The following is a 71,485-nucleotide window of genomic DNA, read 5'->3' on the forward strand; positions in this document are numbered from 1 at the left end:
ATGTTCTTTAAAAAATATGCCAAAAACTAGTTTACAGGTCTTGTGCCATATGCCCCAAGAATTTAGTAATATAGGAAATGCTTTTATTCCCTTCTAGTTTTATATACTTTTAGATACTAAGACTATGTTTGGTACACATTCTCAGAATATATGTTTTATATTAAAATGTATTTAAAAAAATGAAAAAATAGAAAACAAAATCGGAATTTAGAGTTTGTTCTAGACCCATAATCTCTTTCGAGAATGCATATGAAACACAAATTGAATTTTTTAGACCAAACTACCAACAAGATGGCCATATGGGTAATAAGCTTTCCATATTTTGGTAAAAAAAAAAAAAAAGAATAAAAACTCCCCACTCGCCTTAGAAGATACAGGATACTAAGGCTTGTTTAATCACAATCAAAATGTCCCTTAAAACCCACCAAACCTTAATATTTATAGAAGGATTCACCCACTAATATATGGTCACTATTACTTTCTCCTACTAGTTGAAGGTCCAAAATATCCCTCAAACCATTTAAACGCCTATCCCACCGCCATTAATGTCATAGATGAGGCCATGAGGGCATTCTTCCTTTAGTGTGACTTGAGAAAAACTCAATCAAAATACAATCTTATATGGCTAACGTCCGAGTGAATAAATCTCTTTCTATTGAAATTGGCCAGATTGTTCTTTACATCTTTGCATGACCAACAAAAGACGGAATTCTCATCCTCCTTGTGCATCTAAGAAATACATGAAATAGAATATATAATTTCTAAGTAGGCAAAAGGTTTTCATCACCAAAGGTATAGAGAGAATTTCTTTATCAATGATGAATTGTTGCTATGATTGCACTCTTGGAACAATGAATTTCGTCGTTACCACTTGCCTTTGTATTGACGAAGGTCGAAATATACTTTCTCAATCAAATCAACACAAAACCTATGGCTGAAGAGATTCTCTCTTCACCATGGGTGAAAGGAAAATTGAGTACTTCCAAAAATACTTTTTTATCAACACATTTATCACTCTTAAATATTTTTCTCCAAATATCCCAAGAGTAAAAAGGTTTTTTCATGTCCTTTTTGTAACCATGAGGAAAAAAATTTGTGGCACACTTTGTTTTTATATCTTTTTTTCAAAAATAATTTGGGCACAAAACCATTAGGGTAGATTAAGGACAGAAAGAATATAATCCACTGGCTTTCCTTAAAAATTTTTTTTTTTTCTAACCATATTCACCACCTTCGTTAGGCAAAGTTGATCTAAATGCTTTTTTGACTATTTTAACTATCACTACATACTTTCTTTGGTATGCCAGGAACTCAATTATGTTTGAAGCTCAAAAGCCTAACCCTAATAGCTAGTACTATGCATAACATTCTAAAAGGAGTTCAGGTCTTAATATTTTATCCTCTTTTTTTAGCCTAGCTCATAGTCTGGCTAATTAAGCTAGAGTGCGAAAGTTTAGAGGAACAGTTTCTGGAACTATGCTAGGCTTTGTTTTTAGGGTTGGTCACACCTAACTCTCTTGGAGCTAGCAACTCAACCAAGTAGGAACGAGGAGGTGACATTGGAGGGGCATTAGGGTTATTATAAATGCGAAGGAGAATGATTAATACCGGCTAAGCACCCATAGCATGCTTAGCCTTTTTCCTTTTCTTTATTAAATGTTATTTTTTATTTTTATTAAAAAATTATTTTGAAAATCATTTTTTACCCAAACTTAAAATAACTTCAGAGAATAAGACAAGTGACAATAGAAAGAAGATATCAAATTCTAAATACCCCTATATAAAGGTGTCATTTAAATAGTCTCAATCAAAATAAACATATATGAGTAAAGTCAACCTTATCCAATTTAAAACTCTCTAGTTGAATAGTTGGTGAGAATTGTATGTTACTTGCAAATGATTTGTCTATTTATATTTAATTATCATATATTTCTCAAGAGACATAATACTTATATTCTTTAGAGTCCTCTTGCATTATGCATGAATTTTTCCAATTTTTTTTTTTTATTGTATACTATATTGCCATATTCTAACATAAGTTATTAATTTGAAGAAAAAATGCATAGTAAATTAGACTGGATAAGCTTATCTCAACGGTGCAATTTTGGAGGGGACCCAAATGTTGGACAAGTAGACACTAAGTCCTTTATTTCCATGTCAAGTTTTAGCAAGATGCAAAAAAATGGTTGAAACTTGAGTAGTCTAGACATGCATGAAAATATATGAGAATGCATGGCAATTCATACGAGAATACATGGATGAATTTGAATCTGAAATTCAACATGTTTCATCCCGAGAGTCTATAATCTATCTAATAATTTTTGTCATTTTTTTTGTTTTTGGGATAAATTTTGTCACATCATTTGTTCAACAACAACAAAAACAACTCCGAATTTTCCCAATTAATAGGGAGGACCACATTTATCTAGGTAAAATAAAAGAGAAGTAAAGAAAAAAAAAAAGTAAGAAACTAAAATAACACCATAAGACCATATCACCTAAAAATGGTCACTCACATAATTTGTTACATGATAAATTTGTACAGGCCATCGAATGAAGCTTAGCTTATCTTGATCGGACTATAAAAGGGTATTTTTTTTTATCATATCAATTTGCACACATAAGTAATCAGCTTTTGATGGATATCAATTGATGAACTGTGCATCTAAGAGAAACTGTCCACTTGCGTGTGTTTATAATGAGACACAAGTGGGTATGAAAAGACAACGTTGCCCCCCTCTCTTTTACTACTTGTTCCAACAAAATAAATATATATATATATATATATATATATATATAAAGGAAACTTGGTCCGGCTTTAAATTGTGATTCCTGTTTATTCTTATTAAGGTCAACCAGTTTGATGTGGCAGTCATTGTTTGGGCCACGTGGCAATAGCCGTTGTGCTTCCTACACACAAGTACAAGAAAGATCTTGGGAAAATTACTTGATTACCCACATTTGGGTTTCTCATTACCAAACTACCCAATTAATGTTTGGGTTTACAAAACTACCCAAAACAGTAACATCACTCAACTAATGATGGCTTTTACCATTTTTACCCCAACTTCCCTCCACCTCCCTCTTCACCGATCACCCTTCCCTGCAACTACCCTGCTCAACCTTCCGGCAACCCCCCATCCCTCACCTGGTGAGAGATCATCAAAGGGATCCACGACGGCTCCATTACTCCAGCAATGTCTGCATTGATTTTCGGCGCAGTGAGTGTTGCCGTGGAGATGCTTATGAGTTCATCCATGGCGTTTTGAGTGCTGGCTTCACAAGCTCCATGCTTTGCCTTTGCATACTTAGCAGATTCATTTCGGTTTTACAGGGAAAGAATTGAGATCAGCATGTGACAACCTTCTTGGGAGAGGGGTTTGATTTAATGAAAAAGAGGGAAAAAAAAAGTTATGAATCAACACCAGGCATGGCTATCTCTGCAAATCTAGCATCAAGTGTCGATCCAACAAGATATACCCAAAAAATCTCCCAAATGTGATGAACTAATGTTGGAAACTGAACGTCTCTAAACATATGGAAACAAGTGTCGGATTCAATAGGAAATAACACCCCCCCCCAAAAAAAAAAAAAAAACCTGTAAAAAAGACTCTATGAGTGACCGACTAACACCGGACATCCGCCATCTGTAAAAATCTAACTTTGAGCATTGAAGGTGTCCGTGTTAGCGATGACGCATAGGACAATGGGTAGTGGCTGAGAAGTCGAGTGGATTACAGGGTGGGGATTTTGAATGTTGGTTACAAAGAGGGTGATCAGAGAAGGAAGTGGAGGATGTTGGTGGTAAAAATGGAAAAATATATCATTCTTTGGGTGAAAGTTACTATTTTGGATAGTTTTGTAAATCCAAACTTAATTTTGTGTAATTTTGTTAACTAAAACATAGAATGGATAATTTTGTAAAGGAAAACCCAAAAATGGATAATCATGTAATTTTCCCAAAGATCTTTTCCCATCTAATATGGCGGGGTGTAAGATCAAACACCAAGTAACACGAATAATAAAGAAACAATAGATCCGTACGACACAGAGATTTAACGAGGTTTACACACTAGGGTGGTGTGCTACGTCTTCGGGCGAAGAAGAAGATGATTAATTATGCAGAAGAGAAATTACACCCTAGCAGCGGCGAGGAAGAACTCGCCCTGAAACCCTAGCTCGAAAAACCCCAAAATACAATAACTTTCTCAACAAGTAACAGTACATTATATATATTCCAAATCGTGGGTCGACCCATCAGATCGCGGTCGATCCGGTCGAGCCATGCACCCCCATACGAGATCAGTGATGGGCTCGGCCCAAGCCCCTCTGCTTCTATCACAGATCTCAGAAAATTTCTCATTCAGGTCACCACCAAAATATGTCGGATTGGGTCAATCTTCAAAACGGGTCAAGAATTCGAGACAAACTTAATACGGGAACAACAGACTATGAAAAATTCGCGGGTAACTCTATCCCAATGCTTTATTCCTCCATGATCCATCCATCGAAGATCAAACCCTTCGCGTTCAGATGCCCTCATTGTCTACAAAATTCCAGACACATTGACGCTGTCGCTTATGGATAAAAATGTATTCAATTGTTGTTTCGAAAGCGAAAGTTGGTTTGCTTGGGTTGCTATGGTGTTCTTCGGTTCTCTACATGACATATTAGTTTCAACTTGGGTTATTTCGATTAAAGATTCGGTTAATTTGAACTCTTTAATGGCCTGGATTGATCCAATTGGGTTTTAAATATTCGAGAAATGGCGACGCGTGTTTTATTTCCTATTAACTTGGGTTTCTACGGATGAAGCAGTCAAATTTAAGTCCCTTCTCTGTTATTTAAACTGCTTGTTATACTGGGAAAAATTATCTTTGTTGAGCTTAAGCGCATGGAACTTGGACCTTAAGGAACATAGATGTCTATTTTTAGGTAATCTACTCTTCTTCAGCGTCTTAGCATTGCTTGCCTTTTACCTGTTCGATAATTTTTTGCTTTGAGAGAAAAAACTGGACTATGTTCTTAATTAACTATGTTTTGTTAGCATAGTTAGCATTCCCTTGTGAGTAAATCCCTTTTTCTTTTTCTTATGTTCTTCTATGAAACATCTAATAATTATCTTATTTAGTGCATCTCTGTAAATTCCCTGTAAGAAGTAAATGGAATTACATTTTGACAATGGTGGAAACCACACATAACTGATTCATTGATAGGATTGGTTTGAGCAGGATTTTTTTTTTTCTTGTTTCTGTTCTTAACTGATTCATTGATAGGATTGGTTTGAGCAGGATTTTTTTTTTCTTGTTTCTGTTCTATGTATCAGCTAAGAATAGGCATATGTAGTTCCCTTCAAATGTGGAGGGAGCAGTGCACACTCTGGTGTTTTGGCGATATAATTTATTTTTCCGACCTTTTTGTCTCATGATAACTGCTTGACCCAATTCCTAATTTCAAGAGTTGTATTTGTAGTTTTCTCTTTGTGATTGCAATATTTGTAGCGAGCTTTCTGAATTGCTGTGGCAAACTCCTTGTTTCTTTTACCCCCCCCCCATTGACTAGCAGTAGCTAGTGTTTCTGAGCGTGAGAGCAATGGATTTCAATCAATTTTACAGGGTGTAGCGGAATTTTTTCACTGTTGAGCTTCTGTTTTTGCATCATCAAGTCATTTATACCGGTGTGGAAATGATGGCTTCTGAGAGAGAGATTGATGCATCTCAATCAATTAATGATTGCACCTGGCAGATGCATTCAACTTCCATCAACATGCTGCCTCCTTCAAGTCTGGATAGGCAGTTTAATTCTGTTATAACTTGGTTTGGGAAACAGAAAAATCCAACAATGGATAGGCGATTTAATTCTTTTAAAACTTGGTCTGGGAAACTTGAGAGACAGTTATCAGTTTAAAGTGGAAAGCAGATTGAACCAGAACCAGAGGTCAATGTTTTGCAGAATACTGAGATTGAGGTTTTACCTGTAAATCGGTACTTTGATGCCTTAGAAGGGCCTGAATTGGATTTTCTTAAAGTATGTGTTATTGTCTCTGTTATACTCAAATTTTTTCTTAGTATGTGTTATTGTCTCTGTTATACTCAAATTTTTTCCTCTCATTTATCCCTTTGCATATATAATTTTTGTTAATGTTTCTTTCACAGGATTCAGAGGAGTTGGTGCTCCCAGAAGACACGTTGCCATTCCTACTCCGTTTTCCAATAAATTCATTTGGTATCTGCCTTGGTGTTGGTAGCCAAGCCATCGTGTGGAGAGACCTAGCAACCACCAAATCCATGAGCTTTCTTCACACCAGCTTGACCGTCAACCTTGTCATATGGTGTCTCTATTGCTCTTTTAGTCACTGTTTTCTTCACCTACTCTCTGAAAGTCATATTTTACTTTGAAGCAGTCCGCCGTGAATACTACCTGTTAGGATTTTTATGTGGGCTTAACTGATACCGATTGATCCATTGGGCCCAAGCAATTATAGACCCACTCTGATTAGGAAACTCCTAGCTCTTTCCATTGTGAGAGTGGAATAGGGTTTTAGGGATTCTATTATAAATAGAATACTGACGGTCCTTGCAGCCATTACTTTACTTAATGCCTTATTGGTTTTGGGAGCACGATTTTCTCACAAAAGCAAGTGCACAGAAAGAAAGGAAACCCTAGAGTAAGAGGCTGCAGAAGATCTCAGTAGAAGGACTCCACTTGCGTAGTTCATTGTCATCTTCATGGGAGTAATGTTTAACCACATGGGACAGAGGTTCATGATCTATGTTCATGGGACACAGGTACTTCTTTATTCCCATTTATGATTTATGTCATGATTGTCCCATTGATTATTATGGATATGGTAAATTTATATGGTTATGTATTTTAAGATAGGATACTTTATTGTTCTTGGTTTAGGGACTACACCTATGATTAATCTTTTATGATTGGTTGATGATTCTTATATTCTAAACACTATAGGGTTATTCATATGTTTAATATGGTAAAGAATCCCCAACACTACCATCCCATCCGTGTCAACTTCTTCTTTGCTCCATGGATAGCTGCGCTGTTCTTAGCTATTAGTCTCCCACCTTTGGTTGCCAAAAACATTCATACTGCCATATGGTACATTCTTATGATTCCAATTTTTTGTCTTCATCTTAAAATCTATGGCCAATGGATATTGGGATGTCAGAGAAAACTATCTTCAATGTGCCTTCCGCTTGACATTGAGGAATCTTTGCAACGCCCTGAAGTTGTTAATGATTTGGATGGTTATACCACCTATGTCGGTCGGAGTCACCGCTTAAGATTTGCCCCGTACTACCTTCGCTCCAAGGAATGGGAAACTTAATTTGTGATTGTCCATTTGGATATTGTTCTGTTCTCTTTTGCCTTGCCTAAGCCTTTTTTGTAGTGCCTTTTAGCTTCTTGCTAATTTGGCTTGTATCATGCCTTTTGGCTTTGTGTTCTTTGTCTTTTAATATATTTTTTATTAACCCAAAAAAAAGAAACTATCAATGGTGGCCAATCCTTCAAATCATCTGGCAATTGTTGGTAACTTCTTGGGTGCATTTCTGGTTGCTTATATGGAGTTGAAAGAAGGGCCTATCTTCTTCTTTGCTGTTGTAACACTCTTCCAGAAACTTCCAACAAATGAGACACTTCCCAAGGAATTACATCCAGTGTTCTTTCTTTTTCTTGCCACACCCAGTGTTATGTCTATTGCATGGGCACTGATTCAGGGGGTATTTGATTATGGAGCGAGGATCCCATACTTCATTGCTTTGTTCTTATATTTGACACTGGTAATTAGCTTCTCTCTCTCTCTCTCTCTCAACCCCTCCCCCACACACATGTACAGTGTACACCACTAAAGGTTCTAAAACCTGGGAACGGTCAAGGCCGATACTATTCTGATCCATCCGATGCTGACTGTTCCGTTCCATTTCTAGAACTATGATATCACTTGGTAATAAATACTGATATGTTTCCACCAAAAAAAAATAGTGATATGTACCAAGTTAAATGACACCAACGATGGTGTCGATAAGATTTTTCCTTTAATAAATTCATCAAAAAATGATTTAACTTTTTTCTTCCTCTGCTTGCTTTGGATGTTTCCACAGGCTGTTTAAATTAATTTATTTCGAGGTTTCAGGTACGATATTGTTTGATTTCTTAGTGAAATCTCTACTTCAATTCCTTAATTCTATTGGAGCCACTGTTCTGAAGTTCATATTCATCTCATTTCATAGGTTCTTACTGACATGGTGGGCTTACATTTTCCCAATGACTGGGACATCTATTGCGACCATCGCGTACTCTGATGAAGTCACAAACCTATTACACAGATTCTAACAGTTGTTCTCTCCAGCATTTTGGCCCTTGTAGTAATAACTATGCTCATCACCACTATCTTCGATGCCTTAGTGTTGCGAGACCTCTTTCCAAATGATAAAGCCATAGCCATTTCAGAGAAAAGGCCAGAGACAGACAAGAAACAGATTCATCTGCGATCTGGGAGTTCAGATACCAAAGACATTGATGAAGCTTCTCTGAAAGCAGAGAGCTCAGATGACAAACTGAAGCTTCTCTGAAATCATCATCCTTCACCTACTTTGACATTGGAAATTCTTTGGAATCTACAAGCTCAGTTAGTAAAGATATGGGTGCTTCTTGTCGGATTAGTATTGATGTATTATCATGAGGGTGATGGCAATTAGAAATATAGGTAATCTACTGCTGCTTTGATCTCAATCCTCCTGCTACATCCATTGCTGCTACCACTGAACACCTGAAGCATGCAAAGTTCTATTCTCAGCCTATTACCTGTGAGACTGCATATGTTGTGGGCAGCTATCAAGGGTGAATCCCTCAATCTTGTAGAGAATGAACAGAGAAATCCAAGGATTGACAGGCTCAAGGATAGGCAGTTTGATTTTTTTCAAAACTTGATCTGGGAAACCTGAGAAGCAGTGTGAACTACAACTGGATGTCAATGTTTCACGGAAAACTGAGATTGAGGCTGTACCTGAATTGGATACTCTTAAGAGTATGTGCTCCTGTCTTTGTTTTATTCTTATTTTTCTCCTCATTCAGTTCCTTAAATATGTTAAGAGTTTATGTAGTGAGGGTATAATGGGTACTTTGTAAATAAGCATGTATTTTACCTCATTAGGTATATGAGATTGAGGCTGTACCTGAATTGGATACTCTTAAGAGTATGTGTTCCTGTCTTTGTTTTATTCTAACTTTTCTCCTCATTCAGTTCCTTACGTAAATATGTTGAGAGTTCATGTAGTGAGGGTATTATGGGTACTTTGGTAAATGAGCATGTATTTAACCTCATTAGGTGTTCTTGTGTTATTGTAAAGGTATTTATCTAATCTTACATTTCTATTCTCAAGTAAGTAATTGTAGGAGAGTGAAATCAATTCTCTTCATGTGTTCTTGCACTTCTCTCTGTCTCTCTCTCTCTCTCTCTCTCTCTCTTCATTCTCTTTCCTCTCTTGTTGTTATTTTCTTTGATTACTTTGCGCTTGGTATGAGTGCTGGTTTGAGAGTCAACCAACATTTTGCTCTCCATTGTGCCTCTAGATTTGGATCTCTAGAAGAGTAGCGGGCTACAATTGAAGACAAGTTCAATCCTTGCGAGGTTCAACTTAGCCACCTCTTGGGTTTCTCTTTGTGGTTCAACAAGGGCTCTAGGATCTGTGAGAGATGGGAAGTTCCAAGGCAAAGGTTTCGCCATTTCCTGCTCCTCCCTCCTCCCTCCTCCCTCCTCCCTCCTCCCCTCTTTTTTCTTTTTGGATGGGTCTTTTATTTCTCTCCTCAAATCGGTTTGTCATACGGTTTTGATTGCTTGAGCGTATTTGTCTGTGGATCTTCCAATAAGAGAGCAGAAGTTAAAAAGATCATTGCTGAGTTCCTTCAATTTACTAGCTCTTAGAAATCCAACACATAGTAATAGAGCCCTTCTTCAATCGGTGCAGCTGTGAAGATTTCCCGGCTATGTTTCCGGCACCATTCTCACCGTCATGAACTGCCCCTCAGTTGCTTTTCTTGCTGATGTATCTCCTGGACACTTGACGGCAGGGAAGGTTAGTGTGATTGTCAGTTATGCAACAAATTCGCATATTTGGTGATATTTTATTCATCCTCATGGGGATCCGGACCCTCTCCATCGATTAATACTCCAACCACCTCTCAACCAGATGTAAGAACATGTTGCTATGACCTCATGTGTTGGATGCGTGCCTATATCTAATTGGAGGGGGTTGGAGAAGACCTTTGGGGCTAAAAGTTTTTTTTTTTTTCTAATCTCCTTTAAGAAACTACAGACAAACCAAGACAGGGGTGGCTTCAAATTTCTGAGCACCTTTGGCTAAGAAATTGGCCTCAACAGCAGCAAAACTAACAATGGGAATTATGCTTGTTCCAACTTTCTTGAAAGATATAACATAGACCCTCATCGGTATGACATTCATAAAATCCTAACGTATTGACCCCTCTTGGGTCAAAGAGCCACCCTGTGCACTCTCAGTTATTATTATTATTTTCATGTCTCTAGCTTTCAATGTGCAGACTATGGGGTGCAGGAAGCTTGCAATTAGTCAAGACAAGAGGAGTTCAACAAGGAGTCAATAGGGCAGTTTTGTGTGAAGCAGGTCCATAAAAATATGAACAGACTCAGCAGAGTTGATGGAATGGTTGTCAAGGGAAGATCAGGAGGGCATTTGGCCATGGGAGTTGTTCACTTATCTTTTGGATACTCTCACTTTAAAATGTTTTAAAACTTATGAAACTAGGTAGACCTTCTGTGGAGTAAAGAGCAACCTTGTCCAATTTTAAAACTCAGAGTCAAATAGTTGATCAGCATGGTATTGTATATTACTTCAACAAATTTGTTTATGTAATGAGCTTTGGGGGAAAAAAAACATTTAATGCACATATCATTTATTCTCAAGAGATGCGGAATAATACATATATTCTTTAGAATCATCTTGTATTATTCGTGAATTTTTCCATATTTTTATATTATATACTATATTGCCATTTGTACTTTTTTAGTGAAATTTGTAAAAATATCTTTCTGACATAAGTTATTAATTTAGGGAAAAGATATCTGGTAGACAAGCTTATCTCAGTGGTGTAATGTTTAGATGGGACCTAAATGTTCTGGACAAGTAGACCTTAGGTCCTCCATTCATCTGTCAAGTTTCAGCCGGAGGTCACCAAGTAACAAAATAAAGCTTTCAAAATCTAAAACAACGAGAGAATGCAAAAAAAGTGGTTGAAATAGTGTAGACATGCATGGAAATTCATAGGAGAATATATGGATGAATTTGGATATGAAATTTAACATGTTTTACAGTTTTACCCTGACAATCCACCATCTATCCAACAATTTTTGTCGCATCCTTTTTTTTCGGTGTAAACTTTTTCACATTATTTGTTATATGATAAAATTTTGTAGATAAAACTTAAAATCTTTTAACCCCAAGGGGGTAGCAGAGTTGGCAAGGGATCTTTGCCTGAGGAAGTGTGTGGTTCTGAATTCAACTCCTCTTATCTCATTGGGACCATTCACACTAGGTGTTTACTGTTTATTGTTTTTACTGCTTTCAGTGAAACTCATTCAACTCCGATATGACTCGGTACATGCGATTGTAAGGTCAATATGGGTCCATGGGACTAGTCAGACCGAAGGCCTGGAGACCCATCAAATGAAACTTATCTTAATTCGACTATAGAAAAAATATTCTAATATATATACATGTATTTATACATTATACATTTGTCATTTTTATTGAAAATTCCTTGAGACCAAATGGAAAAATCTTATTATAACCAAGGCCAAGGTTAGTGAAAAAAGTCATAATCTTACTTTTTTTGTCTCACATTTTTTCTTATAATGAGGATAAATCCTATTATTTCACATAAATATTATATTAAATAGAAAAAAATTACATGATTACTCAAAAATGAGCTTCACATTATAAAATTGGCAACCTAAACTTTAGGGCCCCGTTTGATAACGTTTCTGACGTTTCTGTTTCAAGAAAAGACAGAAACATAAATTTTCGTTTCTAGAAACAGAAACGGAATTGAAGGTATTTGATAAGTCATGTTTCTGGAAATTGATAGTAACTAGCGAAATAATGGCCACGAGTCGTTTCCAAAAACAGTGAAACGACTCGTGGAAACAAAACAATTTTATCAAATGCTTTTTGTTCCGTTTCTACTGTTTCTGGACACAGAAACGCGTTTCTTGAAACATTATCAAACGGGCCCTTACTTTAACTAATCTCTATCTACACAAAAAGAATAATAAAAATAAATAAATAAATAAGGGAATACCCCAAACAGTGTCCACTTCTACATTGGCCTACATATGCCTACCATTTGGGACAATTTTGTTCCCATCTTCCCTACTTCGGTTGCGATGACAGCCCACAACAGCAAGTTGGATCAATTGTATATACGATCACTTGGTCCAACATGTAAGGATTCAACACATGTCCCACTTACTATCATTACAAGGGTGAAGAATGATATATTTAGAAGCAAAAGGACAGGTGTTGGATCCTTAAAGATACAACTAGGTGATTGTAGTCCAATCTCCACAATGGCCAGACCACTCTCTCTCCCTCCAACTCTCTCCATCAGCTACTGATCTCATGCCCTCCACCCCTTTGTCTCTTTTTTATCTCTTTGCATTTTTGTTTCACTCTGCAAATCTCTCCCTCCATTGCTTACAACTCCATTTCTTTGATTTTCTCTTAACCCTTAAAGCTGATTTAATTGGACCATTTAATCCCGACTTTCCACTACGGCTCTACCTCCACCACTTCGATAAAGGGGGTGGAGGGCATGAGATCAGTAGGGGTATCTTGGATAAACTGAAATCCAATTTGAGGTTATTATGTAATTTTACTTATTAGATAAATGGAAAAATTACATAATTACCCACTTTTGGGTTTACCTTTACAAAATTACCCGCAAAAAGTTTTGGCCAACAAAAATACCCAAAATTAGGTTTGGGTTTACAAAACTACCCACCCAAAGTTTCAATTAACAAAAATACCAAAAATCAGGTTTGGGTTTACAAAACTACCCATAATAGTGATTCTTCATCTTTCACATATAATCATGTATTTTTTTTATTACTAAAACTTTGAGTGGGTAGTTTTCTAAACCCAAACTCAATTTTGGGTGTTTTTGTTAACTTAAACTTAAAATGGGTAATTTTGTAAAGGGAAACCTAATTTTGGGTATTTTTGTTCATCAAAACTTTTTGTGGATAATTTTGTAAAGAGAAACCCAAAAATGGGTAATCATGTAATTTTTCCCAGATAAATTTAGAGAATAAACCAAGGAGCAGTTGAAAAAAAAAGTAAATTTAAAAAAACGTAAATTATGTTGACGTGGCGATCAGGTTTTAGGCCACGTGGAAATAACCGTTGTATTCGTACACGCAAGTAAAAGAAATATCTTCTCATCTAATATGGCGGGGAACAGACTATGAAAAAGTCGCGGGTAGCTTCATCCAATGCTCTCCATGCCTCCATGATCCATCGTCATCCATCGAAGATCAAACCTTCGCGGTCTTTTCCAGACATGTTGACGCTGTCGCTTATGGATCAATATATTAAATTCTTGTTATTTCGAAAGTGCAAGTTGTTGGATTTATGGGCTAAATTAATTATTCGGGTTGATTAAATGGGTGAGAGTCAAATTGCATGAACCGGTTCGGTCCACTCTCAAGCTTAGGGATATGCTGGCTCAACCCATTGTGGTTTAGGGTTTTGAGTGCAGGACAGTATTATAAATACTAGGTTTTGGGTCCCTACAGCCATTATTCACTCTTCCCCACTTTACCACTAAAGTGAGAGAACCAAGGAGGTTTAAGGGGCTGTAGAAGATCCATAGCCAAGCCAAGAGAGCGAAAGTGGGAGTGACCAACATCAATCATCTTCAGCATACTAGGTGAAAGGTACGAATCGATCCTCCATAATTCTACATAGATTCGTGTTCTTGTTTTTCCTGTGTGGTTTCCTCAATAGGGTTTCAAACTCAAACCCATAGGGAGTTCTAACACAAATTGCTCTGCTTGGTAAATCCATTGTGTTCTTTCGGTTCTCCGCAGGACATATTGGTTCCAACTTTGGTTTTTTTGATTGAAGATTCGGTTCATTTGAACTCTTTAATGGCCTGGATTGATCCAGTTGGGTTTCTACAGATGAAGCAATCAAAATTTTTGGAGTTTGGATTTTCCAAACGGTGATCGAATCAATTCACACCTAATGTAGTGTCCCTTCCCTGTTTTTTAAATTGCTTCTTAGAGTTATACTAGGAATGTTTATCTCAGCATTATGCTTGCCTGTTACCTGTTTGATAATTTTCTGCTTTGAGAGAAAAAAAAACTGGTTTCTGTTATATTTACTGCATTTAATTATATAAATGGATCCTTCATCTAACATCTTAATTGGGATGAAACCCATGTTTTGTTAGAATAGTTAGCATCTCCGTAAGTATGTCCCTGAACAGAGATCCATTGATGAATTTCTTTTGAGAACCTTGCTAAACAACTTTCTTTAGTGCATCTCTGTAAATCACTACTAACGGATTCATTGATATGATCATTGGTTTGAGCAGTTTAACTTATTTTTTCTTTTTTATGCTGCTGATGTATGTATCAACTAAGAATACCCAAATGTCGTTCCCTTCAAACAAATTAATTAGACAAAGCTCTGTCATACTCTGTTACACCTTACTTTATTCCAAGATGCTCAATATGGAGGTGATGCCCTGATGGAGGGAGCAGTGCACACTCTGGTGTTTTGGCGCTATAATCTATTTTTCTGACTTTGTCTCATGTTAACTGCCTGACCCAATTCCTGATTTCAAGAGTTGTGTTTGTAGTTTTCTCTTTGTGAATGCAATATTTATTGTGAGTCTTCTGAATTTCTGTAGCAAACTCCTTGTTTCTTCCCCCCCCCCCCAAACAGTGACTAGCAGTAGCTAGGGTTTTTTTTTCGCGAGAGTAATGCATTTCAATCAATTTTACAGGGTGTAGTAGAATTATTTCACTTTGAACTTCTGTTTTCACATCATCAGGTCATTTATACAGGTGTATGAATGATGGCTTCCAGAGAAAAAAGTGATCCATATCAATCAATTAGTGATTCCACCACTGTATATGCTGGGGATGCTCTTAATGGTGAATCCCTTAAACCTGTAGAGAATCAACAGAGAAATCCAAGGATGGATAGGCGGTTTAATTCTTTTAAAACTTGGTCTGGGAGGCTCGAGAGGCAGTTAGCAGTTTTAAATGGAAAGCAGATTGAACCAGAAGCAGAGGTCAATGTTTTGCAGAATGCTGAGATTGAAGTTTTACCTGTAAATAGGTACTTCGATGCCTTAGAAGGGCCTGAGTTGGATACTGTTAGAGTATGTGTTATTGTCTCTGTTATATTAAAAAAAATTCTCCTCATTCAGTCCCTTACATATATAATTTTTGTTGTTGTTTCTTTCACAGGATTCAGAGGAGTTGGTGCTACCAGTAGACAAGAAGTGGCCATTCCTTCTCCGTTTTCCAATAAATTCATTTGCTATCTGCCTTGGTGTTGGTAGCCAAGCAGTCCTGTGGAGAGACCTAGCAACCACCAAATCCATGAGCTTTCTCCACATCAGCCTGACCATCAACCTTGTCCTGTGGTGTATCTCTGTCGCTCTTGTGGTCACTGTCTCCTTCATCTACTCTCTGAAAGTCATATTTTACTTCGAAGCAGTCCGTCGTGAGTACTACCATCCCATCCGTGTCAACTTCTTCTTTGCTCCATGGATCTCTGCGCTGTTCTTAGCTGTTAGTCTCCCACCTTTGGTTGCCAAAAACATTCATACTGCTATCTGGTACATTCTTATGATCCCAATTTTCTGTCTTGATCTTAAAATCTATGGACAATGGATGTCGGGAAGTCAGCGGAAACTATCAGTGGTGGCCAATCCTACAAGTCATTTGGCAATTGTTGGTAACTTCTTGGGTGCATTTCTGGGTGCTTATATGGGGTTGAAAGAAGGGCCTATCTTCTTCTTTGCTGTTGGATTAGCCCACTACATCGTCCTATTTGTAACACTCTTCCAGAAACTTCCAACAAATGATACACTTCCCAAAGAATTGCATCCAGTATTCTTTCTTTTCATTGCGGTACCCAGTGTTGTTTCTATTGCGTGGGCACTGATTCAAGGGGTATTTGATTATGGAGCCAGGATTCCATACTTCATTTCTTTGTTCCTATATTTCACACTGGTTAGCTTCTCTATCTCCTCTCAACCCCCACCCCCCACAACACACACACCCACCTACAGGTGCACGCATGCACTCATGAGCATATCTCTGTGGGTGCTTGAGAGACCAGTTGTTTAGGACAAGCAAGAGAGAAAATCTGTTCTCCGGTTCTCCCTACCCATTCTGTTCTTATGGTTTAATGAGGAAGGGTTCATTGTTGATGGATCTTGTGGAGTGACATTATTGGCTAGAACTAGTTTCAGCTACAAACTGGATGACTAAGTAGTCTTGTCAGTTGTCAGGTGGGGTATCAAATTCCAGCCCTAAACCGGTTGGACTGACCGGAAAACCTGGATGAACCCCTTACAGGTTCAGTTTCGGTTTTTTATTAATCCTGTAGAAATCTTAACCGAACCATACTGACACAGTGAAATGTTGGTGTCAATAAGATTTTTCCTTTAATGAAGTCATAAAAAAAAAAATGATTTAACTATTTTTCTGTTTGCTTTGGATGTTTCCACAGGCTGTTCGAATTAATTTTTTTCGAGGTTTCAGGTACGATATTGTTTGATTTCTTAGTGAATTCTAATTCAATCCCTTTAATCTATTGGAGTCACCATTCTGAAATTTTTATTCATCCCATTTCATAGGTTCTCACTAACATGGTGGGCTTACACTTTCCCAGTAACTGGGGTATCTATTGCCACAGTCGCCTACTCTGATGAAGTCACAAACCTTTTTACACAGATTCTAACAGTTGTTCTCTCTAGCATTTCGGCCCTCGTAGTAATAGCTATGCTCAGCACCACTATATTCCATGCCTTTGTGTTGCAAGACCTGTTTCCGAATGATAAGGCCATAGCCATTTCAGTGAAAAGGCCAGTGAAAAGGCCAAAGACAGACAAGAAACGGTGTCATCTGCAATTTGGAAGTTCAGATACCAAAAACAATATTGAAGCTTCTCCGAAATCAGAATCCTTCGTCTACATCGACATTGGAAATTATTTGGAATCAACAAGCTCAGTTAGTTAAGATATGGATGCTCCTTTTCGGATTAGTATTGAAGTATGATCATGAAGGTGATGGCAATTAGAAATATAGGTGGTCTAGTGCTGCTTTGATCTCAATCCTCCTCCTACATCCATTGCTGCTAGCACTGAACACTGGAAGCATATGTTGGGGCAGCTATCAAGGGGGTAGCAGTCAAGTTCCATTTCCCTGAATTGGATACTCTTGAGAGTATGTGGTCCTGTCTTTGTTTTATTCTGATTTTTCTCCTCATTCAGTTCCTTACATAAATATATTAAGAGTTCATGTAGTGAGGGTACTTTGGTAAATGAGCATGTATTTGACCTCTTTTGGTATTCTTATGTTAGTGTAGGGGTATTTATGTAATCTTACCTTTATTTTATCAAGTGAGTAAATGTATAGAAATCAATTGTTGTCCCAGTTAAACCTCTTCGATGCGTAAATGGTTTGTTGATTGTGTATATAACCTACTAGTTGAAGGTTCAAGGCTTATCGAATCAACAAAAAAAATTGTTTTCCTAGTTGTTCTATTTCACCAAACATCAGTTGGAGGTGGGACCAAGCCCATTATAGAAACCTGAGAAAAGATCCTCTCAAGCCTATTAGGCATTCAAAGCGGCATTCGAGGACTCAGAGGATCATGGGGCGTGTGCCCATGTGTTGAGGTGTGTGTTTGGATCCGGCGTTGGAGAGGAGTCAAATCACGTTTGTTGAAGGCAAGTTAAATCCTTGTGAGGTTCAACTTATCCACCTCTTGGGTTTCTCTTTGGTAATAGGTTTGGATCATCCAAGAACACAAGCCAAAATCCAAAATTCTAAATGTGGGTTCTAAATGAATCATACCAAATAGATCAACACAGATCAACCTAGAAATTAGATGAAGCTCACAAAAGATACTCTAGCTCATGTTTAACCAAAAAAAAAATCTAACTCATATTTATTTCTTTTGAGGAACTTTCAAAGTTTACAGATAATAATCTCATTTCTTATAGAGAAATTGACAAGGGAAAATACTTCTTTCATATTTCGGATTAGAATGAGGAAAAGAAAGAGGAAGAAAAGGAAGGGTTTCATTGGGAAGACACTCAAGTCTCTGAAGAGGTGACCCAACATATCGACGATACAGAGGAAACACAAGATGAAGAATCAAATGGCCATGTTGTCTATTCTAGACAGAGCCACTGTATAAGATTTGCCCCATACTACCTTCGCACCAAGGAATGGAAAACTTTTTTAAGGTGTGACCTTTCAATCCTTGTATTTTCTTTTCATTGTCTCATCTAAGGATGGTATGGTGCCTTTAATTTTTTCCGTTCCTTTCAAATATTTTTTTATTCAGCCAAAGAAAAAAAAAAAAAGGAACAAATTGGATTTTCATTTGGAGGCCAGTTTATGACTGGTCAATTTGATAATTGCAGCTTGGATGAATTTGACTCAAAACAAAAGCGAAATGTGAAAAGGCAAGAAAAGAACAGTTCAAATGAAAAGGGCTATCTCATGGACAAGCTCAAGTCAAATTCACGATTCCGTTTCCTGAAATGGACGGTAGTGGTACGAAGTCCTGCAGCTTTTCATATTTTTGAAGAACTTTCCGCTATTGAGGAGACAAAAAGCTATGTGAACTACAAGAAGAAAGAAAAGGACACCTACTATTAATAAGAGCCTTAAAAAACTTTTCCAAAATTGAGGTTCCAAAACAAATATTGCATCCCGCATTTACCATCTACGTGCCGAAATTCCACATTTGGGGGAAAGAATCCGTGCTACTTGATAGGGCATGCAGTTTTTATTGAGAGCAGGGAATATTCACGTACGTGAATATATGTGAACTACTTTGGTCGGTGGATATGACATATATTTTCTCTCTCATCATTTAATAGATGTCATATCCACAGACCAAGATCATTCACGTGTGTTCACGTACATGAATAATCACTTTCCTCTAGTTTGGTGGCATCAAAATCGTCATTTGCATGGCAAGTTTTTTCTTAAATCAAAAGAATAGTATAATTTTTGTACTTTTTTCTCTGGACTATCGGACTATCGAATATAGATTCAACTCCTTTTTTTTACAGTCCATCGCCGAGTTTAGCCCATAGCTATCTGAACAAGCGACAAATGATGATTGACTAGACGATTATCTAATGGTTTGAGAAAGGTGTGGAAAACAAGGTATTGACAAAGACTTGGAGAATGAGGTGCCAAGAATTGTTGGATCATCACTTCACTGGATTGAAATCCTCTACTGCATCTGACATTGGCGGAGGTTGGTGGAGGGGTTGTTTGATGCTGACACGTGACCTCATCCACGTGTACGGCGGATTGAAGGGAAACGTCTGAAAACTGGTTTTAAGGTGCGACCCGGATTAAGGCAGCCTACCAAAACCGAACTCATAACATCCAAAACCCCTTCCCCAAAACCTATGTGTTATCTCTTCTTCTTCTTCTTCTTCTTATTGAAGAGAAATGGTCTACGGTTTGCCGAGAAGAGAAAATGGTCCTCTGCTTTATTTCTCTTATTTGAACGAGTGATCGTTTCTTTACCCGAGCCCCGGAAAATGGTGAAAGCTTGAGAGCAAGAGCCAAACTTCACAAGATCCACTGATGTGTAAAGGGCCACTAACAACTTGAAAATTGAGGAGGAGTTTCATTGGGAAGACACTCAAATCTCTGCTTTGCATAGGGAGAGGAGTCATCGTATTCGCTTTGCCCCTTATTTTCTTCGCTCATCTGAGTGGAAATTTTGATATCTTTTGAATGATCACAATGTGTGTAGTTTAGATTTGGTAATTGGGTTGATGTTTTTGTTCTTTTTCTGGTTGTTGGTCTGAGGTTTAGTTCCTCTTGATGGCATTTTAGCCTTGTAATTTTCTTTTCTTTCTTTTCTAGGCCTTTTAATATATTTAATTATTCACCCAAAAAAACAACTTGAAAATTTACGGCCTTTGATGCTCATAAAACATTTTGTTCTTGCACACAATGGGCTGGTGCAGAGCTTAAAATTTTCAGGAACATACCACTCCCCATACTTGGAAGAATTAGTTTCGAAGTGTTCAAATGAGAGAGATAGGGATGAAGAGACGACTTCGAATGAGAGAGATGAAGCAGAGGATTGTTTTCTGTTCTTGGCAAACCCTCAGACCATTTCTCTTCAATCAGAAGAAGAAGAAGAGATAAGAGATAGGTTTTGGGGATGGGGTTTTGGACGTTATGATTTCGGTTTTGATTGGCTTCCTTAAACTGGGTCTCACTTGAAAACCAGTTTTCAGACCATTTCTTTTCAATCCACTGTACATGTGGACAAGGCCATGTGTAGGCATTGAACAACCCCTTCGCCAGCCTCCGCCAATGTCAGATGCAATGGAGATTTTGATACCACTTCACCACCTATCACCTAAATAATTAGAAGAAATTACACTCCCCTCCCCTGAACTATGGCTTAATATCAAGTTCCCCTCACGTACTTTCAATCACTCCCCTCCCTTCTAGTTTGAAGATTCCATCAGACTTACCCTTTCTGTTAAATATCCCTGTTAAGTGATGACATCATCACTCAAGCAGATGATTTTCTTTCAAAATTACCCTTTTGTGATGGAAGCAGTTTCTCCTTTCTTTCTTTCTTTCTTTCTTCTACTTCTTTTTTTTTTTTTTTTTTTCCTTCTTTGTGTTGCGTACATCCCTACTTGTAGCATCCGATCGTAAGCTAGAGGTATATATTTTTCTGGACAAAATTTCTAACAAATCCTTTGATCTTCTTCATCAACACAACATATCCTTTGATCTTCTTCTTGTTCTTGTCCCCCTTCCCGCATTGCAAGTTGTTACCCATCTCTCCAAACAAAGAGTACTAACACAAGAAGAGGATGAGAAGCAGAGCAAGAGAGAGAGAACAAAGAGAAGATCGACTATAGTTTAGGAACTTCAACTATTTATACTCACTGATGGGAAAATCATTTTTATTCATAAAAATGACAAAGATTCAAAGGGAATGAAATACTTTGTTTGGAACGAGAAACAAAGCGTAGAAGAGGATTAGACTACATTTGATTTAGGTGCTGATGCGACAAAAATTGACCGGATGATCTTCCCTACAGTTCCTGGTGCTTTGGTCGACCTACACAGAAGAGATGACAAGGGAGAGCCGGCCTAACCCGATGGAGGACGATGCCTAAGTCAGATCTTTCCACAGCAGATGCTCAAGAGAGCTTTTCCGGTAAAAGGAGTGATTGATCCCCTATGATGGAGGCTTATCTTGGTATTTATAGGCTGCTGATGGAGAGAGAAGGAGGGGCGTTTGTGGAGAGTCTAGTTTAGGTGTAGAGTCCTTGAGGGGAGTGGCACTATGATTCTGAGAATATTTCGGGTTCCAAGACATATTCTGGGAATATTCTCCATTGATCTCGGAGGTGCAAGTCGTGAGAGGGATGGACGCTTCTGATGACGTGTAGTGGATAGAGTCCTGCCCCCATGATCAGGGATCAGATCCCTTGAATGTAGGAGTGGATGTGTGCATGTTTCCGGGTGCATTACTTGATTGTGCCGAGCCGAGGTGATAGGTTGGTCAAGCCGAGGTGACTGATAGCATGGTCTGATGGAGGGCCGAGGTGGCAGTACGACCTGATGGAGGGTCGAGGTGGCAGCACGACCTGATGGAGGGCCGAGGTGGCAGCACGGTCATATGGAGGGCCGAGGTGGTAGCACGGCCTGATGAGATGCCATGGTGGCAGCACGACCTGATCAGATGCTGAGGTGGCAGCACGGCCTGATGAAGGGCTGAGGGGGAAGCACGGCCTGATGGAGGACCGAGGTGGCAGTACGGACTGATGGAGGGCTGAGGTGGTAGCACGGCCTGATGGAGGGCCAAGGTGGCATCACGGCCTGATGGAGGGCTAAGGTGGAAGCACGGACTGATGGAAGGCCGAGGCGGCAGCACAGACTGATGGAGGGCCGAGGCTTCAGCACGGCCTGATGGAGGGCCGAGGCTTCAGCACGGCCTGATGGAGGGTTGAGGCTTCAGCACGGCCTGATGGAGGGCCGAGGTAGGGTCAGTCCTGTTCAGGTTTGCATACACGCTTCAGCCGTGCTGAGAAAGGGGACATGTTTTGCCTCATCAGGTGCTGAGATTGGTTTCGAAGGAAGAAATTTGTGATGGCGGCGACGGTGGCAGGGGCGGCGATAGCGGCAGTGGCAGCGACTGCAGTAGCAGCAGCAGCAGCAGCAGCAACAGTAGTGGCAACTACAACAGAGGAGGAATAAAAGAGGGTGTAAAGAGAAAGGGAGAGGTAGAGTTGTGCAAGATGGTCAAGCAACCCTATTTTATTCTCAAACACACTCTCTACATCTCGTTCTTCAATTTTTTTCATCTTCAAATTAACTTAAGATTTCAGGTAACGAAAATTGCAGTCCATAACCCTATTTAATGCAACCAATAACCAACCAAATTTTGAATCAAACAACAGAATAAAAACCTTTGAAATTACCCTTGGCAATAAAATCAAACCCAACCCCGGTTGCGGCTATGATCTCACAACAGAAAGTGATTTTGGGAACAAGCACCAGGGGTTTGGGCGCCCTAAGGTTTGGAGAAGAAGAAGATTTTTACTCAAATCTTTACTCAATTGATGGATCATGGGTGATGGCTTCTGACCGTCAAAGTCCTGAACTCTCTTTGTAAATGGAAAATCTGAAGCTTCCTTTCTTTCTTTCTTTCTTTTGATGTTTTTATTTAATTTTCTAGAGATTTTTATGTCTCGTGTAAAATAATTCCATGATTTTCTGTTTTGGTTTAACTCTATTTCCATGGATTTGTCTGAAGCATACCTGAAGCTCACCCATGGAAACCCTCTGCAGTATATCACAGCCGTGGGCCCGTGACACCATTGTGTTGTGATGCCGCTGCAATAGCTTCCAATATTGCCGTCGTAAGACTATCTAAAACCCCAGATATAGCCATCTCGGTTCTTCACTGCTCAAAGCACCGCTGCAATAGCTTCCAATACCTCCATACCGGAGATTGAGATAACATCCAACTCTCTTGCCCCTTTAACAAGTTTTGAACAGAGGAAGAAAAAGGTGAAAGGATGGCTGGGACGAGGCACTGCATCAACAATCAACAATCCAATAGAAGTGTTTCCAACTGTAATAAATCAAACCAGAATTCTGATGAAGAAAAGAAAAAGAACGAAGAGAACGTAGGTATTTTGCTAGAAATGTAAACTAGTCTTTTTACAGACCAGTTTAACACCGTCAATTACTTATGGGATGATTGATAGAATCTTCAAATTAGACTGGAGGGAATTTTTTATTTTTTGGTAAGGAAAAAAGGGTGCTCCATGGTAGTGATCATAGCCCCCTGGGCAAGCTCCCGTACGGCAAGAAACGCTTCCGCAGGACCAATGAGCAATAGTGGGCATGCCAAGACTCGAACCCACAGCCAACCGACTCGAACTAGAGGGGAGGGAAGTGGTATATGTGAAAGTATGTGGAAAGAACTTGATATTAAACCATAATTCAAGGGAAAGGAGTGTAATTTCCTCAAATAATTATAGGCAAAACCTGGACGATAGGCAATTGAGAGATGAGCAGAATCCACACCAAACACAGCTTACGAGTGTCTACTTTTTAAGTAGTAATAGACTTTTTAACTTTTGAAAAAGTTAAATGTAGATGGAGCCAGCAAAGGAAACTCTAGTACTAGTGGAGGGGGAGGTCTCATCAGAAATAAGAAAGGCAAGGTGCTTGCAACTTTCTCTAGTTTCTATGGTGTTTGTTCTAATTCTGTGGTTGAGCTGCTTGCCTTGAGGGATGGGTTAAGGTTATGTATGGATATGGGTCTCCCAGATTTTTCTATTTACTCTGATTCTACATTGATTGTGAACTCAGTGTCTAATAGGGTATGTGAGCTATGGAGTTGCTGGTATTGGTTTGAGGAAGTTATGACTCTGTGCGACTCTCTTAGAACTCAAATCACTTTCTCTTTTCCGGAAAGTAACAAAAAGGCAAATTGGTTGGCTAACTTGGTGTGTACTTTAAGTAGAGTCTATTTTTCTTGGTGATTAAACTCTTCTTAGAAATCTTATCAGAATCATTAGAGAAGATAAAACTAGGTCCATTTTTTAGAATGTAATTTTTCCTTTGGATTGGTTGGTGGTGTTTTGAGAGTGCGAGTGTCTCTGTTGTTTGAGTTAGGGTAAGGCGGGTTATGTCCCCCCTTGTATTCTTTTCTATTTTAGTAATAATATTTTAGGGGTTTCCCGGTCCTAGATAATATTCGGGTAAAAAAAAAAAAAAAAGGGCAAATATGTCCAATGAAGATCGGTATCGGTTGAAACTGATCCCGACTCCCGAGATATCATCGTAGCGGGATTTTAGAATGTTCCACCCAGATTTATCCAACAGAGGAGAAGGCAAAACTTTCTCTTCGATCAGTAGCCATTGTCGCGAATCATTATCTTTCTAGGGTTGCATCCATCGTTCTCTTCATTTCATCTTTCCACTTTCTTAAATTGCGGTGAAGCTTCTCTCTCGAGTTCCGTCGTTGAGATACAATGAATTCCAACTCGAAATGGATTAGAACTGTGGATTCGATTCTCGAAATTTCAATTGGATCTGTACCAGTTTTCGATTCCATTATTGTCATCCTGACTACTTCTGTTGTCAGTGCTCTTCCGACTCGTTATCTTTCTGCTGAGAAGATTTTCTGCTCGTGACAAATCTCCCAATAAGTGGCGGGAAAAGATTATGAAAAATTTGCAGGTAGCTCCATCGAATGCTCTCCATGTCTCCATTCCTCCATCAATCGAACCTTCACGGTTGGACGCACTCTTTGTCTTCCAGATTCTGGTGTCTCGAAAGCGACAGTTTCTACTTGGATTGGTTAGACCTATTATGCCTCTACATCCACGGTGTTATTCTGTTCTCTTCAAGATATGTTTTTTTAATAGGTTTTGTGACTGTATATTTGTTTAATTTAAACGCTTAAAGGACTGGATCGAACAAGTTGGAGCTTCCACTTTTCACCACTATCATCTCCACTACCATCACCTCCATTGCTTTTCGAGGTGGATCGAGAAACAATCATCTTTTACGATTTTACCATGGATATTGTATTCACAGTGGATGGACTTAAAAGGTGTGCATTATAATTAGCCATTGCTTCCCTGTACAGTTGAGGAAATCTCTTTGATATATATAGTGTTTTGAGAGCCCAACATAAGCAGATGAACTTAGCATCTGCTTGTTTTGCTGTTTTTCTGTTTTGCTATTAGGTGGTGAAGGTTCGTTCATTTATGAACTTGAGTTCTTGCCCTGGGTGTCATCTATTGTTATTTCTCTTATTTATGGCCACTCTTTTAATACACTGTTTCTGTTACTCTAGTTGTTTATGAACTTGAGTTCTTGCTCTAGGTGTCATCTATTGTCCTTTCTCTTATTTCTGGCCACTTTCCTTTTACTCTTACTTTTCTTTTTGGCTTTATACGGATCCATGTAGCCGATCCCGTTTAGTTCGAATAAGGCTGAGTTGTTGTTGTTGTTATTTCTGTTCCTGTAGTTGAAAACCTGAATGATGAGTATTTTTCAGTTGTTTGCTTGAGATATTGGGGAGGTCCATAGTCCAAACACAAAATATTTTCAATTACTAATTTATCAGGCCATTGAGCCTTATAAACTGGTTTTCTCCATTGACCACTAAAATATTAGCTTTTTTTTTCTCATTTAAGATGCTTAAAAAATATAGTTAGAATATAATTAATGATGTCCCAAATATTTTAGCAGATTTTATTTGTCAATAGTCTGTTTTGTTGGATATAAACTTGCATGTTGGTAGAAATTTTCTCCCGTAATCAATGATTTTGTATCAACCTGGTGATGAAATCCTAATGATGGTAAAAGTTCATAAATCTACAAAAGAAAGATAATTTAGACCCCATGGTATAAAAATGAGCAGTATCATTAAGCACCGCTCCTTTATGTTAAAATGATGGAAGTTCTTAAATTATTTTATTATTTGAAGTCCTAGATAACTTAAAGTCTTGAGCTTGTTCAGGTACCTCATAAACAATTGTGGGTGGTAAATTAGCATTCTGTATTGTCTGAATTCAGAAATTGTAGAAGGGCATACCCCGTGCATGAGGCTGCAGCCACTGCGGGTTCTGAATTCAGAAGTTATGATATTAAGATGAGATAAGTGACACGAGAAGATAATTATGAAAGAACTTGCTCATCTCTGGCACAAAATAATCTAGAAGTTTGCTTCAGATCAAATGTTCCAGTCAATTTTTTGAAATTTCTATAACCTCTTTACAAATATGCTATTTTATACTGTTTATGATGATATATTCTATTCTTTCCTCTTCATGCAGTTAATAATCCTAATGGTGTAGTTATGGTTGCATAATCATGGACAACAGTGCATGTTTAGATTCAGCAGAGAAACTTTACCCTGAAGAACTTCCATCCCTTTTCAACTATGTAACGTCCAAAAGCGTAGCTGAATTTGATAATGTTGAAGACAGTAGCCCAAGTAATCCATGTCAGCAAACTTGGTCTTCAACGTCCTGCCCTTCACCTGATTGTGTATTAGCTAGAGTAAGTAATTTCTTCAACATGATGCTTTCAATAAGGAGAAGGTTGATATGTTTATTTCGTTGCATGTTAGATGATCAATACAGTTTAGAAGTCACTAGTAATCATTTTGGGGCCTTAAGACCGTTCTACCAGAAAAGGGCTTAAAACTGAGTGTGCGATCTGATCTTATATTAACTAATGAGAATCGGCATACCTAAACGAGAGGGATGTACTAAGTCTAGGATTATTCATCAAATTATATTATGATGTTAGTGTTACCTTGATATTACATTATTATGTGTGACAGAAGAAGTACACTCTTCTACACCCTCTCATGGCTTCAGGCGGGTGATCTTCCTGTTTTTACATTTGCATGCCCAAGGTGAAATTGTTGAACTTTTTCACTGTTGAGCTTCGGTTTCACATCATCAATTCACAGGGTGTGGAATAATGGCTTCCAAGAGCGAGATTGATGCATCTCAATTAATTAGTGACTCCCATTGGAAAATGCCATTCAATTTTCATCAGCATGCCTTCTTCTCCTTGGAGGCTTCACTTAGAAAGCGAAAAAAGAGTTATCTTCAGTAATCAAGAAGGAAGAAATGTCAGCAACGGGATTCCAAATCTTCCTGCTACAGCCATTGTGATACGTACCTGGTACGTATCTTGGACTAAAAGAGTTTGAGAGAATGAAGGGAACTCACAAGAGAACTCTTGGGAGAATAATTATGATTTTCAATAGCTATTACTTCCTTCTAATCCTCCAATTAAATAGGGTGTACAAATTAGATCAGTTACATTTAACTGTTGATGACTTCTACTCACAACTCCCACTAATGGATAACAACACACACTACTCACAACTAACTTTAAGTTATCATAACTCTCCCACTAACCCATCTCATACACATAACTACCATGCCCATACTCATACATGCATGAGAGAACCATGCATGTAACATATTGGTGCTAGCATTGAACACCCAATGCATGCCAAGTTTTATTCTCAACGCATAACTGCCGGCACTGCTTATGCTGGGGCAGCTATCATTGGTGAATCCCTCAATCCTGTAGAGAATCAACAAAGAAATCCTAGGGGTGATAGGCTCAAGGATAGGCGGTTTGATTCTTTTAAAACTTGGTCTGGGAAACTCAAGAGGCGGTTATCATATTTACGTGGAAAGCAGTGTGAACCAGAACCAGAGGTCAATGTTTCACAGAATGCTGAGATTGAGGCTTTACCTGTGGATCGGTACTTGGATGCCTTAGAAGGTCCTGAATTGGATTCTCTTAAGAGTATGTGTTCTTGTCTTTATTTTATTCTGATTTTCTCCTTATTCAGTCCCTTACATAAATATGTTAGAGTACATGTAGCGGGGGTATTATGGGTACTTTGGTAAATAAGCATGTATTTGACCTCCTTAGGTATTCTCATATTAGTGTAGGGGTATTTATGTAATCTTACATGTCTATTCTCAAGTGGGAGAGTATAGTGTTCTTATGTAACTTCTTCTTCTTCTTCTCTCTTTCGCTCCATTCTATTTTCTTTCTTGTTGTTTTCCTTAATTACTTTGAGCTTAGTGTGAGTGCTGGTTTGAGAGTCAACCAACATCTTGCTAACCATTGTGCCTCTAGATTTCAACCCTAGAAGTGAAGAGGGCCACTATAGAGGCTGCATCATGTAAGAGTGTATTCAGCTGTTCACCCATCAATTAGAAGACTTGATAATGAAGATTTTAAGCTATGAAGATGGAGTGATGAACAAGAATAAAAAAACATGGTTACCGCCAGCTCTTTGGTTCAGCTTCTTTTCTCTCTCTCACCAAACATCAGTTGGATGTGGGACCTAGCCCATTGGAATCACCCTAGGGCTCTGTTTCAAGCCCTCAAGAACCTGCTATGAAGGTGTTGTCTCATTTGTCTACAACTTGATTTTCCACTTCTCTATAGTACCATCAACTTCTGGTTTGATGGCTGTTTTCTTTGAATGCTATTATGACATCTGTTCTCCAGATTAAGGGGGAGTGTCAGTGTTCATGCAGTGAGGTCATTTTGGGTACTTTGGTAAATAACCATGTATTTGACCTCCTTAAGTACTCTCATGTTAGTATGGGGGTATTTATGTAATCTTACATGTCTATTCTCGAGTAAGTAAATATAAGGGAGAGAAATTAATCCTCTCCCCAAGTCTTCGCTCTCTCCATCCTCTTTTCCTTCTTGCTATTTTCCTTTATTATTTTGAACTAAGTAGTCTTTGTTAATGTTCCTTGAGTGTTATGATATAATTAGAACTGACCAATCTGATTAGCCTATTCCCATGCTATCATGACATTGATAAAGGAATGAGAGAAATATATACAAGCCCAATTTATTTTGATACATTTTATGCCTTATTCTGATGCATCTTATGTTTCTATTCTATTCATATCTTTTTTTTTTTTTTTTTTTTTTTGGGGGGGGGGATGTTGAGGGTGAGGGGTTCAGTGATTAATATGATACTTCATGCTTTGTATGTGTTAGCAATCCTTGCTTTGCAATCCTAATTCCATACACTCATGATGATCCTACATATCAAATCAGAGGACAGCATTTTGAAATTTGAAACATGTAGAGCTTTTCTTTGACTTTGATGCTGTATACTCATAACTACTCTCTCAATTTAGCTGTCACATCCGACTGTTGGGTATATGGTTGTCATGTACTGATGTATAATGCTTCGTATTTTATCCTTGACAATGTTGTCATAATACCTTCTTTACCTTCCAAAAGGTAATGAAAACGATGTGTATACACACACACACACCCCACCTTTACGTTTGCACCATTTAACATTGGGCTTTTCCTTGTAATATGGACCATGGCGAGTTTAGCAACAATACTTAAAATTCTAGGCTCAAATTTTGAATTAAAGGACTTCTACTAGTATACATAGAGCTTTTGTCAGTTCGAAAGTGTTTTTAGCTCTCAATGAGTCAATGTACAGTCCTTACTCTGTCATTGCCTTATGATTAGTGAACCTCTATATTTTTCTTGCCTTAAACCCCTTACTACAAATTGTTGAATTTTGTATTCATTTTTCTCACTTCTTAACCTGAATTACTATTTTATAGATGACTGGCGTATTACTCTTCATAGATATTAGCACAGGGAACCTATTTCAGATAATCAAAGGAATAGCATAAATATATGTTTTTTTCTTTCACAGGCTTCAGAGGGGTTGGTGTTCCCAGAAGACAAGAAGTGGCCGTTCCTTCTGCGTTATCCAATATCTTCATTTGGTATATGCCTTGGAGTTAGTAGCCAAGCCATCCTGTGGAAAACCCTGGCAACCTCCAAATCCATGAGCTTTCTCCACATCAGCCTGACCATCAACCTTGTCCTGTGGTTTATCTCTGTTGCTCTTATGGTCACTGTTCTCCTCATCTACTCTCTGAAAGTCATATTTTACTTGGAAGCAGTCTGTCGTGAGTACTACCATCCCATCCGTATCAACTTCTTCTTTGCCCCATGGATAGCCTTTCTGTTCTTAGTTCTTGGTGTCCCACCTTTGGTTGCCAAAAACCTTCATGCTGCCTTCTGGTACGTTCTCATGACTCCAATTTTCTGTCTTGAACTGAAAATCTATGGACAATGGATGTCGGGAAGTCAGAGAAGACTTTCAAAGGTGGCCAATCCTTCAGATCATCTCGCAATTGTTGGTAACTTTGTGGGTGCATTGCTGGGTGCTTCTATGGGGCTGAAAGAAGGGCCTATCTTCTTCTTTGCTGTCGGATTGGTTCACTACATGATCCTACTTGTAACTCTCTACCAGAGACTTCCATCAAGTGAGGCGCTTCCGAAGGAATTACATCCAGTGTTCTTTCTTTTTGTTGCCCCACCTAGTGTTGCTTCGATGGCATGGGCACAGATTCAAGGGGTATTTGATTACGGGTCGAGGATTGCATACTTCATTGCTTTGTTCCTATATTTCTCACTCGTTAGTCTCTCTCACACATATGCACAAGCATACACGCATTCATGTGCATGCACATTAGCATATCTCTATGGATTCTTGAGGGTCCAGTTGGTTAGGACAAAAGCAAGGGTGAAGTTGTTCTCCCTACCCATGCTGTTCTTATGATTGAATGAGGAGGATGGGTTCATTGTTGATGGATCCTGTTGAGGGACCTTTCGGCTTGGCCTAGTTTCCCTACAAACTGGAAAGACCAAGTCCTGTGAGGTTTAGTATTGGCTCGTGAGTTCCTTCGTGGAGCACCTATAACAATGCATGTCCACCTACATTTGCACCATCTGCATGCATGTCCAGCTCCTCCATTTTCACCATCTGCATACCCATCAAAGGTCCACACACTTGACCTACACTTTTAAACCAAACATTATCTTGTTCTCCCTACCCATGCTGTTCTTATGATTGAATGTTTAGGATGGGTTCATTGTCGATGGATCCTGTTGAGGGACCTTTCGGCTTGACCTAGTTTCCCTACAAACCGGAAGACCAAGTCCTGTGAGGTTTGGTATTGGCTCGTGAGTTCCCTCGTGGAGCACCTCTAACAATGCTTGTCCACCTCCTCCTCCATTTGCACCATGTGCATGCATGTCCAGCTCCGCCATTTGCATCTTCTGCATATCCCTCAAAGGTCCACACAGTTGACCTTATGGGTGAAACAGGGTCGGGTTGGGTTAGGTTTCTTAAAACCCTAATCCAACCCTAGGTCCTCAAATTCAATACAGGCCCAATTCAACCCTACCGGGTTCATGTTCAGGCCTAACCCTGACGGGTTCATACCAATCTAACCCGTTGGCCCTATCAGGGCTAGGTTGGGTTGGGTTGACCTTTGCTTCTACAATGGTTGGATTAACCTTGATTGATATGTTTTTTCATTCATATCTCATATATTAAAAAATTATAGAAAAATGAAATACCGACTGGAGCCCTAATTTCTATTATAAAAATGTAAAATTAAATTTCGGGCTGGGTTGGGTCGGGTTGGGCTGGGCTGAGGCCTCAACCCTAACCCGACCCAACCCTGACCCAGGGTTGGGGTTTTTCAACCCTAGCCCGCCCTCAGGGTAAAAAAACTTGGTTCAAACCCTGTTCAGGCTCAGGGAGGGCCAGGGTGGGTTCGGGTTGTTTGGGCCAAACTTTCACCCCTGGTTGACATACACTTAAACCAAACATTATCTTGTCTAGATGACACCAAAGATGGTTACATTTGGATTGGCACCAAATTGTTGGCAAACATTGGTGGGTCCAAGTGATAGGGCAATACCATATCTGTCTGACTCGTAAAAATGAGTTTTAAGTGACAAAAGGTTATGAACATGCCACTTAAACCACTTCCTTCTACTCTTTGGAATTGGAATATGATTAATGAGATGAATGTGAGATCCTCTATCACAGGTTCCCCACCCATGTATGCCACTTGGCAATAAATTTTTATATGGAGCGAAGTAAAATGATACAAGTAATGGGGTAGACAAGATTTTCCTTTAATATTCATAAAAATGAGCTTATAATAATTTTTGTTTTTTTTTTTTTTTGTTTGCACTGGATGTTTTCACAGGCTGTTCGAATTAATTTTTTTCGAGGTTTCAGGTACAATATAATTTGTATTTGTTAGTGAACTCTATTTCAATTCCTTAAATTTGTTGGAGCCACCTTTCTGAATTTCATATTCATTCCATTTAATAGGTTCTCACTGGCATGGTGGGCCTACACTTTCCCAATGACTGGGGCATCTATTGCCACCATCAGGTACTCTGATGAAGTCACAAACATGGGAACACAGAGTCTGTCTATTGTTCTTTCTGGCATTTCAACCTTCACAGTAGTGGCTCTGCTTCTCACCACTATCCTTCATGCCTTTGTGTTTCGAGACCTCTTTCCAAATGATATTGCTATCGCCGTATCACACAAAAGGTCAATGACTGGCAATAAACGGTGTCATGTGCGATCTGGAAGTTCAGATACCATAGACATTGAAGCTTCTCTGAAACCAGCAACCTCTGCCGGCTGAGCCATTGGAGCTTATCTGGAATCTGCAAACACGGTTAGTAAGATATGGGCTTTTCTTTGTCAGATTGATCAGGGTGATGGCAATTAGAAACTCAGATGGTCATTTGCTTATTGGCTTATTATAAATAACGTCGATTTTTTTTTACCTAAACAAACTGGCTGATGGTCTGGGAGTTATGGCCGAAGATCGTCTCAGGATTGTATATGACAAGAATTTCTTTCAAGACTGTTATTAGTAGAGGACATTGTAAAAGATTGAGCTATGGGTGTCAAAATCTAGCTCGAACAGGTAAAACAGATTATACCGAACTAACCCAAATAATTTATCAAAAAAAGAAAAATTCTAAGGTCCCAAACAATTGAGGTGATCCCCCTCCCTCTCTCTAGAAAAAAAAAATATATATATATATATATAAAACTCATTATTTTCCCAACTAAATGGAGTGGATTACATAAATCATTGGCCTCCAGTCAGCTTTATTCAACATCATACTTCTTCTAAGTTCATTCTAGATATGCTCTTAGATGTTTTAGATCCTTCAATATGGGTCAAATCATAACATGGCTCATTGATCAAGAAACGTCGCACTATCAAAGATGTAGTGTTATGACAATTCTTGTGTTTTTTTACTTCTTGGAGATGAACAAGCATTGATTATCTTGGAAGGTGGTAACCATGTGAAAGGCCAGGGCCATAAAATTCTACAGTGACCATTTGGGTGTGTTCTATCCATGTTTCTTCATATTAGGATCACAAACGATCAAATCTATTTGTCATCTTTAAGTAGTGTGTGGATTCTTATTCCCTGACTTCAAATGCATAAGCTACAAGGTCTGCCTTCAGGGTTCCATGGTTGCAAGCTGCGACAACCAACATTTAGTAAGGTTTGGTCCGCCCCTGGATGCCACGATACGTACCATCCGTATCAATATTGTTGGGGTTTGATACCAATACGATATCAATATAACTCAGTTATATTGAGTAAAAAATGGATTATTTTTTGAATTACATCTGATTAAGGGTGTCAATATATAACAAAAACCGTTTATCGACTGGTTATAACCGAATTGAATTGCATTGTATTATATTGATCTGGTTTTGATTTGTAGACCATAATTTTGGTTCGGAACCAAATCAAACTAAATCGGAAAACCGATGGTTAACTGCCACCTAGTATTAAAGACTTAAAGTGTTTTGACTTTCGAAGGGTCTATGAAAAAAGGGGTGGAAAAAAAAAAAAAGCAAAGTAGTAACCGAGAAGGGAGCTTCACTTTCACACAATTACACTTCTTGATTTTCTAATTTCTAGGATCATAGTTGATTAGTTATAATATGTGTAGTCTTTTACATAGAAAGTATATTGTTCTTGGCAAAATAAATGTATATTGTCTTAACTCTTTAAGAAATTTAACATATGTAGGATTTACACTAGTTGTAGGATGCAAACGATTTTCTAAAACGACACTATTAACCCCATGTAAACTGAATAAAAAAAATCGATTAAAAACCGTTAAAATCGAAACTGGATGAAAACGATTTTGATTTCAACTTATTCCTATCCAGTCCGGTTTTAGTTTCACCTTATCAAGATGTAAACTGAATAATCAAAACCACACCGTTTGACACCCCTACATCTGATACCTACTTGATTCTGATCCGTGTCAATATCATATTTGTGTTGGTTAAAACTGATATCTACAACCTTCACTACAAACCCAAATAAGCTAAGGAAGAAAGATGATTAATTACAAGAGATAAAAGAAATGGAAGTGATTGGTTTCCCCTTACTCTTTTTTTTTTTTTTTTTAGAGCTCCTAATATGTAGCTGTTTGTTCATAACCATAGTGGCTTTATTTGATATAAATATACCAATTTGTTTGTAGGCTTAAGACAAAAAATAATTGGTGGTGTTGATGTTGCTTCATTTGAGTAAAGAAAGAAGATACAAATGAAAACAATTTGTTTAAATACTTGGTGTTGTAGATGTTGCTTCATTTGAGTATAGGAAGAAGATACAAATGAAAACAAAAATTTCAAACACAGAGAGCTTAACTCGGGGTCACTAGCAGGGTTTCAAAAATCATTGATCATGAAATAACTTAGAGGGGGGGATGAATAAGTTAGACTAGCGAAATTGTAATTCTTTTTGAGATTAGCCCAAATGTGATTGCAAATAAAAAAATGCGGAATGAAAGTAAATGCTTCACAATCACACGACATAAAAATTTATAGTAGTTCGACTTAATCGAGTCTAGTCCACTCCCTATAAGAATCCTCTTGTAAAGTATTCTACTAGTTTTCACTTTCAGTACAGTAGGTAGGATAGAAAACCTTTACAATCTTTTCAGGATAAGAGAATCTGTACAAATCTCCTTTACAAGTAGTAAAGTACTTTTACAATCCCCTTTCACGGTAGAAAGGCATCAAAACTTTTTTAAGGATAAAAGGATTCTTACACAGTCCTAAGTACTGTCTAGGAAGATGTAAAACAGTAAATGAGAGAGTGGAATAAGAGGGTTACCTCCTGTGTGGTGCAATGAATGAGTATGAGATGTATGAATGCACCTTATAAGTCTTCTCTTTGTACTTGACTTGCACAATGAGAATATGTTGAAGACTTGATGAAGACTTGAGCTTTTTCTTCTTGAAAAGTGAGAACCAAATTGCTCAAGTGATGTAGATTGCTTTTGACTCTTAAAGCTCTTTTAAATGCTCTCTAATGCTTAGGACTAGTTTATTATTCATTAAGAAAATTTTAGGTATTTATAGGAGAGATTAAGAGAGCTTTTAAGGCAGAAAATCAGGTCACAATGGTCATATATCGGCCATGCCGGTCGACCACCCCAAAGTGCCGGTTGACCAAATGTGACCGTTAGAGCCAAAAAATAGCCGTTGGGGTGATTCTGGGCTTGGCCGTCGACCGGGACTTTTGGCCAGTCGATCGCCTATGGTCTCTGGTTGTGCCGGTCCATCAGGTCATTTTTTCAGTTGACCACCATGTGATTCTGCCAGTGCCGGTTGACCAGGGGTCTAGGCCGGTCGACCACCCTTGATTGGGCAGTTTTGGCAGACTGAACAGTTGTCAATAAATCAATCATAACTTAACGGTCTGATCTCAGATTGACCTGAAACTAGTTGCGTTGGAATTATGACTCGATTTTATACAAATTTTGTGAAGGGTCCAACTCCTAATAATAATATTTTGAATACCTAAAATGCCCTTGATTCAAGTTCAAGTGTTTTTCACAGAAAACTCAAGTCTTGGTATTCTATCATGTTCACCTTCACCTATGGTCAATCTAACATGATGACATGCAATGTATGAGTGCGTGCACAATATAAATCAAGATGGTACAAGTTACATGGCACGGACAACTCTATCCTAGAGATCTTCGTCTTGTCTTGATACTTGGATCTTCATCTTGGTGCTCCCACTCTTAATACTTCATCTTCAAGTCTTGTTATTGGAGTTCTTCACTTGATGTCTCCAAGTAGCTTTGAGTCTTCTTCTTCTTGCTAAATCACACTTAGTAGAAGGTTAAGATTACTGGTTTGTTTGTTATTACCAAAACACAAATAGGAATGTGGGCATTTCCCCAATAGGTCGCACTGGGAATTGGCTGATTCATCTCAAAATCATGTGGGATCGATCTTGATTTTCATCGATCTAAATCAGAATATTCTTTTCGAGATTCAAAAGAATCAATGGATTTTTAGATCAAATAGCGGATTTTACGGTTATAGGGATTAATTTCAAATTGATCGAAATTGAGATTGGCAAAGACCAATTCCATCATCGAATCATGTTTTTAAAACCTTTGTCACTAGAGAAGACCCTAAACTCTTAAGAATTGGTGATTTGAACTAATCTCCATCTGCTAACTATGCCCTTTAGGGCTTTACCATCCTTTTTAAATTGAGGTCACTAGAGAACCTCTCTCTCCCTCTATGGAGTCTGAACCCTAGTTTCGGTGAAGTTGAATGCCTCTTTTTTGTTCTTTCTCTTTTCTCCTTTATATTTTATTCCTCAAAACTCAAAAGAATAAAAAAAAAGGAGTGGAATTATTCAAAGATAATTTATTGTATCCGCATCTTTTTTTGTTTTTGTTTTTGTTTTGTTCTGTTTTTTGTTTTTGTTTTTGTTTTTGTTTTTTTGTTTTTTTCTTGTGTTTATGCAAACTCAATTATTTGGTGATACAATAGGAATAACTTGTTTTCCCACTCAAAAATAAAAATAAATAAATAAATAAATAAATAAAGATATTAGCATGTTCCAACTTTCTTGGAAAATAATAACGAAACCCACATCGGCATGATATTCATAAAATCATAATGTAATGACCTCTCTTGGGTCAAAGAATCACCCTTGCACTCTCATGTTTTTCATTTTTTTCATGTCTCTAGCCTTCTATTTGAGGTTTATGGAGATTTTCATGCCACAATGAGTTCAAACTAGCAATATCTTTCCATATTTTTGGATGAAACGCCTATGTCTGAATTGGTCTCAGTTCTACAAGGTCAAATCCAACTTCTTGGAAAGTAATATGCTTTCTATGAACTCCTAATGCAATGGATTTTTTATCTTTTATTTTTTTGTTATTTTCATGTTTCTAGACCCTAGTCTTCTGTGTAAGATTTATATAGAGATTTTTCATGCCATAGTGAGGTCACACTATCATGATCTTCCTATATTTTTTAGTTGAAAATTTTAAATGAATTGGTATCAGTTTTACGAGGCCAAAATTTCTTATTGAGTGTCGAACTTGGATTGATGTGGGTGGATCCATGTTGTCAAAGACTCTCATACATATCTCACAAGGAAAGTTTCAATCATTTTCATAATAAAAAAATAAAAATAAATAAATAAAAGAACAGATGTAAGAATTTGAGCCTAATAAAAGGACGAAGCAAGTATGTATTATTAATATGCAATAAGCCAATAATAGTTCACAACTTTAGAGGAAACTTTGAATCATATAATATGCTTATCTTGAGTTCAAAGTTGACCCATAAGATGAATATATGATCTCCGTTAGATGGACCAAGAAATTTTGCAAATTAAAAATTCAAGCCAATAACAACAATTCTTTCTCTTCTCGTCTAATACAAAAAATTATTTAAAAAATAATAATAACGATTTATTCTATCATTGCTTTCCTTTCATCCATCTATAGGATCCACCATTGCATGGATGACGGATCTAGTCTCTAAGATTACACATATAATAAATAGTAAAGTACTCTAGCATTATTAGACCATTTAGACGTGGCTTGGAATCTTAGTTATAGAAACATGTGTGCCTTAAAAAATAAAAATAAATAAAAAGAACTAGTTTACGGGTCTTCTGCCACACATGTCCTAAGATTTTGATAGAATAAGATTTTTTTTTTATTATATTTATACTTTAGAGATCATGTGGTTGTGTTTCGTATACATTCAAGAAATATATTTTGGTCTAAAACGTTCTTTATAATGAGAAAATAGAGAAGAATCAGACTTCATAATGCTTCTAGACTAGGAATCTATTCTAAGATTGCATAACAAATACAACCTGAACTTCTAGATCATCTACCAATGATAGGCTTTCCATCTTCTGAAGAAAAGAAATAATAAATTCCCACAACTTGCATTAGAGATACATGACCCTATACAGGGAGAATACAGTACCTCACATCTTAAGGTTTGCTCATCATAATGAAAAGGTCACTTGTATCCATCCGTGGGTTGCCCAGATGGTTAGGGTGAATTGGAGATTATGTAGATAGACGTACGGTCCCAGGTTGATTCTCCATCTATGCATCTGTGATTTAAGTGAAGACTGTAGCGGTGGATTGCTATGCTAGTCTCCCCGAGGATTAGTCGAGGTGTGCATAAGCTGGCTCGGACACCTTGGTAAAAAAAAAAGTCCCTTGTAAAACAACTAAACCTTCGTATTTATAGAAGGATTCACCCACAAATATTATTTGGACATTATTACTATCCCCTACTAATCCAAGTCCAAAAAGAAACTCCCTTAGGCCATTATTGACAACTATGAGGCTATGAGCTACCCCAAACCCCATTGACGTCATGGGTGAGGAAATTCTTCCTTCACCATGTCTTGAGGAAAACATGGTCATAATATAACCCTAAAATCTAGGTGAATTAATATCTTTCTACCAAAATTGGATTGTCCTTTATAGTCCAGCATGGTCTAAGAAAGACAGAATTTTCCTCCTTGTGTCTTATCATTAACTCTTGCCCTCTACTGAGGAATGTCTGAATACCTTTTCTCGATCATATCAAATGGTTAAACGCAAACCTTATGGCTGAAGTGATTCTTTCTTCTACATGGGTGAAAGAAACTAATTCCTTTCTTAGGAGTTGAGGTAATGGCAAATATAAACATAGGTGGTCTAGAGCTGCTGTGACCTTAAATAGTATTATGTTATAGAAGGGTTTTTCCTATTCATACCTCTTAATGTGACAAACAATTTGTAAGGTTACAAATAATTATGTGACCTTACTTTTTTTGCCCTTGTAATATGATGCACCTATTTACCAAAAAATATGATGCACCTATTTTTTCATTAAGGGTAAATCTTGTCATTTCACATATATACTCAAAAAAAATTGTAATGCTAATGACTTTTAATAATGATATAATAATAAGCAATTTTCAATTTTTATTGAAAAAAATAACCTCTTTTTTACACAACTTAAAAACTCCTAGGAATAAGGTAAAGAGCAATCAAAAAATATAACAAATTCTAGATACAAATATAGAGGTCTCATTTAGATAATCCCTATACATGGCAGTCCATTCTTGTATCTCTTCAACTACCTATGTATGTTCATGAACCCTCACATGGTCTTTAGCATCATATATATATAAATATATATATATATATATATATTCCCAATATCCATCCACAAGATATATATGGGTTCCATCCAAACCCATCCAATTTGCGGGAAAATTTTAGATGCAACCTGGCAACCCAGGATTTTGTATTTTTCCAAATACCCTTCCAAGATTTATTTTTTTTTTTTTTTGCAGTCTCTCAGCTTCATTGATTATTCATTGTCAAAAAACTTGAAAAAAACCTGGTTTAATCGTTTCAAATAAAAAATGTTGGATGTTGTGGAGTACTCCCCTGCCTTCTGACGTTCCTTGGTAACCACATTGAATATCAATCAGTAGGTTTGGGTTCGAGCAATCTTTGGACTTTTTTGTAAAGAAAAAATATTTTGGCGTTTTCCCTGTCAAGAGGCCTGCGTTCCTTTTGATTAAATGAGAATGGTAAATTTAATTCAAAAACCATCTCGATTGTTACACTCAATTAAAAAATAAAAATGGAAAATATCGATCATCTTCTTGATTCTGATTTGGTTATATAACTTAGGCAGGTTCAAATTATTGGAAATTGGGATTCTATCTTCTACAACCTGAGGATCCTGAAAAGATGACCAAGAAGGGAGAAATTGATCCTAAAGACAATCATATTAATGGCACTAAGACATGGAGGGGAGGGTGGCCTCATTAAAACTCTGTCCTGTGTTGGTATATGTTCTTCTGAGCTCATCAAATTTGGTTTTGTGTTTGTGTGGGTTGTGTGAGAGTATGACAGCAGTGGATAAGAAGCTCGAGGAAATGGGGATCGAGTACGTGCAGAGGGTTGTTGAAATGGGAGGAGCCCATGTTGATCAGCTGTTCTCCTATGACCCAGATGGTTTCATGATCGAGATCTGCAACTGCGACAACTTCCCTATTATCCCACTTGCAAGGACGGAGGGATCCAGCTTCTCTCTATAGCGCTGATCATCTAGAGCTTGTCTAGAGCTTGACTATAGTTACTTGGGCAAGCAAAACCGGTCCAGCACATCCAAGGGCTGTGGTTACTTTTCCCAAAAAACCACCCATCAGACCTACAAGCAACTCATACCCGATACACAATCGCGCTGATGTAGCTCAGTAAAAGACGAGTTCTGAGAATTAGGATGCTGATGTACACCAAGAGCATCCTCCCTATGCTTCTCCTTCTCTTTAACCGTTCTTTCTCTGGCACGCTCTCTGGCTTTAACACGGCTTTCAGACCCGAACCCTTGCTTGTCTCAGAATTGCTGCTCCCTGCAGATTTCTTCAAGGACATGTGCTGCCGCCGCTGCTGTTGCTGATGAGAAGATGGCTCAGTTTCCAATTCGTGCTCGGCCAGATCAAACCTTGGCTGTGAGGCATTAGACCTCCTTTCATCGCTTGGCCTGGGTCTCGAAAAAGGCACTGCTAAGAGAAGGAAGCTCAGCAATGGCGTCCACAGCGGCTTTAATTAGCCATTCCACTGGTAATTGGAGGAAGAGGAATTTTTCTTTGATTTTTGGGAGAGAAGAGGAGGATCAGAGTTGTGTATCGGGTCTGGGTTGCTTGTAGGTCTGATGGGTGGTTTTTTTGAGAAGTAATCACAGCCTTGGATACGTCTGGATAGGTGTCGCTTGTCCAAATAGCTATGGCCAAGCTCTGGGCGATCAACGCCATGCAGAGAAGCCCAATCCCTCCACTCCTGCAAGTGGGATAATAGGGAAGTTGTCACACTTGTAGATCTCGATCATGAAACCATCTGGGTCATGGAAGAATAGCTGATGAACATGGGCTCCTCCCACGTCAACAACCCTTTGCACGTACTCGATCCCCATTTCCTTCCACATAAACACAAAACCGAAACAAATTTGATGAGCTCAGAAGATCATATACCAACACAGGACATAATTTTAATAAGGCCACCCTCCATGTCTTAATGCCATTAATATGATTTGTCTTTCGGATCAATTTCTCCCTTCTTTGTCATCTTTTCAGGGCCCTCAGGTTGCAGAAGATGAATCCCAATTCCATAATTGAGCAGCCTAAATCATATAACCAAAAATCAGAATCAAGAAGATGATCGATATTTTTCGATTTGAAACGATTAAACCACTTTTTTCAAGCTTTTGGCAATGATCTATCAATGAAGCTAGAGATCGCAAAACAGAGACAGATTAATGGGTTTTTTCCCCCACAGAGAACCTCTCGCTACGAACATGAAAGCTCTGTTAACCATCTTATCAATTCTTTTTGGGTTCTAGTACAAAGGAACTACCCTTACCGGTTCAGTTTCTGTTTGGGCTTCTATTAAAGCGACTTTTCTGAAGTTCGTATTCGTCTCATTTCACAGGTTCTCACTGACATGGTGGGCTTACACTTTCCCAATGACTAGTGTAGCAATTGCCACCATCGCTTACTCTGATGAAGTCACAAGTCACAACCTTATTTACACAGATTCTGCAAGTGCAAAAAATACAGTGGAATCACGCAACACACGCTGCTGGTGTGTTTCCTGCCCACGAGAAAAGAAAGAAAGAAGAGCGACAAGGTTCAGTTCAGATTTTACTGTTTGCAGCATAGGAGAATCTGTGTCAATAAGGTTGTGACTTCATCAGAGTAAGCGACGGTAGCAATTGCTACACTAGTCATTGGGAAAATGTAAGCCCACCATGTCTGTGAGAACCTGTGAAATGGGATGAATATGAACTTCAGAAAAGTCGCTTCAATAGAAACCCAAACAAAAACTGAACCGGTTTCAAAAACCTTTGGGAATAAGACAGAGTCATTAAAAGAATATTATAAATTCTTGATGCATTTATAGAGGTATCATTTAAATAATTAGGAATCCAACACTCAGTCATGTATACCAATCCATTCTTGTATTTCTTCAACTATCCATGCATGTCTATAAACCCTCATATGGTCTTTAGCTTCAGTTTTTTATTTCCATCTATACTAGAATTTGATGTATATATAAAATAAACTTTGAGGTCTATACCCAACATCCATCCACAAGATATGGGTCCCATTACAATTAAATAAATAGAAAAATTCACTTTCCCTTTGGATTCACAAATAACCTCTTAGATTTTTGTATTTTTCAAAATATCCTTTAAGATTCTATTTCTTTGGCTATGAGCACAGCCTGCAACAGGATCCAAGTTTGGAGTATCGAAATAATTATCAATCTCACTAGAAACCAATTTTTGATAGAATTTTATAAAAGTTCGATTGTTTCCAAGAACCAATACTTGTTTCCATTGAAGATTTGATTACAAACGATTGGGTTTATTGAACGACTTCGGTTTGACCTTTTTGGCCTCAACCTTAGGCCTCTCTGGAACTAACAACACGAGGTGGCAATCATGAAACGGAATCTTGATAGAAAAAAAAGAACAGCAAAATGGAGACACAGAAAAAAATGTATGGCAAGGGAGGGATGACGGAAATAAGGTCACTTTGGAGAACGTCAAACACTAATCAATAAAATGTTTGAACAAATACGAAAAAATAAAGAAATTCAATCAAGAAGACGTAGAGATTTAACGAGGTTTACACACCATTGTGATGTACTGTGTCTTCGGGTCATGACATATTGGCCCCAACCACCTTTGAAAAAAAAAAAAATTCTCATTCAAATCATCACATATAACACAAANACTTCCAATTTTTTTTTTTTTTTTTTTTTTTTGCAGTCTCTAGCTTCATTGATATATCATTGTCAAAAACTTGAAAAAACCTGGTTTAATCGTTTCAAATAAAAAATGTTGGATGTGTCTGGTAGTTCTCCCCTGCCTCTAACGTTCTTGAACCACATTGATATCAATCGTAGGTTGGTCGAACAATCTTTGGACTTTTTGTAAGAAAAAATATTTTTGGGTTCTTCCCTGTCAAGAGGCCTGGTTCCTTTAATTTTAATGGAGCATGGTAAATTTAATTCAAAACCATCTCGGATTGCTACACTCAATTAAAAAATAAAATGGAAAATATCGATCATCTTCTTAATTCTGATTTTTGGTTATATGACTTAGGCAGTTCAATTATGGAATTGGGATTCATCTTCTACAACCTGAGGATCCTGAAAAGATGACCAAGAAGGGAGAAATTGATCCTAAAGACAATCATATTAATGGCACTAAGACATGGAAGGTGGCCTCATTAAAACTCTGTCCTGTGTTGGTATATGTTCGTTCTTCTGAGCTCATCAAATTTGTTTTGGTTTTGTGTTTGTGTGGGTTGTGTGAGAGTATGACAGCAGTGGATAAGAAGCTCGAGGAAATGGGGATCGAGTACGTGCAGAGGGTTGTTGAAATGGGAGGAACCCATGTTGATCAGCTGTTCTCCTATGACCTAGATGGTTTCATGATCGAGATCTGCAACTGCGACAACTTCCCTATTATCCCACTTGCAAGGACGGAGGGATCCAGCTTCTCTCTATAGCGCTGATCATCTAGAGCTTGTCTAGAGCTTGACTATAGTTACTTGGGCAAGCAAAACCGGTCCAGCACATCCAAGGGCTGTGGTTACTTTTCCCAAAAAACCACCCATCAGACCTACAAGCAACTCATACCCGATACACAATCGCGCTGATGTAGCTCAGTGAAAGACGAGTTCTGATAATTAGGATGCTGATGTACACCAAGAGCATCCTCCCTATGCTTCTCCTTCTCTTTAACCGTTCTTTCTCTGGCACGCTCTCTGGCTTTAACACGGCTTTCAGACCCGAACCCTTGCTTGTCTCAGAATTGCTGCTCCCTGCAGATTTCTTCAAGGACATGTGCTGCCGCTGCTGCTGTTGCTGATGATAAGATGGCTCAGTTTCCAATTCGTGCTCGGCCAGATCAAACCTTGGCTGTGAGGCATTAGACCTCCTTTCATCGCTTGGCCTGGGTCTCGAAAAAGGCACTGCTAAGAGAAGGAAGCTCAGCAATGGCGTCCACAGCGGCTTTAATTAGCCATTCCACTGGTAATTGGAGGAAGAGGAATTTTTCTTTGATTTTTGGGAGAGAAGAGGAGGATCAGAGTTGTGTATCGGGTCTGGGTTGCTTGTAGGTCTGATGGGTGGTTTTTTTGAGAAGTAATCACAGCCTTGGATACGTCTGGATAGGTGTCGCTTGTCCAAATTGCTATGGCCAAGCTCTGGGCGATCAACGCCATGCAGAGAAGCCCAATCCCTCCACCCCTGCAAGTGGGATAATAGGGAAGTTGTCACACTTGTAGATCTCGATCATGCAACCATCTGGGTCATGGAAGAATAGCTGATGAACATGGGCTCCTCCCACTTCAACAACCCTTTGCACGTACTCGATCCCCATTTCCTTCCACATAAACACAAAACCAAAACAAATTTGATGAGCTCAGAAGATCATATACCAACACAGGACATAATTTTAATAAGGCCACCCTCCATGTCTTAATGCCATTAATATGATTTGTCTTTCGGATCAATTTCTCCCTTCTTAGTCATCTTTTCAGGGCCCTCAGTTTGCGGAAGATGAATCCCAATTCCATAATTGAGCAGCCTAAATCATATAACCAAAAATCAGAATCAAGAAGATGATCGATATTTTTCGATTTGAAACGATTAAACCACTTTTTTCAAGCTTTTGGCAATGATCTATCAATGAGGCTAGAGATCGCAAAACAGAGACAGATTAATGGGTTTTTTCCTCTTCAACCCAGACGTGAACGAATGGAAGGAGGATTAAATCGGAGTGATAAGATAAGCAGAGCCGAACACGAAGACTCAGAAAAACAGAGAGCTAGCTAAGTTCGTAGGGGAAGAAAGCTTCTCAAGGCACTCCTTTACCTTCGAAGATGGTGTCGCCGTTATTTATAGGAGTCGACGCCGGTGAATCAACGGAAAAGAGCACACATTAAAAACCGTTTTCTCTATTTAGACAAAGATATCACACTCGGTTACCCAGGACAGAATCGTTGAGGATCAAAGTTGTAACCGTCTCTTTTGTTGAAGAAGGAAAGGCAAATCCTTACTTTATATCCAGTACATATCTGTTACAACTTATTCCACTCTTCTATGCTCAATATCTCGTCTCTTTTGTTGAAGAAGGAGAGGAAAATCTCTATCCAGTTCTTCTATGTTCAATATGCCTCTTTCGTTGAAGAAGAAAGGAAAATCCCCACTTTATCTCCAGTACATACCTGTTAATCTGTTATCCACTCTTCTATGCTCAATATCGTCTCTTTCGTTGAAGAAGAAAGGATAAAGACATTTCAACAACTAATTACCTAAACACATATACCTACAATCTAAGTTTTCTAATACCACTGATCACTTTCTCTCTAACTTTCTTGCTTGGTCATCTGCCTTCTTTTTCCTCTGTTTTTAACTCTATAAGCGCTAAGAATTTGGTCATCCACTTTGCTCCCATCCTCGTTTGCCTCCCCATTATTTATTCAGAAAACCAAAGAACCAACTAAAGAAGAAGAACCCACAAAAGGGAAAAGAAGAAAAAATTGAGAATTTCTCCCACCTTCGTATGTACTGAGATCCTCTGTTATTCCTTTACCTTATTTTGAAACCTGAAAACCTCTCGCCATTATCTGAAATCAAAGCTTTGTTAGAGCGTGAACGAAGCTCCTCTCCTCCATTTAACTAAAGCCGAACCTCTGATATCTCTCTCTCTCTCTCTCTCTCTCTCTCTCATCGGCTGTCAAGTTGGGGAACGAATACTAAAATCGTTTGGCCTTGAGATCGTCTCTGTCCATTCTTTTTTTTAACCTGCATCCTCTCTGTTCATATCTATAAATCCTCTGCGACACTTTCAATTTAGGTGCTTTTTATCTCCTCCTCTAAAGCTTGATTTCCCCATCCATTTCCTATTTAGCCATGCGACTAAAAGAGTAGCTCTGTTGTTACCTAACAAAGCTTTGACAAGCTCATCCAAGCCAGGAATCGACCTCAAAAGCATCGTATTCTGGAAGGGGCGAAAATTGAATCAGAAGTAGTTCCTTTGTACTAGAACCCAAAAAGAATTGATAAGATGGTTAACAGAGCTTTCATGTTCATGGCGAGAGGTTCTCTGTGGGGGAGAAAAATCTGATTTTCATGTTTCAAAATAAGGTAAAAGGGGCTTTCTTTCTCCGGATGAGGAAGAAGATGCATATGGATCGGGTTAAATAGACTCCAGATCCGATTTGGGGATAGTCTTCTCTCTCCGTATCTGAGCCATCCATCTCAACAGTGCCAGAATAACACCAAATTGCAAGATTGAGAATAAGAGAAGATTTTGATCCCTTCATGTACGGGTTGGTTGGATTGGATCCTCTCTCGGTTTGATCCGATTTAATCGAATATAAATCGGTCATACATTTCTCTCGCTTTTATCTGGGCCGTCCACATTAGCATCGTCAGGTGTCACACTCTGCAAGTTGCATTGCACAAGAATTGCAAAGGATTTAAATCCACATGATGGCTTCCGAAAAAAAGATTGATGCATCTCAGGATGGAAGAAACTTCACCAACGGTCCAGAAGACAGGAAGAGGCCTTTCCTTGTCCGTTTTCCAGTACATTCATCTGCTTTGGTGTTTGTAGCAAGTCCACTGGATGAATTTATTGGAAAAGGAGAAAGAAGTGGTTTGGCTACTAACACTTATGGGAGCACCAACTCCTCTGGGTGACTACGCAGGGATATCAAATTCCAGCCCTAAACCGGTTGGATCAATCGGAAAACCCTAATGAACCCTTACCGGTTCAGTTTCTGTTTGGGCTTCTATTAAAGCGTCTTTTCTGAAGTTCATATTCGTCTCATTTCACAGGTTCTCACTGACATGGTGGGCTTACACTTTCCCAATGACTAGTGTAGCAATTGCCACCATCGCTTACTCTGATGAAGTCACAAGTCACAACTTTATTTACACAGATTCTGCAAGTGCAAAAAAATACAGTGGAATCACGCAACACACGCTGCTGGTGTGTTTCCTGCCCAAGAGAAAAGAAAGAAGAGCGACAAGGTTCAGTTCAGATTTTACTGTTTGCAGCATAGGAGAATCTGTGTAAATAAGGTTGTGACTTCATCAGAGTAAGCGACGGTAGCAATTGCTACACTAGTCATTGGGAAAATGTAAGCCCACCATGTCAGTGAGAACCTGTGAAATGGGATGAATATGAACTTCAAAAAAGTCGCTTCAATAGAAACCCAAACAAAAACTGAACCGGTTTCAAAAACCTTTGGGAATAAGACAGAGCCATTAAAAGAATATTATAAATTCTTGATGCATTTATAGAGATGTCATTTAAATAATTAGGAATCCAACACTCAGTCATGTATACCAATCCATTCTTATATTTCTTCAACTATCCATGTATGTCTATAGACCCTCATATGGTCCTTAGCCTCAGTTTCTTATTTCCATCTATACTAGAATTTGATGTATATACAAAATAAACTTTGAGGTCTATACCCAACATCCATCCACAAGATATGGGTCCCATTGCAATTAAATAAATAGAAAAATTCACTTTCCCTTTGGATTCACAAATACCCTCTTAGATTTTTGTATTTTCAAAATATCCTTTAAGATTCTATTTCTTTGGCTATGAGCACAGCCTGCAATAGGATCCAAGTTTGGAGTATCGAAATAATTATCAATCTCACTAGAAACCAATTTTTGATAGAATTTTATAAAAGTTCGATTGTTTCCAAGAACCAATACTTGTTTCCATTGAAGATTTGATTACAAACGATTGGGTTTATTGAACGACTTCGGTTTGACCTTTTTGGCCTCAACCTTAGGCCTCTCTGGAACTAACGACACAAGGTGGCAATCATGAAACGGAATCTTGGTAAAAAAAAGAACAGCGAAATGGAGACACAGAAAAAAAAATGTATGGCAAGGGAGGGATGACGGAAATAAGGTCACTTTAGAGAACGTCAAACACTAACCAATAAAATGTTTGAACAAATACGAAGAAAATAAAGAAATTCAATCAAGATGGTGTAGAGAATTAACGAAGTTCACACACCATTGTGATGTACTGTGTCTTCGGGTCATGACATATTGCCCCAAACCACCTTTGAAAAAAAAAATTCTCATTCAAATCATCACATATAACACAAATCATTTAATTGGCCTCGCAATGTGAAGAAAGGGGGGAGGGGGAAGGGGAGGGGGAGGGGGAGTGGGGTGGGGGAGGTTGCCTTTCCTTGTCGGGAAAAGAAGACCATCAGTACGGGTTATAAAAGGGATAATTTGATTATCTAAAAATATCATGAAAAAGGGGAGGTAAAAGTCTTAATGTAGGGGAGTTTCCCTAAATATAGGGTAAGTGTGGAAGAGTGATAGTAATTTTCCCTTAAATTATTAATTTCATTAGAGTGGGAACATTTCAGTAACATCAATGGTGCCGATTTGAGTTGGTTTTGTATCACATATCTTTTTTATGTTGGATGTTCTTCTGTGAACATCCAATAATGTTTGCTTTCCTCATTTCTTTTGAAGTTTTATTTTCTGGGTGCTTGATGAGTTTCTCTTTAGAACCAAGCTAAACAACTTTCTCTAGTGCATCTCAAGAAATTCCCTGTTTGAAGAATGAAATTACATTTTTGACAATGGTGGAAACCACAGTTTTTCTGTCTCATTCTGATCGCCTTACTAAAATGTGGCATGACTGGCCCAACCCATGGCATGATATTGGTCCACATTGACAGGTAAATTTCACGATTTTAAAACACATCATACCATGTAAAAGAGGCCGCATCATATTAACACATTTCATAGTACACCTCTAAGCGACGTGTTATTTTCTGTGGTTTTACACTTACCACTTACCCAAATCCTGCTTTCAAGAGTTGTATTTGTAGTTTTCTCTTAAACTGTCTATCTTTTTGAAGCAGTCAGTTCACCATGTTTAAGGAGTCGTCCAAAACTCTTTTAACTCATGATTTTCAAATTCATTGTCTAACTGAATCACATGCAGAAATGCCGTCTTATACAAGATGAGAGCCAATTACAATTGGAAAGTATTGCTGAACATAAGAAGGATAAACACAATAGGTAACTTGCTATGCTGTATAGGAAAGAATTCCAGCCTAACCAAATATTGAGTTCCCTTGTAAACAAGTTATGTAACTCAATTAATTTATTGGTTAGATATTAACACATGTGCCCATCCTCCTTCATTAGTAACTTGGGAAAACTGGCAAAGCTCTCATCCACAATAATGATAGTTTGGTCTATGGAAGGTATGGTATGGTAGAACTCTAATGGTAGGGTTTAGCTTGGACAACCAAACAACAGTATCTTGTGTCTCTCTTATATGAACCAACCTTTGTCTCATGTTGACTGCCTAACCAGAATCCTGCTTTCAAGAATTGTGTTTAAATATAGTTTTGTCTTTGTGAATGCAATATATGTAGCAGTGAGTTTTCTGAATTGCTGTAGCAAATTCATTATTCCCCCCCCCCCCCCCCGACTAGCAGTAGCGACTGTTTATGAGCGCGACAGTAATACATTTCAATCAATTTTACAAGGTGTAGTGGAATTGTTTCATTGTTGAGCACCTGTTTTCTTTTGCATGAAGAAGTCATTTATACGAGTGTGGAATCGATGGCTTGCGAGATAGAGATTGATGCATCTCAATCAATTAATGAGATGCATCCTGTAGAGAATCAACATAGGAATCCAAAGATAGATAGGCGGTTTAATTCTTTGACTTTTGAAACTTGGACCGGGAAAATTGAGAGGCAGTTATCATTTTTAAGTGGAAGTCAGGTTGAACCAGAACCAGAGGAGGTCAATGTTTCACAGAATGCTGAAATTGAGGTTTTACCCGTAAATCGGTACTTCGATGCCTTAGAAGGGCCTGAATTGGATACTCTTAGAGTATGTGTTCTTGTCTCTGTTACATTCAAATTTCTTTCTTCTCATTCAGCCCTTGTAAAATCTTAGAGATGTGGGGTTTTGTGTAGTCCTACAATAACAGATGAAACTTATTTCAGATAGGCATAGGCATGGAATTAATATAAATGTATATACATTTCTTTCACAGGATTCAGAAGAGTTGGTGCTCCCAGAAGACGAGAAGTGGCCATTCCTTCTCCGTTTTCCAATAAATTCATTTGGTATCTGCCTTGGTGTTACTAGCCAAGCCATCCTGTGGAGAGACCTAGCAACCACCAAATCCATGAGCTTTCTCCACATCAGCCTGACCATCAACCTTGTCCTGTGGTGTATCTCTGTCGCTCTTGTGGTCACTGTCTCCTTCATCTACTCTCTGAAACTCATATTCTACCTCGAAGCAGTCCGTCGTGAGTACTACCATCCCATCCGTGTCAACTTCTTCTTTGCTCCATGGATAGCTTCTCTGTTCTTAGCTATCAGCCTGCCACCTATGGTTGCCAGGAACATTCATGAGGCCATCTGGTACATTCTAATGTTTCCAATATTGTGTCTTGATCTTAAAATCTATGGACAATGGATGTCTGGAAGTCACAGAAGATTATCAATGGTGGCCAATCCTTCAAATCATCTCGCAATTGTTGGTAACTTCTTGGTTTCATATCTGGGTTCTAATGTGGGGATGAAAGAAGGGCCTATATTCTTCTTTGCTGTTGGATTGGCTCACTACATTGTCCTATTTGTAACACTCTTCCAGAAACTTCCAACAAATGAGACACTTCCTAAGGAATTACATCCAGTGTTCTTTCTTTTTCTTGCCTCTCCAAGCGTTGCATCTATTGCATGGGCACTGATTCAAGGTGTATTTGATTACGGAGCCAGGATCCCATACTTCATTGCTCTGTTCCTATATTTCACACTGGTAATTAGCTTCTCTTTCTCACTCTCTTCAAGCACTTTACGTTGTCATTCAAGCTGAATTGACCTTTCTTCCTCTGTTTCCTTTGGGTACAGGTTGTTCGAATTAATTTTTTTCGAGGTTTCAGGTACAATATTGTCTGATTTCTTAATGAACTCTACTTACTGCTATCCCTTAATCTATTAAAGCCACCTTTCTGAAGTTCATATTCATCTCATTTCACAGGTTCTCACTGACTTGGTGGGCTTACACTTTTCCAATGACTAGTGTATCAATTTCCACCATCGCCTACTCCAATGAAGTCACAAACCCGGTAACACAGATTCTATCAGTTCTTCTTTCTGGCATTTCTACCTTCACAGTAATGGCTCTGCTCATCACCACTATCCTTCATGCCTTCGTGTTGCAAGACCTCTTCCCGAATGATAAGGCCATAGCCATTTCAGAGAAAAGGCCAGAGACAGACAAGAAACGGTTTCATCTGCGATCTGGAAGTTTAGATGTTGAACCTTGTCTGAAATCAGAAAGCTCATCTGACGATACTGAAGCTTCTCTGAAATCAGCATCAATCACCTACATCGACCTTGGAAATTCTTTGGTATCTGCAAGCTCAATTGGTTAAGATATGGGGGCTTCTTGTCGGATTAGTGTCGAAGTGTGATTAGGGTGATGGCAATTAGAAATATAGGTAGTCTAATGTTGCTTTGATCTTATACACCTATTAAGGTGACAAATAATTGGTTACCCTAGTTTTTTTTTTTCTTTCCTTTTCAAGGCTTTTAATATGAAACACTTTTTTTCAATGAGGGTAAATCCTCCTGTCATTTCAGTTGCATTTACTCAAAAAAAAAATGTGTAAATAGAATGACAGCTTTTGAGAATCGACATAAGACATAATGATAGATCATTCTCAAATCAAAAAATAAAAATACACCCTTTTTTCACCCGACAATGGGCAACCAAAAGAAGGTTAAAAGTTCTTGATATGCCTACGGAGGTGTCATTTAGATAGTCATTATATATTTACTGGTGCACCAAGGTCCACACTAAAGATACTGAAAGTTCAATGAAAATCAAAAACCAATACTACCTGCAACCTCTAAAATAGACATCAATCCAACAGTTTACAATAATAGCTCATGTATGTCGAAAACCTTTGTACATTAATAAATTCACTTTTCCTGCTAAAATGGACACCCAATACTTCTTGATGGAGCAATCAGATCAGTATAAACCATTTGATGGTGAATTGCACGCGAGATGGGCAAAAAAAATAAAAACTGAATCATGCTGTTCTTTTGAAAACCACCTCTACCTGATGGGGGGCTAAGTATAAGCAAGTTTCAGCTACAAGATGAGCTAATCTATAGAAGTTCCTCAGAAATCAGACTAATCAAAAGGATTTCTCTTGTGCTCGTCTGAGCCTCCAATCAAGTTATTGGCTGAACCTTAGCTGACTTTGTCACCAATCAACAACTTAGAGTTGGCTACAATTTAGCAATGTAGGGAAAACCCTACTAACACCATCACACGCAAGCGATGGAACAATGACCAATTGATTCCTCATTTATAATTACAAACTACAAACAAGAATGTTATTTCATTAGATCTAAGAATACAAATCCATTCCACAGGCTATGCAATAGCATTGATGCCAACAAGTTCCTAGATCGCGCAAAGACAGCACCCATCACCACACCAAGGAAGATAAGAGGAAGCATTCTTTGGGCATTGAAATGTGCTAAGGCAAAGGCCAGTGAACTCACCATTATTGAGCACCATACAGGCATGTACCTTGTCAAGGAAGGTAGAAGGAATCCCCGGAATACAATCTCCTCCCACACTGGGGCGCATACTGAAACTACTATTGCATAGAGAGCCATTGCTACTGGGTCACGAGCCATAATTGACTGCTCGACACTTGATACAGTAACAGGTGTTGAGGGCAGAAGTGGCAATAGATCAAGGTTGACCTGTGATAGCCGATTGACCAGGGGGAACATGAGGCATCCCAAGCCAACATCAAACTGCCAGTTCCCACTCAGGCTGAATCTAAACCAATCAGATGGAAGGGGGTTAAATTTTGCAAGGCAGCGGTGAAGGATTGCAATCCCAGCAAGACCTTCAGCCAAGTCTGTCAAAAGGCTGTACAGAGCTTGGCCTCTATATGTCAGAGATTCCTTGCTGAAGCCAGCAGCATGGGCCAGGAAAGGAATTATCCAAGATCCAACGAACCAGAATGAAGCAATCCAGAGGAGCATAACCTGCAGAAACAGATTAGTGTCAACTATTACTAGCCTTCCATTAATAGACAAGAACAAAACTTAACAGTGATTGTTACCTATTAACAACTCATTTGAGTCATTTAAGACCTGAGGAGCTACTTGGGTTTTTCTAAGACCATACACTAAGACTATGTCAAGGAACTTCTATAACTAGTCCAAATTAACACATACTGTAAGAGTGTAAGTTGACAAATAAGGATGACATCCAGTTACAACAAAAGAACCATACACTTGCTTTCTGTTGTACTTTGCAACACATTTATATCCGTTTGTTGGGTTCGACCAAAGGTGGACCAACAAAAGGTTTGTGAGCCAATGTTGATGGAAACCCATCTGATGGTTATCACCACTCTTCGGGGTACATGAGAAAGCCAGTGCAGACTTTTGAGCTGCATTTGGTTAAAATTTTTAAGTCAAGGCATTAGTCCCAACCAAACTTTACGTGAGTATTGCCAATTCCATATGTGCAATTAGCTTCAAAATTGATCAAAACAAAAAAGGGAGGAATACTATCTTATCCACCAAGCCACCAAAGTGGAAATCCATCCAACCAGGTAAGATACAGACCACAAGCAAACTGATCCTTTTATAAGCAGAAAACAAGAACAAAAATCGAACATATACCAATTGAGGTGAAAGGAAGGTGGAATGTGCTTGTGCCTGACATGGATGAAAGAGATCCACTTCTTTGTGCACCTATTGGAGTATGTGCCATGGCTAATCAAATTGATGACCAATGTGCACCAAACAATTCCAACCATCCAACCAAAGAACATCTCTTTGGACCACCCATGGTAAAAGTATCTTTGATCAGTTCACTGTAGGAATGTTGCTTACATCAAGGTGCTTCATACATTGGATATTGAGTTCATGACTAGAATCAAGAAGGCCATGATGCAGCACTCTGTAATGACATTGCCTCAGTGTCAAGTAGATTAAGTACAACTTTTAATTGCCATTCAATTTCTGTTATCAGTCCCAGGGTAGCCGAAAAATGCTGTCTTAGTCATTTATTTCTCAATGTTCTATTACAGAAAGTGACACAAAAATCCTCACCTGAAGAATGGTCTCTGCTGTCCATGGTACCGTCCAAGGTTTATCTGGTATTTTAAAAACTGCATCTGCAGCCTGAAACAGGATCAAACCTATGAATGAACACATCAACTAGCCATGGAAATCTACTGATTTGTGTCTGTCTATGTGTTACCTTTTATACACACTAAAATAATTGACCCATCATGGAACCACTAATAAATTTTTCAGCATCACTTTTCATACATACGACAAATAGAATAATAGATCCAAATAATAATAAACAATTCAAAAATTTAATGCAAGTAGAATTAGTAATGTAACATCCAAAATCCATCACCGTACACTATTTGTCTGTCTGACCTATTGGATTTCTTCTAACCTAAAGATTAGAGTTCAGTGTGAAGGATAAAAATCTGACAATTCATTTTTTGGAGAGAAATAGGATTGGAAGCACCACCAAATATGTGGTCCACCATCTACTCCACCCAACTTCCCCTCTTCCCTTACGTTCATCTAGTTCTGGAAATTGTTCATCATAAAAACTGAATTTTTTTTATAGTAAAAGAACGTTTAGTCAAGCAATGCATACAAATCAATAGTCAATTGTCCTGGGTCTATCAGCAGCAGGGACATTTCAGTAACATTAATGTCTTAAAACCCTTGTGATGTTCTAGGCCAGATTTGAGTTGGTTTTGTAATGCAATCTGAAAATCCAAAGGATTGGACCTCATACATGCAAGCAGGCCCGATGGTAGTTGTGATCAGAATCTGGTTAGATGGATGAACAAGAAAATAAGAGTAAGAAGTACGAGAGGGGAAGAGAGAGATTGAAAGAATGAAAGGGAAGGGAGAAATCAGATATCGTTATATAAAAGAGAAAGAGGAGGAAAGGGAGACAATCATCTCACCTTTCAAACTAACTAATCCTTTCATTCCCTTAATCAAATTGTTTGGGGAAGACGAGGCTAAGAAAGTCTTCCAGCTGCAGGCTAAGAATGCGTCCTAAACAGCCCACAAAACTTAAAAAATAAAAGAAAACTACATAAATCTTGGCTGGACTCATAAAGTCACTAATCCAGCCAATTAATCTCACTTTAATGACAAAATAAGGAATAAGATAAACTCCATCTAAGCCCCACAGTTTGGGAAAAACGAGGTTCCAGGAAATCTGGAATCCTCGGAACCGCAAGATATAGAAACTTCCAAGTATGCCCCACAAACTGCACAAACCTTATCTAATGTAATTGTAAACCAAGTTAACTTCCTAACTAATAGCTAATGCGCCCCACTATTAATACTAACTAATGATTAAAACACTAACTTCGTATTCAGACCCCAAATATGGACTTATAAAAGAGGGTCATTAGCCATTACATCAATAAACACAAAAACTGAAGACCCAATCCAAGCCTATATCTAACCCTAATTTAAACAAGGCCCACATTACTTTGATATTTTGACTCATCCTAGTCCACTAAGTGGTGTTTGACTAATCCTTCGCATGGTTTTAAGAATATAATTCGTATCAAATGGCACAGATTTGATCAATTGAAAATATTGGCCTTTCCTGCCACCCTTTGCAGTCAATCAGACTACTCCAAGGGTGATCAAACTAATGTGACTTTTGGCAGTCTATTACACCAGGTACAAGGGGAAGCTGATATGAATGGTCAGTTGGTGTTTGGATTCTTTGGGAAGAAAGGAATAACCATATGTTCATAGGATCATGTTCGGGCCTTCGGGGCTGCTACATGGGCTGTTTCTCCATGGGCTTTTCATGAGATTTTGATGAGTTTTTGAGACACTGGAATTTGGTAGTTTTTCCTCGGTGATAACACCACCCCCTGCAGGCCCAGTCCAAAAATTGGTCCTATTTTAATAACAATGGGGTATGGGCTTTTAATTTTTTTGGTTGTATTTGTAAGGGGCTGAATTATAAAGCCAAAAGGAGGAATCTAAAGGGGTGTACGAAAATACTTATTAATTAGTAGTGGGGTCCATTAGGTAATGTATTTGGCTTTAGTTTAGCCATTAAAGAATCCAATTTCGGTTAGTTGTGCGTGGGAAGGACTCTTTAAAAGAAGACTTTGTTTTATCCTAGTTTCCATTCCTGTCTTCAAGAGAGATTAGGTAGATTTATTTAGTTTTCAGTCACTATTTTGATGTAACTAGGAATTAAATAGCAATCTAGGCTATTAGTTTTCGGTTACTATTTTACTTATTTCTAATTCTGTATTTTCATAAGGAATATGTTAGGCCATGAAAGGAAGGTTTTATTTTTGCAGAAACCCAGGTGGGAGACTAGGTAAGTTAGTGGGATTCTAACCTAGGTTTGGGTGAGATGCTCAACCATATTGTTTCTTTTCTTTGTTGCATCTTCTTCTTCCTTTTCTTCTCTTTCTTCTTTTATAAGAAAGCCACTGTTAGTTACTATTTTGAGCTTGTAACCAGCGGCCACAGGAGTTTCATGGCCATCAATTTCCTCTACGTTCCATTTCCAAGATCAGGCAAAGTGATAGAGGGCCGGTAGGGGAAGGGAAAGAATCCCTAAGATGTCTCAGTGTTGCAGGGGAGGGAGAGGAACTGCACCAAAGAAAAGGGGGGAGGGGAAGAGAAAGTGCACAAACCAGCCTGCAAGCTCACTAACACACAAACTCAATTCATTCCATTTTCAATCTGTCCAATTCATTGGTTACAAGCATATAAATAGGAAAATAAGAAACCAACTCCAAGTCCTATGTGAAACCCAACTCCAAATAGAAAACTAAAAATCAAATCAAATAAGTAAATCTAATAAATAAATATCCTACTAGATCAAATACTCAAATATGGATCCAGTTCATCTGCATCTGAATACCCATACGGGTTTGGATCAGTCCACCTGCACCACAAAGAAGGCTCCATAGAAAATGAGAACAATTTTGAAAGTTCTAATTTCTAAACTATAGATATATATATATATCATACATAAAAGTACAAGCTAATGGGCAGCAAGAAGCAAGATTCATTAAAGCATCGAAACTTCATGAAAGCATCGAAACCATGGAGGCAAGGAAAAGTGCAAATCAAAGACGGACCATACTCGGCCACCAAGTTATCAAGCCACACAAGTCAGTGGTAGACCACAAGGACAGGACATTGATCAAACGTTCATGAAGATACTGCTATGTGGAATTCGACAACTATAAACCCCTTTTCCATTTCAAAAATTCAAGTTATAGCTCTTTGTAGATATTTAAGAACGCCTAGACAATGTAACCCAATAACTCTTCCATACAAAGAAACTGAAAAGCAAGAATTACTGCACATAGCATCCAGTACCAGCAAAAATCAATTATAAACATGAAAAGAAATAAACAAAATAGAGAGTGATCAAAGAAAAAATCTAACCTTTCGAAAACTTGAAAACCAGTCCTTTCTTACAGCGCTTGATTGATCTAATTCTTCCTTGCCTAGTTCCCCGGGCAGCTTATTCTCTTCGAAAAAATCAGACTCAGGGATGCGCGGCGAAGATTCGTCATGCTTAAAGCATGAAACTTTCCATATCTACGGGATTGAAACGAGACAAGAAACAATAAACAAGCAGTTCAACTCAAAGTACTCATAAGATAATCCTTATTGACATTCTGAATGAAATTAAAAAAATATATCAAATTTAATATTTCTATCCTTACATTCTTTGAAGATGTAGAATGAGATTCAACAACACGTAAATTCCGATTGAGTGACCATGAACTCCCGATACGCTTCGAAACCCTGGACCTAGAAATGGTCGGTAATGGAAGCGGGGGCCGTCGAGCAAGGGAGTAGCAGGAAGAAATCGACATGGGTTGATTCCGGATTTATTGAAATCCGGCACGAAGGACCCGTAAATCTCTGCATCACACGACTAAAACCCTAATCCTCTACATTAAAAATAAATAAATAAAATAAATACAGTTCTTGGATCAAAACACAAAACCCTAATCAATCCTCCTGTCTCTATTTCAGCTTGGAGCCTTCAACGTCTTTCGACGAAAAGCTTCTCTATCTAGAAGAAAATAAACCTTTTCGATCCAAAGACGAAACACTCAGGGTATGAGGGAATGAAACCCAATCCGAACAATGTCCAAATCGAAACCCTCGTGTGAAGACTGTATCTGCCTCTCCGGACTACCAGACCAATCAGGCCCTTACTGTTTCTCGATAAAATTTCTAGAAGATGACTAGTTACAAAGGTTTTCCCTGCAAGCTACTCCAAGATTCAAAAATTACTGAAAGCAGCATCCTTTTCCAATTCGTTTTAAGCAGGTAATGTTTTAAAACCCTATAAATCTCAATAAAAAAATTCAATTTTATTATTTTCCATTTTTAGAAGAAGAAAAACCCACATTTTTTTGACTGAGTTCTAGGCCATTCCAAATCCTATGCGGCTGGCAGTGAATGACACTGAGATTCAATGGCTGAGAGGGCCCAGACATGCATCCCAGTTGAATGCTTATTGCCACTTATTGCCTCCTTACCTCCTTATAAAGGATTTTGTGTCATTCACAAGGGGTGGGGCCTCTCAACCCTTTGATCCCGTGATGAAGTAAAACTTCTCCCTTATTTTATACTCATTAGGCCCTCTAAAGATAAAATCCTATCTCATTTATTGTTATTATAACATTTTCCTTATGGACGTATATAAAACTACTAAAATATCCATAATAATTCCTCTAACAAAATCCTTTAAATTGTAATTCTTTGTGCTTGGTAAAGAATATATTATAAAAACATAAAAATACAAAAATTATGCAAATGATTGTATTAAATTATTTTTCTTATCTTTTCTGTTTTGTAGGATGTAAATGATCGTATTCATGAAACAATTATGAACTTTGTCCTTGAAAGGGGACATGAGACAGGTTTTCATCTATTATATGCTTGGTTTTAGAGTATGGTATCGGAATGAATATCGGTAAATCCCCAAAACCATTATGGTATCAGAATGGATTGGTATTGGATCGCTTGTATCAGACAAAAATACACGTATTTTATCTTTAAAAAAAAAATTCACTTTTTTGTCATTGGTCTGTACCATTCAATTGATATGATATCATAATTGTACAGATACCCAACACTTAGAACCATGATTTTATGTGTTTTTTATTACTAAAAAACAAAATTATATGTTTTTTTTTAATCCTTAACTATTGCATTACCTATGGAAGTTGGAGCCCAGATTCTCTGCAATCACTGCACCGATGCAATGGACATTCGGTGTTGGGAGCATCTAGGCACACACCACAATAGGCACTCAACAGTTTAGATACCCCACTATACCAATGCAATGCAGCAGAGGATTTTCTCCTTGAAAGTTAGCCTTTTCTAACCCAAGAAAATAAAAAATTTGACCTTTGGGTTCTCTAATTATAGTTATCTTTTGTCAATGATTTTTTTAGATTTTATTTTTTTGATTGAATTTCCCTTTACCTATAGTGAAATAGAAATTCCTTCATGGTGATATCAACATGGTGCATTATACTGACTTCATAAATAGTTGATGGGAGTGTAATGATGACAAAAGACCAATCATGAGTAACATCACTAGTTATTCATTTTCTACTCTATTGGTGAAGGAAAACTTAATCCATCTCTTAATATATATATATTTTTTCAATGGAGAGTGGACTTCTCATGTGCGTCGTATCTCTGGACTTTGTTTGATTCTTGTTGATACTATATTTTTTTTTAACAAGGGAGTTATAGTGTTCCACCACCAACAATAGATGGGATTCATATTTGACCTCACACTATATTTAACCATATTAAATATTCATGGGGAGAGGTTCTTTAAGTAATTAAGCAAAGTAGTCTATGCATTCTCGATTAATTTTTTTATTCATTATTCTCAGTGCTGGAATAATGATCCAATGTAGAGTGAAGATTTGATGTTTGTAGTAGCAAAATCTTTTGAAGATGATTTGGTTTAAGTTATTATTTCTATTTGGTATCAACGGTATCGATGTCCTAACGAATTTTGTGACCAATATTAGTTTGGTATACTATGGTATCATCCTATATCGAATTGATATTAGTATCAATATCAGCCAACACCAATGCTTTATGTAATATTCTTCCAAACTTTTGGATAATGGCATATAACCAACATATTCTAACATGCTAAAACGGTCCATGGATCAGGTTCTAACTCAATCATTTTATGACATGCTTACCTTTAGGTCCTATTTATTTGGGTTGTTAAAGCCAAGGATCTACCGGCAAAATATGTCAATGGAAGCTTTGATTCATATGTCAAAGTGAAGCTTATAAAACATAAGGCTGTGTTTGGTAGACCATAGAAGAAAAGAAATGAAATGTGCTGAAAAGAAAATATATATATATATATATATATATATTTATGTTTGACTACCAATAGAAGAAAGGAAAAGAAAAGTTTTTTTTTTTTCTTTTTTTATTGTGTTTTACGCAAGATTTTTTTTTCTTTTTCTTTTTTTTTACACAAGAAAACTTCACCATTTTCAAGGTGAATTTTGAAATTAAAAAATATATATATATTTTTTCTTAATGACATACCAAACATAATGAGAATTTCTTAGACCAAGAAAATAGTATAATATTTGTACCTTTTTTTTTTTCTCTTTTCGTTTCTTCCCTTGGCTACCCAAACACAACCTAAGGCCACCACTCGCCATTTGGAGAATGAGAGAAATCTTGAGTAGAGCCATGTATTTGCTTTCTCAGAAGATCAAGCTGAAGCTTTTGTATTGGATATCACAATCATCAAGGACAAGGATGTGATCAATAATGATTTTGTTAGTCAGAGTCATGTTTGATGTCAATGAAATCCATAAACATGTTATTCCAAACAACCCTTTTAACACAACAATGGTATAGTTGGAAGATCAAAGTAAATGATTTTATATTGATGTTTCATTAACTTAAGATATTATTTATAAATAAGAAAATACTTCCCATTTGGATCAAATAAAAGAGTAAAAAACTGATTTTTTAGGTATAAGAATGATATTCAACTTTTAAATACTAGGATTTTTCTCAAACTAGAAATTCTATAAATCTTAATTATTCTGCTAAAATATTGATAATAACAAAAGTGCTTCAAAATATTCTTTTATTTTGATATTCATAAAATTGTTTCCCTTCATATATCATTCACTATTCCCATACATGGATACACCCATCCCAGTGCAATGATCCTCCTTCACTCTGGCTCAAGGAAAACTTGATCCTTATTGTTATATACTACAATACACTTTTAAACAATGTTATTACTCTCTTAGTCTATAAGCATCCAAAAGAAGAGAGGATCCACCATTCGCTCCTTTTTGCTCCTTTGCCTTCTAAGTCTGGACATTGGGAACTTTGAGAGTTGCATGCATCCCCAAGTAACTTAGTAATGGGTTAAAAAGCTGAAAATGGAAGTGTCTAATGAGATATTATGATTAACAAAATACCGTATATAGACAACAAACAAATAGATTTTGAGATGTTTTGGAGTTATAAAGATATTGTTATACATAAATTACCTTTTTTTTTCTCTTTTACTTCTTAATGAATTGTGCAATGGGATTTTATTCATACACACTCAATACAACTCATGTTCCCATGCAACAAGAGTTGCTCCATTGGCCTCCGCTTCAAACAGAAGTTGGAAACCAGTGCTTTAGGCATTGGATTCACTCTACATAAATAACATGAAATCTTAATATATTAGGTGGAGATGGCCCAAATGTATAATAAGAAGCAGTCTACATAAGACTTTGGATGTGTCTTAATATACATTTGGATCATCTCCACCTAATATCTTAAGATTTCAGGTTAGATTATTGTAGTGCCAAGAGGATAGCAGCGATTAGTGTTGTCTTGAAGTCACATTAGCTCTTCATGTTTATAGTAAGAAAAAAAAATTGTGAAGTTCTCCTTTACTTTATTATAAAGTTGAGTTTCTCTACCAATAGCTTCACTTGTATGCATGGGGTAGGTGCCAACAAATGTCCCACGACTCCCACTTGTTGTCATTTGAAAAGCGAAGAAAGATATTTATGGATGCAAAAGAAATAGAAGTAATTGGCACTTGACTTGTATGTGCAAATGAATGCATGTGTAGAGGAACTGAACTCACCATCATTGGGATCTAGGATATCAAAATGATCTCCCCTTATATGAATGTTCAAACGAGTGTGGATTAGGTTCTCATATGGAGCTGATCCACACAAATAGAATCCACCACAGGATACCCTAATGATCTCCCCTTATGTGAATGTTCGTGGTGTGTGGATCAAGTTCTCATACGAGAATCATTTTCGAACAAACTAATTCACACAAATGGAATTCATCACATAATTGATTTTGGATGGATTTTATCTCTACAGATCATTCGAAGTGCCAATAACACTCTTCCTATATTCCCATCCAAGTGCCACAACCATGGATTTTAAAATATCAGAATCGACCCAACTCGATCTTGATTCCTACCTCTCTCTCTCTCTCTCTCTCTCTCTCACTCACTCACTCACTCAGGCTAGTTGACTCTGGGCTCTTAGAGTCGTAAACGGTGCAGCCGTTGTAGACTCGTCGGTAAGGAAGCGGTTAGGACATGAAGTCATAAACGTGATTCACTTACCAGTCAGTGGCATGCCAACGTTAAGAAAGAGTGAAGAACCAAAAGATGCTCTAGCCTGTATTTTAGGTATTTTTGGATTCCAGATTTCCAACACGATAAGTGGGATCCGGGAGACAAAGATAGATATTTTTTGGCCTTTTTATTATTTTATTAGATGCAATTCATATATTAGGAATATTGGAATCTTATGTGTTTCATTGTTTGATACAGGCTAGTTGATCCAGTGCAATAATGTTTGATTTTATTATTATGTGTTTCATTGTTTGCTACAGGCTAGTTGATCCAGTGCAATAATGGTGCAACTTGATTTTATTATGTGAAACCCCATACTAACATGAATTCAAATTTTGAAACCTAGATTCGACCACACACATAAAAATAAAAAAATAAAAAATTAATTAATTAATTAATTAATTAAAAAAAATTTTGAAACCAAGAGAAAAAAAATATATATATTCAAATAAGAAGTTGAATAGACCAAGAACAATCCCGATTTCAATAGATTCAGTGTAATAGTGTATCTCTCATCCAAAAGTCATCATATTCCACATAATTAACATAACTTAATTTATGTAAGTAAAACTTGTATTGAAATGGATTCAAAATTTGAACCCTTCCTATCATGGTCCATTGTAATAGTGTAACCCTTCTCCAAAAATAATCATATGCCACAAAATTAACTCAACTTATTTGTGTAAAACTCGTACTAAAAGGGATTCCAAAAGTCATCATATTCCACGTAATTAACTTGAATTATTTGTGTAAAACTCATACTAAAATAGATTCAAATTTTGAAATCCTTCTTTATCATCCTCTAGTGTAATAGTGCATCTCTTCTCCAAAAGTCATCATGTGCCACATGACTTGCTTTAACTTATTTGTGTAAAACTCGTACTAAAATGGATTCAAATTTTGAAATCGTTCTTTATCATGGTCTAGTGTAATAGTGCATTCCTTCTCCAAAAGTCATAATTTGCACATAATTAACTTGACTTATTCGTGCAAAATTTATAATGAAATGGATTCAAAATTTGAAACCCATATTTATCATGGCTTGAGAAAAAGGGATTGGCTGATTCCAATCCACACTAGCCGTGACCAATCTCGATTATGGCCAATTTAAATTGGGGTTTTAAGGTCTTTTAGCCCATTCTTGGACAGCCCGACTTATTTTCTTCAATTTAGATCATAATTGAATCAGAATAGATGGCGATCGATGATTCCAGTGCCTTGAACCTTGATATTCATAGACGAATCACAATCTAACGAAAAACATTGAGGATTCATCACTCTTTTTGAAAGTTTGATTAAAATGTAGTGATTAAGGCCTTTTATTTTATTTTTTCATTTTTCTAATGAAATTAAGGCTCGTATGTTGGAGATTTTTTTATTATTACCCATTAAATCAAATAATTTATAATCCTTTTTTTTTTCCATTTTAATATAACATACGTTTGTTTTTTTTTAAACGAGTATTAATCTTGTCATTTTTACATGTGTACTCAAAAAATACCAAGACAATGACAATTTTTTATAATGATATAACAAGAAGTCAACTTTGAAATATTTAAAAAAAAAATCCCCAGTGACTTTGAAATTTTTCCAAAATAAGACAAGAGGACATAAAAAAAGAAGAAAAAAAAAAAGAATGTGTCATCAAATTTAAATATAGGCATATGATATGAATACGATAAAGAAAAAATATGTCATTAAATTGTAAATACACATATATGGTATAGATACTGTAAAGAGGTGTGACTTAGGTTTTCTTTAGATTTTTTCATGAGTCCAAGAATCATAATCAAGCCATTCTTTCTAGTTTTACCTAACTTTCTAAAAAAAAAAAAAATAGAAGTATCATAATCAAACTTAGACACAATGGGGTGAAATGACCACCTCATTACTCATGAAAAATAAAAATCCCGTTCATATTAATACTTCTATTAATATTCACATTAGCCTGCACGGGTGTAGAGGCTACACTGTCCTAGGAAGCCATGTTCATTTATTTACACAACAAAAAAAAATTCTTTATCAGTGTGCCGTACAAGGGAAAAAAGATGATGCCCACCTCGGATAGAATATACTGGTAGTAATTGAATTCGGGATACACGTGGCGATTGGTTAGTGGTCTGTCTTACGTCAAGCTGTCGTTATTTAATAAGGAATCTCAGAAATACAGGGTAAGGTAACTACGACGTGTTGGATTCTAATCTGACGTTGGAGATTAGACATCTATTAAACTAAAGATTCCAAAATAACGTTACGTGGGTCACCTGTCCTTTCCGTTTTCCTTTTAAAACGGTTCTTGTGGCGCTACTTCGTTCTCTACGGCTCTACCTCCTCTGCCTCGTTGTAACGAAACAGATCATGTTCCTCGGTTACTCTGCGAGTTCTCAGAAAACCATACCTTTTATCTTGTCCTTTCTCGATTGGGAAAGGAATAGATAGAGCGGAGACTGTCACTCCTATTTATTTTGTGGTGTGGGAGTTCCTCGAAGTGTGAAATTTCGTGGCCTCTTGGGGGATTTTTGCTGGGTTTTTACTTATTTTTCTTTCTTCTGGGTTCGGTTTAATGGCTGATACCAAGAAGTATATCTCATCAGATGAGCTCGAAAAGCATAACAAACGGGGAGATCTGTGGATTTCGATACAGGGGAAGGTCTACGATGTCTCGGACTGGGGTAAAGATCATCCCGGCGGTGAAGTTCCGCTTTTAAATCTCGCAGGTCAGGATGTTACCGATGCCTTCGTTGCTTATCATCCTGGTTCTGCTTGGAAATATCTAGATCGCTTCTTTGTTGGTCACTTGAAGGATTATCAGGTTTCTGAGGTCTCCAAGGATTACAGAAGACTTGTTTCGGAGTTTTCTAAACTGGGTTTGTTTGACAGAAAAGGGCATGTCACCATGTATACGCTTTGTTTTATGGCAGTGTTGTTCACCGTTAGCGTTTGTGGTGTTTTATTGTCTGATAATGTCTGGGTTCACCTGGTCTGTGGTGGGCTGATGGGGTTTCTCTGGATTCAGAGCGGATGGATTGGGCATGATTCTGGGCACTACCAGGTCATGAAGAGGCCTGGTATCAACCGGTTTACGCAGATCCTCGCAGGAAATTGCCTTACCGGTATCAGCATTGCCTGGTGGAAGTGGAACCACAATGCCCATCACATTTCCTGCAACAGTCTGGATTTCGATCCCGATCTTCAGCACATTCCCTTCTTTGCTGTATCTTCGAGTTTATTTTACTCGCTCACGTCGTGCTTCTATGAGAGGAAGCTGAATTTTGATTCTGTCGCTAGATTTCTGGTGAGTTACCAGCATTGGACTTTCTACCCTGTTATGTGCTTTGCTCGGATTAATCTATTTGGCCAGTCGATATCGTTGTTGATCTCTAAGCGAAAGGTACCCAAAAGAGGTCAGGAGATTGCCGGAGTCCTGGTTTTCTGGATTTGGTATCCTCTACTTGTTTCCTGCCTTCCCAACTGGGGAGAGAGGTTGATGTTCGTGATCGCAAGCTTCTCCGTTACTGGAATTCAACATGTTCAGTTTTGCTTGAACCATTTTTCATCGGACGTCTATTTAGGCCCACCTCGCTCGAATGACTGGTTTGAGAAGCAGACGAAGGGTACGCTTGATATCTCATGCTCATCATGGATGGATTGGTTTCATGGAGGATTACAGTATCAGATTGAGCACCATTTGTTCCCCCGCTTACCTCGGTGTCATCTCAGGAAGGTTTCACCCTTTGTGAAGGATCTTTGCAAGAAGCACAATCTGCCTTACAATATTGCTTCATTTTGGGAAGCTAATAAGATGACCATCGAGACTCTAAGGACTGCCGCACTGCAGGCTCGGGACCTCACAAGTCCTGTTCCGAAGAATTTGGTCTGGGAAGCAGTTAACACTCATGGTTGAGGTTTTGCAATTCTTAGTTCTTAGCTGGGCTCAAATATTGCTATCATTTGACTCCACCTAGGTTAAGTGCCTTCCTTTCCTCTTCCCTTGGTAGTTGTTTTGTGATGATCATCCAACATTGTCTATGAATGGAGGGCTCCAGCTTTGTCACCGCTTGCAGTTGAGAATCATTTGTTATTTGATCATGGTATTCATAGAGTTTGATCTTGCTGCTTCCCGATTGTGGTTACAAAATGTTTGCAGGCTTATTTAGTTTTATTTCAAGTCTTGATCTGTGATTGGAGATCAATTTTTATTGAATGTAATTATTGTGTTTGACTATCATAAGTGCTCTTCCATTGGTTTAGCTTGCTTATTTGGATTGTGGAATATTTATCTGTGTTTGGCATAGTTTGGGAATTACTCAATGTTGAGGTCAATTGGTGTTACATTTTGAATTTTAGTCATCTTCCAATGCTGCTGTTAGATTCAAAATGGGTTCAAAATCACCAGCTTTTGTATTGCTCTATGGATTAGGTCTGGAATATAATAAAATCTTCTTCTTCTTGGCACTTGAATTTCAAGTGCTTAAACTGACCTTATGTAGGAATTAGATTCTTCTATAATGTTTAATGTGATTGACCCCCACATTCTATCAATTTTTGTTAGTTGGACTTCCTTGAGCATTGAACTCAGAAGATAACAAAGTTGTCTCTCAGTCTTTCCTTTCTTTCACTGGCTCTGTAGAAACAGGGTTGGTTGCAATTATATGTCGGATAGAGTTAATTCAATAGAAAACAGTTTTTTTGTGGACCATCAGACCAGCAATATAGTGTGCACTGCATGATCTGGTAGCACCGCAAAGCGAAACAAACTGGGTATAGTTTCCCTGGTTGCTATTGCATATTTATAGTCTGTTTTTACTCGCATTCTTTTGCTTGTATTAAGATTAAAGAAACAAGTTGACTGTAGAGAACTTAATATCGCCGCACTTTTCCCCCCTCTTTCTTTGCCATCTTGTCTTTACAACGTCTTCTCCTATTATCACTGGTCCTAATTGCTGCAAAGTGTAAAGGGGAAAAAAAAAGAATATTGAATTAATTATTTTTTCCTAATCCTACTGAACCAAATTATCTGAATCAAAACTGAATAAAATTGAAAGCGAAAGGGAAAAATAAACTGATTCTTAACTTGCTATACCCAAATCCTTTAGAAATGTAGATCGATGTTGTTGGAAACTATAATCAGTTTCCTTTGGAAGTTCTGAATTCCTCACTGAGAAGAACTTCTTATTGTCAGGTTTCAATTATCAACAGGAGTCCATAAACTTTTTTCTTTGCCATCGTGCAACATTGATGCTTTATGTAATGCTTTACTAACTAAAAAAGCGTAGAAGGTAGAGTGCTAAGAATACTTTATTTTAGTTGATGAAAGGGATATATGTACATTGTATATATTTTCTTCTATGAATGAAGTATATAGAATTGAGAAAATAATAATGGAATTGGTGATTATAGTGTTTTGATTCCTTTCACTGCCAACCAGCAATTACAGGATGTTTTTTTTGCTTGGTAGTGTACCATATAGTCTGCTTGCCCTTGTTAGCTAATTCAAAGTATATTACATTAAACAAATAAAGTGCCAAAACCTTTGATGTGTATGCATTCTGATTTAGTCTCATGTCGCTCAACTGAATTCAATCTGGTAAATTGACTGGATCAATGCAATTGGTTGGATCAAATCTAACCTGAGCAGTTAATTCTTCGTTTTCTGTAATTGTTTGCATTAAATGCAAAGTTAACTACTTAAGCTAAAACAAATATTGTTTTGATTTTGACTTCTAATTTCAAGATTTCATAAAAAACCTAAATAGTTTCACCCCTCATACATATTTTAACTTTACAACCAGTGACATTTTCTCTTTCTGGTTTGCATATGCTCCATTGAATGGAACTAAAAATGAGATACTTTTTTTTCTGGTTTCTTGGTTGAAAGCTATTGTCATACTGAGTTTGGATGATAAAGGATGGATTTGAAACTCATGCTACTGCAGTTCAAAGCATGGAAGCCTGCTAGTTATGTTATTGCATATAGATAAGTGCCACTTAATTGTTTGAGATGTTTCTAAATCCATTACAGAAAATTTATGATAAAGATGTATAATGTTGAAGTTTGAAGCTTCTATGTTCAAACTTAATTTACCTAAAACTGTGTAAATAGTATGTTAATGCAAATCTGGATCTAATTTGAATATTTAATCCATCCTAAAGGTTTTGTTAAGTTTCTACCTTGATCCCTACAAATCCATGGCCCTTGTACCTTATTTACCTGGAGTGAACGGTGACTGTATTTTCACAATTTTGGGTCCTTTTAGTCTGATTAACAGATGCAACAGTTTAGGTGCTAAGTTGTGGTCAACTTGATTCAATCAAGTCTCCATGTGAAATTCCATTTAATTGGGTTTGGAGGGAAACCCCTCTGGTTCAAATGCCTTGAGGGAGAAACAAGTTTCCCATATATATGTATTATCCAAAGTGATGGTGACATGCACTAAAATCACCTAGAGCGCAAAGAAAACCTGCAATGGTGATAAGCTCAGAAGTTGGAAATAAGTCTCATGTCAAAATTTTCCCAAATATATTGATGTTGGTATCACTGAAAGCTTATTTGATTTTCAATGAATTGAGTGTTATATGCTTCGGATGCAATTTGACTAATCTATGGTTGATTTACAGATATGATAAAGGTATAGGAAGATAATTATTTTTTCGATTTAGGTTTAGCATCCTTATTTGGGTGTACTCTTTTTGAGGTTGTGGTCATTGATTAGGGGTACAATTTTTTTACCCATCTTGGACTGGACTGTAGACACCCTAGCAAACTGAGGGGAGGGATGGCAATTTTAGGGGTTTGGCCGGGCTTAGGCTGCTAGGCATAAGTGCATAACATATTAGTGGGGAAGTACTTCGGCTTCTTATGTGAGGTTTTTAGTATGACCATATTTAGGTTTGTTGTGAAGTGTGAACAGCTTTGGAAATTTCTACTGTTCTAATAGGAGGTCCCAAAAACTTGAAAGGTAGACTAGTTTTGCTTCTGTCACTTTAGCAGTAAAAATCTTCAAACGCCAAGGAGAATAAGGAGATCAGCTTATTTATTTTTAGAATATTTTGGTTATCGTAAATCCTGAAATTTCCAATTGAAGGAAGGCTTTTAGACAGTTAAATGTAGTCTACCTCTAGCTTAATTCTGGAGATTTGGTCTCGTTCAGTTTTTTTCTAGGACTAACTCATATTAGGTTAGAGAATAGAATGAAAGATTTTCTATTGTTAACCATGTGGTAGTGTCCAACAATAGTCAAGGTGCAAGGCTATGGTCCACGTGGGTGAAGACCACTACCCGCTTGTGTTCCACCACGCCTAGACACAACAAGGCATGGAAAAACCGTGATGCCCTGCCACACCATCACCATGCACTAAAGATGCTTCCACGCCTTACATGCAGGGTAGGTGGAAGGAGGGGGGAGTGGGGAGGAAAAGGTGGTGCCTTAGAACACAATGTAAAGACATGATAGTCTAGGAGGGACTAGGGAGTGGTGTGGCGTGGCGAAGAGAAGTTGGTGCCTTAATGTGAAGACATGATAATCTAATGACTCTGACCCATTGTCACACCCTCTCGCACAAGAACCGAGCCGGTGACCGAATTAACACCAGTTAACTCACAAACCTGCGAGGATCAACAATGCAATGACTGCAATATATCATACATCTACTAAACTAAGATAAGACATGTATTTTTAGCGGAAGACCTGTTCATAATAATACCTGTAATTATTTCCTGTTAGGATTTAAAATATAACCGCAAGTGTACAGATCAGTGAAGCTACAGGTCGAACACAGGGAGAGTAGCCACTTTATTTTTTTTGCTTCTTTTAATAATGCGAAAGTGAACCAATTAATGGTTGTGATCTAATTCTAATTATCGTCCTAAACATATGTATATAAAATAACGTCCTAACCATTCGTCATCTAAGAATTTAAAGACACAAGCCACACAATTAAAATTAAATAAATAAATAATTGAATATAAATAACCCACGCAATTACAAAAAAAACAATAAAGGAAAAAAAAATG

The 71,485-nt window shown here is 37.7% G+C and overlaps 5 protein-coding genes and 1 pseudogene across 10 annotated transcripts; 5 read left to right on the plus strand and 1 right to left on the minus strand.

Moving 5' to 3' along the window:
* The first annotated feature begins 5,577 nt into the window (after positions 1-5,577).
* On the plus strand, positions 5,578-10,942 carry LOC122081401 (annotated as a pseudogene).
* A 2,991-nt stretch (positions 10,943-13,933) lies between these two features.
* Positions 13,934-17,734, plus strand: LOC122081400 (S-type anion channel SLAH3-like). 2 transcript variants are annotated; one of them, XM_042648519.1, is made up of 5 exons: positions 13,934-13,990; positions 15,128-15,447; positions 15,536-16,306; positions 16,809-16,840; positions 16,936-17,734. In XM_042648519.1, the coding sequence occupies exons 2-5, from the start codon at positions 15,136-15,138 to the stop codon at positions 17,315-17,317; spliced, it is 1,497 nt and encodes a 498-aa protein (XP_042504453.1). In that variant the 5' UTR covers positions 13,934-13,990; positions 15,128-15,135; the 3' UTR covers positions 17,318-17,734. The 2 variants fall into 2 exon arrangements, with proteins under 2 accessions (XP_042504453.1, XP_042504452.1); XM_042648518.1 differs by lacking the exon at positions 13,934-13,990 and adding an exon at positions 14,079-14,302.
* Positions 17,735-24,699: 6,965 nt separating this feature from the next.
* LOC122082670 (S-type anion channel SLAH3-like) lies at positions 24,700-33,137 on the plus strand. 5 transcript variants are annotated; one of them, XM_042650380.1, is made up of 6 exons: positions 25,048-25,189; positions 25,298-25,445; positions 26,677-26,902; positions 30,087-30,857; positions 32,446-32,477; positions 32,574-33,137. In XM_042650380.1, the coding sequence occupies exons 3-6, from the start codon at positions 26,714-26,716 to the stop codon at positions 32,896-32,898; spliced, it is 1,317 nt and encodes a 438-aa protein (XP_042506314.1). In that variant the 5' UTR covers positions 25,048-25,189; positions 25,298-25,445; positions 26,677-26,713; the 3' UTR covers positions 32,899-33,137. The 5 variants fall into 5 exon arrangements, with proteins under 5 accessions (XP_042506317.1, XP_042506314.1, XP_042506319.1 ...); XM_042650385.1 differs by having other exon boundaries at positions 30,087-30,797; XM_042650381.1 differs by lacking the exon at positions 25,298-25,445 and having other exon boundaries at positions 25,055-25,189.
* A 17,032-nt stretch (positions 33,138-50,169) lies between these two features.
* On the plus strand, positions 50,170-52,313 carry LOC122082669 (S-type anion channel SLAH3-like). Its single transcript, XM_042650379.1, has 4 exons — positions 50,170-50,579; positions 50,746-51,516; positions 51,609-51,640; positions 51,739-52,313. Exons 1-4 carry the CDS (start codon positions 50,304-50,306, stop codon positions 52,133-52,135), a joined length of 1,476 nt encoding a protein of 491 aa, XP_042506313.1. The 5' UTR covers positions 50,170-50,303; the 3' UTR covers positions 52,136-52,313.
* Positions 52,314-52,903: 590 nt separating this feature from the next.
* On the minus strand, positions 52,904-59,106 carry LOC122082671. Its single transcript, XM_042650386.1, has 4 exons — positions 58,508-59,106; positions 58,224-58,379; positions 54,855-54,926; positions 52,904-53,777 (listed from the first exon to the last, which is right to left on the minus strand). The coding sequence occupies exons 1-4, from the start codon at positions 58,658-58,660 to the stop codon at positions 53,109-53,111; spliced, it is 1,050 nt and encodes a 349-aa protein (XP_042506320.1). The 5' UTR covers positions 58,661-59,106; the 3' UTR covers positions 52,904-53,108.
* Positions 59,107-65,779: 6,673 nt separating this feature from the next.
* Positions 65,780-67,794, plus strand: LOC122082529 (acyl-lipid (9-3)-desaturase-like). Its single transcript, XM_042650149.1, has one exon. The coding sequence runs from the start codon at positions 66,035-66,037 to the stop codon at positions 67,373-67,375; it is 1,341 nt and encodes a 446-aa protein (XP_042506083.1). The 5' UTR covers positions 65,780-66,034; the 3' UTR covers positions 67,376-67,794.
* Positions 67,795-71,485: the final 3,691 nt, after the last annotated feature.

This window comes from Macadamia integrifolia, chromosome 6, assembly GCF_013358625.1.
Source record: "Macadamia integrifolia cultivar HAES 741 chromosome 6, SCU_Mint_v3, whole genome shotgun sequence".
Lineage (NCBI taxonomy): Eukaryota > Viridiplantae > Streptophyta > Magnoliopsida > Proteales > Proteaceae > Macadamia > Macadamia integrifolia.

Bases quoted from the DNA above. Each gene is read 5' to 3' on its own strand.
- LOC122082669 (XM_042650379.1), top strand. From the start codon at position 50,304: ATGGCTTGCGAGATAGAGATTGATGCATCTCAATCAATTAATGAGATG. The intron at 51,517-51,608 runs GTAATTAGCTTC...CTTTGGGTACAG, and splicing joins TGTTCCTATATTTCACACTG to GTTGTTCGAATTAATTTTTT. The intron at 51,641-51,738 runs GTACAATATTGT...CTCATTTCACAG, and splicing joins AATTTTTTTCGAGGTTTCAG to GTTCTCACTGACTTGGTGGG.
- LOC122082670 (XM_042650380.1), top strand. From the start codon at position 26,714: ATGGACAACAGTGCATGTTTAGATTCAGCAGAGAAACTTTACCCTGAA. The intron at 26,903-30,086 runs GTAAGTAATTTC...TTTCTTTCACAG, and splicing joins CTGATTGTGTATTAGCTAGA to GCTTCAGAGGGGTTGGTGTT. The intron at 32,478-32,573 runs GTACAATATAAT...TCCATTTAATAG, and splicing joins AATTTTTTTCGAGGTTTCAG to GTTCTCACTGGCATGGTGGG.
- LOC122082529 (XM_042650149.1), top strand. From the start codon at position 66,035: ATGGCTGATACCAAGAAGTATATCTCATCAGATGAGCTCGAAAAGCAT.
- LOC122081400 (XM_042648519.1), top strand. From the start codon at position 15,136: ATGATGGCTTCCAGAGAAAAAAGTGATCCATATCAATCAATTAGTGAT. The intron at 15,448-15,535 runs GTATGTGTTATT...TTTCTTTCACAG, and splicing joins CTGAGTTGGATACTGTTAGA to GATTCAGAGGAGTTGGTGCT. The intron at 16,307-16,808 runs GTTAGCTTCTCT...ATGTTTCCACAG, and splicing joins TGTTCCTATATTTCACACTG to GCTGTTCGAATTAATTTTTT.
- LOC122082671 (XM_042650386.1), bottom strand. From the start codon at position 58,660: ATGTCGATTTCTTCCTGCTACTCCCTTGCTCGACGGCCCCCGCTTCCA. The intron at 58,380-58,507 runs GTAAGGATAGAA...TCAATCCCGTAG, and splicing joins ATTCTACATCTTCAAAGAAT to ATATGGAAAGTTTCATGCTT. The intron at 53,778-54,854 runs GTGAGGATTTTT...CTGTTTCTGCAG, and splicing joins CAGCAGAGACCATTCTTCAG to GTTATGCTCCTCTGGATTGC.